At 38.8% G+C, this 72,089-nt stretch overlaps 1 protein-coding gene across 3 annotated transcripts; it reads left to right on the top strand.

The window, feature by feature from the left end:
• Window positions 1-14,842: 14,842 nt before the first annotated feature.
• Window positions 14,843-52,560, top strand: LOC131234347 (ABSCISIC ACID-INSENSITIVE 5-like protein 5). Of its 3 annotated transcripts, none has more exons than XM_058231159.1 (5): window positions 14,843-15,826; window positions 16,286-16,357; window positions 17,328-17,357; window positions 19,282-19,374; window positions 52,067-52,560. In XM_058231159.1, exons 1-4 carry the CDS (start codon window positions 15,107-15,109, stop codon window positions 19,339-19,341), a joined length of 882 nt encoding a protein of 293 aa, XP_058087142.1. In that variant the 5' UTR covers window positions 14,843-15,106; the 3' UTR covers window positions 19,342-19,374; window positions 52,067-52,560. The 3 variants fall into 3 exon arrangements, with proteins under 3 accessions (XP_058087142.1, XP_058087141.1, XP_058087140.1); XM_058231158.1 differs by having other exon boundaries at window positions 19,273-19,374; XM_058231157.1 differs by lacking the exon at window positions 19,282-19,374 and having other exon boundaries at window positions 14,845-15,826.
• The last annotated feature ends 19,529 nt before the right edge of the window (window positions 52,561-72,089 follow it).

The following is a 72,089-nucleotide window of genomic DNA, read 5'->3' as shown; positions in this document are numbered from 1 at the left end:
TGAAACTCTAAGAAGTAACTCTGAAAATGAAGATGATCTTCAAGATGCATATGATGCCCTGTATAGAGAAAGTTGTAAAATTACGGCTAAATTAAAAATTCAAAAAGAAAATTATGCTAAACTACAATTAGAACTTGAAAAAATTATTTTAGAAAAATCTCATTTTTGCAATTGTTTTGAAAAGACTAAATTAGATTTGAATTCAAAGATTTCTGAATTGTAGAAACTTAAATTTGAAAATGAGAAATTAACCCTTCAGAGTTCAAAGGACACTTCAAAATATACCTTTGGTGACCAGAAACTTGAAAAACCGTTAACCTCGTTTAGGCGATGTAATGATAAGTTTAGATAGGATTATATTAAAAGTAACTCTTTGAAATCTAAGAATTCTACTCCTACCTTTCTGAAAAAAGAATCGTTGAACTCTAAAGTAAAAACTTTAAAAAAATTAAACTATAAAAGGAATGACTTCAAAAACTCAAAACCTTTTCAAGCCTCTAATATAAAAAATAGTGTCAACTATTATAAACATCAAAGGAATAATAATAAAAATCCTCTTTTAACTGATAAAATTGTGGACTTACTTAAAGAGTTATGGAAATCCAACTTTGGTAAGATTGAAGTATATAGAAAAAGGAGAAATCCTAACTCCTAAACACAGCACAAAATAAGAAATCCTCCTAAACTTAGAACCGCAATAAAATGGGTTCCAAAGGTTAAGTGTCTTGTAATCCACACGGCTTTCAAAGTAAGTAGCCATTCAAAATGGTAACTAGATAGTGGATGTTCGAGACATATGAAAGGTGATAAGGCTATACTCTTAAACATCAATCAATTAAATGGCGGTTCAGTTACATGCGGAGATGGAAGCAACTCCAAGATAATTGGTGAAGGTAATGTACAACTTCCTAACTTACCTCTCTTTGAAAATGTTTTATATATTGAAGGATTAAAACATAATCTTCTAAGCATATCTCAGATATGTGATAATAAACTACAAGTATTATTATAATAAACACATATAGATTGTCTAATTTCGTAAGACAAAAGCGCTTCAAGGTCAGATCACAAGTATAGAATCACAACTACTCTACATGCTTGAAGGTCATCTTAAGATCGGCTTATGATCAACTCAAGATCGGCACATCTTCTCAAGAAACTGACGCCCGAATTCAAGACAAGATCAAGTCAAAGTTCAAGACAAGTGGTTTAATCCTAGAAAAACCTTAGGTTATGATCTTTTTAAAATTCGTTAACTTGGATTTTAATAAGTGTTTTTACTATGGAATTCGACCAACCTAACTTTTGGTTTGACCAACCTAACTTCAAGCTTGAGAAAAATAACCAATTATGTTAAAAATTCGGCTAGCCTAACTTTTGGTTTGGCTAGCCCGAGAAAGTTCGGGTGAAATTCTAACAATGTAATCTTTTGAAATTTATAGGAATTTAGCTAGCCAATTAGCAAATTTGGCCAGCCGAATTTGACCTCGGGCCAACCAAATTTTGGATAATCTTATCTCGCGCGATTTCAGAGCCATTGGAACAAATCTAGTGGACTCCGGCCAGTTGAAGACAGTCTTAGGCTAGCCGAACTTCTAACCTCTTTGCCTATAAATTGAGGCTTTTTCTCATTCTAAACAACAACAAAAATTTACTATAATCCTTCTGCAAGAGAGAGAGAAGCTCAAGTCCTCGGCAAACTATCTGTTGGTATTTATAAATTTTAATTTATAGCTTATTCAATTCCTTTTTTTCTCAAGATTGTTTTAGTCTTATTCTAAAAGAATAATCTATACTCTTTGAGATCTAAGAGAATTGAATCAAGTAGCATTTGGTTTTTCATTTAGAAAATCTATAGAACCTAGAATCTTTCTGTCTGATTTAACATTACGCCATATATGTTCAAGAAAGAAGTTCTTCTGCTACAAGCTTCTGCCACGTATTCGAATCTCCATTTGAAGATAAGTACATGTACTATATTTCATTTTATATTTTTTTGAGATAGCCTATGAAAATCACAGTGAAGTTTTTCTAAGATAGCCTCTGAAAATCTCTGTGAGGTTTTTCTAAGATAACATGTGAAAATCTCAGTGAGGTTTATCTGAGATAGCCCGTGAAAATCTTAGTGAGGTTTCTATTTGTGATAGCTTGTGAAAATCACAAAAGAGATTTTTATTGTGATAACCTGTGAAGATCACAAAGAACTGTATCCAGTTGTTAAGGTGAACATGTAAAAACCTTATTATAATGAAAGTCAAAATTACGAGGGTAGTAATTTTGAGAGTAGAGTAGGTATGGTTGTTTTAAGCACCGAACCACTATAACTCCTCGTGTCAGGTGGTGAATGCTTTATTCTTTTTATTGATTGGATGTTATTTATCATTTCATTCTTGTGGTGAATGTTGTAATCTTTTTATATTCTCTCGCTAGTTTGAAAGATTGACTTTAAAGACATTTGTGAAATAAGGTTGTCCTGCCTGATATTTTAGGTGAATGTTTTCCTACGAATTATTTGGAATCAAGGTTTCAATACTCACGCGATTGAGATTTTTATAATCTTTACATATTCCACATTTATTTCAATTATTTGGCATTGTCCTATTCAACCCCTTTAGGACATCGCTAGTATAAGTCTAAAATGTTGAGCACACTTTAGTTGTCAAATTTTGTCAAGCCAAAACAACTTGACAATAGAACTTCAAGATCGTTCTATGTTCAATAGAAGATTAAGCTCAATTAAGAGAAGATTAAGCACAATACCGATCCATACTCAATAGAAGATCAAGCTCAAGATCGACTAACATTTAAAAAAAGATCAAGCTCAAAGTCAAGATGAAGTTCCGAGACTTAGTTCAAGTCAAACAGATATTTGATTTATCTCAGGTGGTATAAAAACCTTGAAAGACCTTACAACTATGTGCTTTCGAAAAGTTCTTATTTTGGGTTTTTATACTTATTTTGTTCGGAATTCGGTTAGCCTAACTTTTAGTTCAACTAGCCTAAGCTTTCTCGGCCAGCCCAACTTCAAGCCCAAAGCAACAACTAATTTTTGTCGCAAATTTGGCTAGCCCAAGCTTGAAATTTGGCTTGCCCGATAAAGTTTGGGTAAATTCCAGCAACAACACTTTTTAGGATTCAGGGGAATTCAGGCAGCTGAAGTTGACCTCAGGCCAGTCGAATTTTGGATAAATCTTATCCCACACGATCCGAAGTCTGTTGAACCGAATCCGCTGAACTTAGGCTAGTCGAAGCCTTAGTCGGGCTAGCCAAAGTTCCAATTTCTTTGCCTATAAATTGAGTTCCTCTCTCATTCTGAATTATACAAGTTAATTATCAAAATCCTTCTGCAAGAGAGAGAGAAGCTCAAGTTATTAGCAAGCTATTAAACGGTATTTATAATTTAATTTATATAACTTTTTTTCAATTCCCTTTATCTTAGATCTTTCAAGTTTGATTTTAAAGATAATAAACTATACTCTCTTTCTTTTTTTTGTGATATAAGAGAATTGATTCAAGTAGCCTTTGGGTTTAACTTAATTAAAATTAATAGAACTCTAGACCCTTTCTAACTGATTGAACAAAGAACAATCTACATTTAAGAAAGAGGTTCTTCTATTACAAGTTTCTGATACATCTTTTACGGTGAAGATAAGTATACCTTCTAAAACTCTATTAGGTTTTTTTTTTTAGATAATATGTTAAAATCTCAGTTTAGATTTTGTCTAAGATAGTCTGAAAATCTCAGTTTGGGTTTGATTGTGATAGTCTGTGAAAATCATAAGAATTGTATAAGGTTATTAAGGTGAACCTATGAAAACCTTTTTATAGTGAAAGCTAAAATTATGAGGGTCGTAATTTTAGGAGTAGAGTAGGTATGGCTGTTTTTAAAGCACCGAACCACTATAATCCTTTATGTTATGTGGTGAATGTCTTTATTTTATTTGTGGTGAATGATTATATTTGATTTTAGTTGAGTGGTGAATGTTATAATATTTTAATTTACTCTTGCAAGTTTGAGGTTTTAATTTTTTAAAAATTCATGAAATAAGGTTGTCCTGCCTAAAACTTTAGGTGAAAGTTGTCTGACAAATTATTTGGAATCAACATTTCAATACTTAAGCAAATGAGATTTTTGCTTTATTTACATATTCAGCACTTATTTTGATTATTCGACATTGTTCTATTCACCCCCCCTCACACTCTAGGCCATCTTAAGCTCTTCTTTTCAACTAGCTCTCCATTTCAAGTGGTATCAAAGTGGGTTACTCTTTTTATTTTTTAGTTTTACCTCCTTGAGCTAGATCCAGCGCTGCATGATGTCAAATTTTAAAAGCTTATCTATTATCAGGCCACCTCCTTTTGATGACTCTAACTATTCTTATTGGAAAGCCAGGATGAAGATTTTCCTCAAATCCATTGATGAAAGTGTGCTGCAAGTTACTGTAACTAAATGGATCCCTCTTATGATGAAAGTAAGAGCCGATGATGGAACCATATTAATGAAAGAAATCGCATACAATTTTTGGACTACTGTTCAGAAAAGTGAAAGCAGTGCAAATGCAATAACTTGTGCTCTATCACCAGATGAAATCAAAAGAATCATTTCATGCGATACAGCTAAACAAGCATGAGATATTCTTAAAATGACACATGGAGAAACAACCGTTGTCAAAAAATCTAAGATCCAAATTCTCATAACCAAATTTGAAGAAATTCGTATGGAAGAAAACGAGTCTTCTATGGACTTTTATATGAAACTAAATGACGTAGTAAATTCCATGTAGGGTCTTGGAGATAAAATCCCTGAAAGCAAGGTTTGTGCAAAAATACAGCGATAACTTCCTGATAGGTTTAATTCAAAAGTCACTACTATACATGAATTAAGGGATATAAATACCATGAAAGTTGATGAATTAGTTGGTTCTCTTCAAACTTACGAGCTAAATTTCAAAGCTCCTAAAATCAAGTTCATAGCTCTTAAATATTCTAAATCTAATTTAAATGAATGTAATGTAAATTCTAATTTTGAAGAAAACGAACATGATATGACTATGTAGGCAAAGAGATTTTATAGAATTTTCGAGAATAAGAAAAGAATAGATTTTTAAAAATCATTTGACAAAAGAAAAGGAAATTCAAATTTTTGGAAATCTAAAACAAAAGACACCTAATGTTTCAACTGTTTTGAATATGGGCATTTAGCTTCTAAATGTCCTAAAAAGGATAAATTTAGAAGAAAATGCATGATAGCTACCTGGGATGAATCATCAGAGTCTGAAACTAATTTTGATATTGATGAATCAGACTAGGAAAATGCAAATGATTTGAAAGCCTTTATGACTATAGCCAGAATCACTTCTTCAGATAACTGTGATATATTTGATTATGAAACTCCAAGAAGTGACTCTAAAAATGAAGATGATCTTCGAGATGCATATGATGCCCTATATAGAGAAAGTTGTAAAATTGCGGCTAAATTAAAAATTCAAAAAGAAAATTATATTAAACTACAATTAGAACTTGAAAAAGCAGTTTTAAAAAAACTCCTTTTTTCGATTGTTTTAGAAAAAATGTCCGAGCTCATCAAATCCGACCTACTTCCCGAGCCCACTACGCTAGCTCAAAAGTAGGGGGCTTACTATTATGGGTAAAAATGGACTGACCACTAAGAAGTGGTCAGCTCGAACATATATGCATGACATGAGGAGGTTAGTCAACACCGGTCATGATCAAGGAGCTCCTCAACAGCCAAAGAAATCTAAGCCACTACTTGGAAAACAACACTCCTTGAGCTCGACCCTCAAGAGGCGAGTTATAATGCCAAGACACAAATCCCACGGTAGGTCGGCAAGTCCGCCATCTGCCCGGTACCAAGAGAAACTCGACCATAACTCATTGGAGAATACAGGTCGGCCAACTACTCTTTAGAATGGCCCTCATCTCGTGTTGGCGTGAGTTGTCAAATCAATCAATGAGTTGTCAATTAAGAGAAAATCAGAAAGATTATATTCGTAATTGTACAATATCTACGTATAGCCAAGAATAGGGTTGCTAATCTCCCTATATATTTGTACAATATCTCTGTAAAAAAAGCAGAAAAAAGAAATACAATAATAGAAAATCTAACAAGGTATCAGAGCTAGTTGATTTCTGGCTCTTGGTTGATGTCTAACCCTCGTTCATAGCTTCCTTCCGCTGCCACCTTCACATATGGGAGACACTGAAACCCCGACGAAGTCTGTTGACTCTTCCATCGACCATAATACGCTCCTCTCTAAAATGTTCACCACAAAAATGGCTGAAGCTCTGTCCAAAGCTCAAGCCCCGACCTTTCTTTCTGAGCCTGCGACTATCCCGATCGGCATCAAGTTGGATGGTTCCAACTATGCTTCATGGTCTCAAGTTGTCGAGATGTACATCTCCGACAAAGACAAGTTGGGCTACATCTATGGTGAGTTACCTCTGTCATCTCCGACCGATCTGTCCCTCCGCAAATGGTGTACTGACAACGCCATTGTCAAAGGATGGCTGATTAACTCCATGGATCCGGTGTTAATCGGCAATTTCATTCAATTTCCCATGACCAAAATAGTTTAGGATTCAGTTGCTACCACCTATTTTGATGGTGGCGATACCTCTCAAGTCTATGATCTCCGACGCCGCGTCTCACGTCTCCGCCAAGTGGGTGGCTCCCTGGAAAAATACTACACCGATTTGCAAGGACTCTAGCGTGAGATTGATTTTCGACATCCCAATCCGATAGAGTGCCCTGCCGATATTGAACGTTATAATATCTTCTCCAAGAAGATCAGGTCTATGTATTCATGGATGGTCTTGATGACAGGTTGGACAATATTCACAGCGATGTGTTGCAGATGCACACGTTTTCCACCATGGAGCAAGCATATGCTCATATCTGCAGGGAGGCTCTTCATCAAGTGGTGGTGAACGTCGGTGACCACGAACCACCTCCAAGGGCAGTGTTTACTTCGAAAGGCATAAAGCTTGGCTTGTTTGGATCGGCTTCTCAGCATACTGGGAAACCTTTCTCTAAAGCCTGTACCTCATCCGATGGTCTCAAATGCTCTTATTGTGGGAATACAAAGAATACACATGAAAGCTGCTTCCAGTTACATGGGTACCCTGATTGGTGGCATGAGCTTCAAGTTAAAAAATGAGACGATACGACTGAAGGTGCGGGAAAGGCTGTTGTGGCAGTAGTCGAACCTTATCTCCCTCTCGTCTTGCCCACCGTCTCACTTAAATCGGATTTCTCTTTCTCGAATCTAGGTAACCTCTATCATGCCTTGCTTAGTCGTTGCCACGATATGAACAGTAGTGATTGGCTCCTAGACTCTGGGGCCACGGATCATATAACATTTGATCTCACGGATTTCTCCCATCACTCACCTCCAAGGCGCACCTGCATTGCGAATGCTAATGGAGTGACCTCACCTGTCACAAGGGCCGGATCTATAACCCTATCACCCTCTCTTCATTTATCCAACACTCTACTTGTTCTCTCTTTATCTCACAAACTATTATCTGTTAGCCAAGTTACTACAGATCTAAATTGTGTGGTGTTGATGTTTTTCGATTTTTGTCTTATTCAGGATATTCTCACCAAGGAGATAATTGGGCATGATACTAAGAGGGGGGATTATACTACATGGAAGATTTCAGTTTTGGTCGTGTGCATCACGTGTCTTCTACACTTGGTTCCAAGGCTCGACAGATTTGGCTGTGGCATCATTGCTTGGGACATCCGTCATTTGGGTACTTACGACATTTATTTCATAATTTATTCTCTAATGTGGAGACTTCTATATTTCACTGTGATATTTGCATTTTAGCCAAAAGTCATCGTGCTATTTATCCATTAAGTATGAATAAAAGTGATACACCTTTTGCTTTAATTCATTCTAATGTATAGGGACCCTCTCCTTTATCTACTATATCTGGTGTACGGTGGTTTGTGATATTCGTTGATGATTGCACCCGGATGACTTGGTTATATTTAATGAAACATAAGGATGAAGTGTTTAATATCTTTCAATCATTTCATGTTATGGTTCAGACCTAGTTTTTCGTTCTGACAATGGTGGTGAATATGTTAATCACCAATTTCATGCTTATTTTCAATAACATGGTCTTATTCATGAGACCTCATGTCCTCAGACTCCTCAGCAAAATGGAGTCGCTGAACGGAAGAATCAACATATTCTTGAGATTGCCCGGGCTCTTCTTTTAAGCGCTCATGTCCCCACACGACATTGGCCGATGCTATTACCCCGACCGTACATTTAATCAACCGCATTCCTTCCAAAATATTCAATTTTATGACCCCATTACAGTCTCTGTCAACCTCGGTCTCTCTACTAATGGCCCTAATGCTCCCTCCTCGCATATTTGGGTGTGTGAAATATATACACCTCCCTAAGAACTAGCGCACTAAACTTGACCCATGTGCTCTTCGGTGCCTCTTCTTGGGCTATATCATGCATAAAAAAGGTTACCGCTGCTATGATCTTGCTACCAAGCGTACTTATGTGACTATAAATGTCACATTTCTGGAATTCGAACCGTTCTATCCTTCTTCGGCATCCACTTCTTCTCTTTACGGGGAGACACTAGATGAAGAGTCGAATTGATTGAGTTTTTACTGGCTTGAAGATCGGAATGACACACCAATAATTACGTGAGGAATCAACAAATACATCTTCAGGGCCTGACGTATCTTTTGAATCTAGAGGTCCTTCGGCAACTGAGCTCACATCATCAGGAGAAGAACCCGAATCCCCCCATCTCTCAATGCCTATAGATCCATCTCTTGAGAATATTCCTAAGGTAAGCAATTTCACTACACCCTCATTTATGAATAATATAGATACGTCTGCTGGGTATACCTTACCTTTCAGGCATAACCATGACAAGCCACCAAACAGATACTTTCCAAATATTGAGGAAAGAAGGTCGAGGAATCCAATTGCCAACTATGTTTCTACCGAAAAGCTACCTGAACCTCTCAAGATATTCTCACACAAGCTGTCCGCATATCATTTCCCACTACAGTTTAAGAAGTTTCAGCTAATCTCAAGTGGACGCAGATAATTGAGAAAGAAATGAGAGCACTACTAAAGAATCAAACATGGACCTTGGTTCCATTGTCCAAAAGAAAAAAATAGTCAGGTGCAAATGGGTCTTCTCTACTAAACACAAGGCAGATGGATCTATAGAACGATACAAGGCAAGGTTAGTCGCAAAGGGATACACTCAGACATATGGCGTAGATGATCAAAAAACTTTTTCGTCGGTAGCCAAGTTAAATACAGTCAGGGTCCTGTTATTTCTCGCAGCCAAATTGGACTGGCCATTGCACCAGTTTGATGTAAAGAACACATTTCTCCATGCTGTCCTTGAAGAGGAAGTCTACATGGATACTCCTCTAGGTTACACAGCATCTTCAAAAGCTGAAGTTGTGTGCAAATTGCAGCGAGCATCGTATGGATTAAAATAATCACCTCGAGCATGGTTTGGGAGGTTCAGTCTGGCAATGAAGAAGTATAGCTTCCACCAAAGTAATTCAGATCATATATTATTTCTAAAGCACCAACGGGGCAAGGTAACATCTTTAATTGTATATGTCGATGATATGATCATCACAGGGGATGATCAGGAGGAAATCGCTACACTTCAGAAACAATTGGCGACCGAGTTCGAGATGAAAAATCTAGGAGGACTCAAATATTTCATGAGAATAGAGGTTGCTAGATCAAGGCGAGGTATATTTCTTTCTTAGCAAAAATATATATTAGACTTACTATGTAAAGTTGGAATGTTGGATTGTAAGCCAGCAGACACTCTAATCATTCAGAATCATAAGCTCGGAGAGTATCTAAGCCAAATGCCAACAGACAAAGGAAGGTACCAGAGATTAGTTGGTAAACTTATATACCTCTCCCATACCCATTCAGATATTGCTTACGCAGTAAGTGTAGTAAGTCAATTCGTGCATCAACTTGGTAAGGATCATATGAAGGCGGTGATCCGGATTTTACAATACTTAAAATCCTCTCTGAGAAAAGAGCTTATGTTTTCAAAAAATAACCATCTCAGAGTTAATAGTTATACAGACGCAAATTGGGTAGGGAATACCACATACAGAATATCTACCTTAGGATCTTCATGTTTGTTGGAGGGAAACTTGTTACATGGAGAAGTAAGAAGCAAAAAGTTGTGACATTATCAAGTGTTGAAGCAGAGTTCCGTAGAATGGCTAAAGGACTTTGTGAACTCCTGTGGCTAGAAAGACTTCTAACTGAAATTGGATTTGCTCCTACATCCGAGATGGACCTCTTTTGTGATAACAAGGCAGTTATCGCCATTACTCATAATCCGATCCAACATGATCGTACCAAACACGTGGAGGTTGATAGACACTTTATCAAAGAAAATCTCAAAGCTAAAATAATTCAGTTTCTATTCGTGAAGTCCAAAGACCAACTGGCGGATATTCTTATAGAGGCCATATCAAGCAAGGATTTCTACAACTCACTAAACAAGTTGTGAAATTGCGGTAATGACCACTTTAGTTGAAGTAGGAATATACCAATATGTCCTAGAGGGGGGTGAATAGGACTTTTTAATATTTTATGACAATTTAAAATCCTATCACTCTAATTCTAAACGCAGGCATTCATTAGGATTACTAAAGAGTAACTCTACTGGCTTCCAAGCCCGGTAGATGATCCAATCAGAAAACTACTTTGAATGATAATCAAGAAACAAGTTATAGTCTATGATGAATGTGACTATGTGTGAGATGTGATCTTAAATATGAAGGCATTTATGGAAATCACATAAGTAATGGAAGACAATAGCAATCACAAACACAGTCATTTTTATAGTGGTTCGACTACTTGTCTACTTCACTCCTTGCTAACACACTCAACCCTTGAGTGTAACAGATTTCACTAAGGAGGTTTCACAACAGGTTTACCTCAAACCGGAGGTTTTAAATCAGGTTCACCTCTAACCAGTACAACCTACACTTAGGCTGACATAGTGTGTCCATATGACACAGTTTATGCTCCCATGAGCAAGGGTCAACATATAGCACCCGATTTTAGGCATACTGGCCAGGGATCTACTCAAGGAACCTTACAAGTTTATGCTCCCACGAGCAAGGGACAACACAAAGCACCCAATTTTAGGCACACTGGCCAGGGATCCACTCAAGGAACCTCACAAGTTTATGCTCTTATGAGCAAGGGTCAACACAAAGTAACCAAGTTTTAGACCACCCTGGTTAAGGACCTACTACAAGGACCTAAGAGTTTATGCTCTCCACAGAGCAAGGGTCAACACAAAGCGCTCACCACATACACTCCCGCCGAAGGCCTCCTACAAGGACTTCCAAGGGGTGAGAAACACCTTAGACCCAATCCTACAGAAGGAATTATCACAAGGGTCCTCTGGACTCTAATGACTTACAGATAAGCAGATGAGTCCCTTTCAGCGCATTGTTGAAGATCTCCTCATTTGATTAAGAATCTTTAGCTTCCTTGATCCGCAACTCAAAAGATGTACTAATACATGGCGATGGGTTGGGTCAAGGTTAAATGGAAACCTACTCTATTGAATGTTTTCCTATAAGGGAGATAGAGTGATTCCAATCATTTATGCATTCAAGGCATCTTAGCTTAATGATTTTCCATTAAGGTGGCAGCTGGAGGATCCTTGAATGTGGAAGTTCATTCCTCAATCCACTATATTGAATGTCAATGATGAGGGTGGATTGGAGGATGAACTCCCATGAGAGAAAAAGGCTTAAGGTATATGATCTGGGGTTAAGCACACAAAAGTGCTCTCTCTTTTTCTCTATCCAACAAGCAAGGGCAAGCTTCCATTAAATAGGCAGAAGGTTCCAAGGGATATAAAACGGTCACATTTTTTATAGAGTTTGATATCATCGAGCAAGGTCGATATCATCGAGCGTATACTCTTGATAACATCGACTGACAGCTCGATAACACGAACTCAAATGTCAAACGCTTTTGAAACCTTTTGCCAGCTGATAGAAGAAATCGAACATACGTCGATGTTATTGGATTTTGAACTCCGATTTCATCGACACGAGGTTCGATTCCTCGACATTTGAAAATGAGAGAGACTTACCTTTGAAATATTTCAGGTTAAAAGAATGTCGAGGCGCACTCGATATCATCAGAATTTGAATTTTGATGATATCGATAGCGTGTCAATGTATCGATAAATCCAAAGGATTTTTCAGTTAAGCTTACTGGACAGTTTATGTCAATTCTCAATGCAATCGACCCAGCCTCGATATCAACGAAATTTGAATATCGATTCTATCGAGTGACCCTCGATCCAGGATAAAACAACCTGAAGGATAAAACAACCTGAAAATATTGGTGGATAACAGAGTGTCCAATTCGATATCATCGAAGGGCTTCCGATATCATCGAGGTTTGAATTCCAAGGATATCGAGGAGTACTTCGATATATTGAAGATTGCATGATTTTCTTTAGCAAAACTTTGGACACAACATATATGATGTTGATTTTATTGAGTCAACTTCGATAGACTCGAGATTCAAATTTCGATGATATCGATATGGCTATCGATACATCGATAATTCCGTCCAGAGGTAAATGTAGTTGCTGGACATCTTATATCCTCATTTCAATATTATCGAGTGAGTTTCGAGGACATCGACAACACTGTTCAATTACATCAATCAGTCTATCGATAAATCGACAAAGGTAGAAAACTTAGAGATTTTTCTGAAGTCTGAAAAAAGTTTTCTAACCCAAAAACCCTATGATATTCTAATCAGTTTTAAGGGTTTTAATTACATGGTGTTTTGGGACATGGGATGTGAGGCTAAGATTTACCTGTGGCGAGTTCGGGCCCACATTCAGTTGAGGCAGACGGTTGATTGATCTTCCTATGAAGCTTCTCTGTCTAGCCAACTCAATACTCACGCTAATTGACAAACTAGGGCACTTTCAAGTTGCGCATTGAAGATTTGGATGCTTCACTTGAGGGAGAGTGTTGGCGTGAGTTGTCAAATCAATCAATGAGTCGTCAATTAAGAGAAAATCAGAAAGATTATATTTGTGATTGTACAATATTTATGTATAACCAAGAATAGGGTTGCTAATCTCCCTATATATTTGTACAATATCTCTATAAAAAAAGTAGAAAAAAGAAATACAATAATGGAAAATCTGACAATCTCGGACTCCCTACTTTCGTCTTCTACCATCTGCTTCCGCTGGTTCCGACCTGACTCCGATCGACCTTACCTGAGATCCCAATTGAGGATCTCAGAAGATGACCGCAACACGGATCTCTCCAAGATCTTAGCCTAGGATCTTAGGGATATTCACGGCATCCTTGGATATGAATCCCTCTACGACTCGGGATTTGAATCCCTTTACAATACATATCTACTAAATAGGGAGATCTCCCTTTACACCACTGCTTTCTCTCAACTATAAATAGGAACGCCTCTAATGTTGAGTGTGCATGTATTCGAAAGTCCACGAAAGGTTAACTGGATTTTTGTATCAACATGGGCATTCGTGCACTCTCATAAGGGGGAAGCAGGGAGAAAAGATTAATGACGAGAGGAACCAAGTAGCTATAAACGCAGGAAAAGGAAGGAAAATGCATTCCCAAATAGGGCTGTACACGAGTCAAGCTAGCTCAAAAAGCTCACTCGACTTGGCTTGATTCAGCTCGGATTGACTCGGCTTGAAAGGCCGACTCAAGGCGAGTCAAGCTTGTTTACTAAAGCTCGAGTTGAGTTTAAGCCAAGTTGGACCATGGTGTATTTCAACTCGACACAACTCGAACTCGACCCGACTCAAAGCTCGAGCTCGAGCTCAACTCGGCTCAAGTAATATATTTTAATAATATATATTATATATATTATATTAATATTAAATAATATATATATATATATATAAGTTTTTTAAAAAAAAGAAATTAAAACTTTAAAGTTTTTACTAAAAACCCCTATTCGACCCTACCTGTCTCCATTTCCTCTTATTCTTTTCCTTACCCTACTGAGGTAAACTCGACTCAAACCACTAGCTTGACTCGAAAGCTTTGGCAAACAAGCCAGACTTCAATGTTGAGCTCGAGCTTGAGCTCGAACTCGGATATAGCATGGACGAGTCAAGCTGAGCTTGGCCCACCTCGACTCGACTTGACTCGACTGGATGTACAGCCCAATTCACATATGGCTTTGAAAAAGGCAATCATAAATGGTTTTTAGGCACTGCCTAAAACACTCCCGTTTGTGGGCTCCACCATGTTTGTATACGTAATATTTACTCCGGCTATCAAGATCTATTCTTTATTTTAAAGCGGGAAGGAGACAAATCAGATAGATGCACACCTCTGAATGATCCACATGATATGAAACAATGGCATGGGATGACGACCATAGGTTTGTCTATCTTTCATCAAAATGCGTTAATCAAGCGTAATTCACCGCCACGAAAAGAAGATACATAAATCAGCATGATAAAAAAATTCATTCGGACTACACCGTGTGAACTTAGCAGTATGGTATCAATCTTATATTATTCCGTTAGTATGTTCCATATGAGCTCTTAATCAGGATTGTTTTCTTTATATACGGTTGAAATAACGGTTCCTATCAGATGAACGGAAGAGATTTTACATATACAACATGATGGACCCCAGTAGCTTGGATGCTTTACGCGCGGCGGAAAACAGGCGTTGTAGAAAGTCCAGGTTATGAAATACGAGGATCGTTTGGCGTGACACGGCAGGATCTCGAATCGGAAAAAAAAAAAAAAAAAAAAAAAAAAACATTAAACCCGAAGCCCCCACAGTCCACCCACAAACGGCAAAACCCGCATTGAAGCTGCAACGAGGACCGGCCTCCCACTTTTCCATTTATAGGAAAACCGCCTTCTTCCCAAAAACCGCTTTTGCTTTCCGGTTTTATCCATCCGGAACCGGTTCCCCTTCCATTGTTCAAATCAAACCCGCCCGAAACCCACGCCGAGAGAGAGAGAGAGAGAGAGAGAGAGAGAGAGACGGATGGCGTTGTCGAAGGTGATGACGTCTTCCACGTCTGCCAATTCGGATCTGACGCGCCAACCCTCTTCCTTATATTCTCTAACTGCCGCGGAGTTCCAAAGCTCATCTGTCAGCAGCAGCAGTAGCTGCACCATCGATCCTACCAAGGCCTTTGGCAGCATGAGCATGGACGACATCCTCCGCAACATCTATGCTGACAGCAGTCATCCTACGGCTGAGATCCTTCCCCCTCCCCATGATCCTGATGCTGGCCCCTGCCCCCTTTCTAGGCAGGGCAGCTTCTCTCTCCCCAAGTCCGTCGCTGCCGGGTCCGTTGATGAGGTCTGGAAGGAGATCTCCGTTGCCGACCGCAGGATCTCCGATGGGCTGGCTTTCAAGGATGCAGCTGCGTTCGAGGAGATGACGCTGGAGGATTTTCTTGCCAAGGCCGGGGCGGTCCGTGAGGAAGACGTTAGGGTCCCGTCAGGGCCCGCTTCCACAGGGCAGGGGGGTTTTGGTGGGGATTCGGTTTTGGGTAGTCAGTTTCAGCCACAGCAGCAGGTCGCCGAGGGTTCTTCGGTTCTAGGGTTTGGGAATGGAGTGGAGGGGGGAGGGGGAGGGGGAGGGGGGAGGGGGAAGAGGCGGGCTGTGCAGGAGCCAGTCGATAGGGTCGCACAGCAGAGGCAGAGGAGAATGATCAAGAACAGAGAGTCGGCTGCGAGGTCGAGGGAGCGGAAACAGGTCAGTCATGTCCTTGATGAGATTGTGTCTTCTTTATTGAGCAATGCTGCTATGCCCTGTTTAGTGAAGGGTTCTGTTGATCTCGTGCGCCATCAAGTGGATGGGCCGCAAGCACATGAAAATGGTAGAGGATAGGATTGTGGCAGTCATATGATTAGTACTGTACATAGGCCAAAAAACGATGGAATGATCCACATTCAATAGGTCAAAGTGACTAAAACCGAAAGATCACAGTTTTCCAATCACCATGGTGTTTTGCCCAGTCGATGCACATGGTGGCCACTCAGTAAATCAACCATCCTGATCACCATCATGTTGGCTACCTGTACAGTGAGATAGGTGATGGTCCACATCAAATTACTACGGCGAGCTGCTTAGAGTAGCATTCTTCTTTATTTCCTTTCTTCTTTAGTTTCACCTTGAATTCTGATGTATGCACGTTGTATCTCTGTCCTGAAGGCTTATACAGTAGAGCTGGAATCTTTGGTCATGCAGCTGGAGGAGGAAAATGCACGGCTACTAAGGCAGCAGGTGCTACATTTCTGTTCGAATTTCAGAAGTTTTTAGACTTCGGTTGTGGTTGCATACATTATTGGATCAGGTTTTCACAATTAGTTCAATATAGAGGAAATTACCAAATGTGAATTACCTTCTTCCTATTATTCATATAAGGGAACCTTGGTCCTAGTCATGTTTATGTTGCTTTTGAATTGAAATTAATGTGACTGCAATGTGAGAGTCACTTCCTCATTCCGAATGCTAGGTGATTGCAGTTTGGTCATTCCTTCTTTAGTCAACCAATTATTGGAATGCAATACGATGGTTCATCTAAATGCTGCCTTTACGGATCGGGCCGTTGTTTGCAGCCACTGAACATTGCTTGAGTAGGTACATGCCTGCCTCCAGACTAACCAATGGACATACCCAACTTTCTCCCATTTTTTGCCTAGGTTGAAGATGGTGGACGGCGCCTGGGGGAGGATTAAAAATTGGACCTTGACCTGTTTAAACTGGGACGGGTACGGATACCTGTGGATCTAGATACGTATTCACAGCCCTAGACACAACATACCTATGCAAGGACCCATTGCATTGTTTGTTTTTCATCAACAAAGTTATCAATATGCCATGGTGGTAGTTTCAATAGTTACATTTACTTGCGTAGTGGCTGTAGTTAACTATTCATGTGATGCACAAGGTGAACAGGATATGGCTTGTACTGTTGAAGACAACGACTGGTGTATTTATTTATTTATATTTGGCTTAGACGTTTGACTAGTTTTTCATATCTGTTGGACAACTCAATAGTCTTGGGAAACAAGCAAAGTTTTTGGTAAATATTCTTGTTTTTTTCTATTGTTTAACTTTCAAGTTAAACAAAGGAACTCAAATACATTTTGCAATTGCCCCTGGTAGTTTTTTATTCAAGTTTTTATATTTATTTTTTCGTATGTTTCCTGTGGCCCAAATGTTGTGAGCTAATCAAAGTTGTAAATTGCAGGCGGAGCAGACCAAGAAGAGGCTTCAGCAGGTATGTCTTGGATTTGATTCCATTACTGATTCCTACTGCAATAATTGGATTTGATTCTCTTGCTGATTCGTAGTGCCGTAATTTTCACATTTCTTCAAGCAGATGTTCAAAGATATTGTACATTGCTTTGTTTAAGGTCGAAGGGTTCCAATATATGAGAAAGCATCAAAGTACTATGACCCTTTGGATCTCATTTACAGTCATTGACACCTTTAATATGAAATCTCTGAGGGGATGATCAATAATGTTGGATGTTGGAGGTTATAGTCTTGTGCTTGTCTTTTGGAACCCAGACTTTGATCCGTCTTGTAGATCCAAGTCATGCAAGCTCTGAGTAACATGAAAATTAAGGATTTTGAGCTTCGAACCAACAAGAGAACTTTGATGAATTTAAGGGTTGTACTTTTGCGTTGTCAATTCGGCCAATTTGGGGCAAATGAAAAATTCATTACGAATTATGAATCAATTTGATTCACTTAATTTGGAGCACATAGGGATGGTGTACTTCATTTATGCCATTGACATCAGCAGCCACATTTGGGAGAATGAGCATTTTCAGTGGGGACCAGTGTTGTTCTATTGGTCTTGATTTTATGAGCATTTTAAACTTGTTGATTGTGATCAGCAAATGCAATAGATTATTGATAGTGCTTGATTGTAATAAACTTATGTAATAGCCTATTATATTGCGTCTGTGGGAGTTTTTTGGCTCTCATTGCCAGTTCCCAGCCCCAATAAAGGAGAGTTGCATCAGGTTGTTAGCCAATGTCAAACTTATGCCATAACTTTCATCATGAATCCGAACAATATGATGATTTTATGAGCCTTTTAGTGACTTTGTTTAATTTACTGATGCCCGTTTTAAAGATAAAATTTACTGATGGCATTTAATGAGCACTTGTAGTCATTTTGAAGTAATCAGATTTAGTTGGGTTCTAGCCTGTAGCTCAATGGTAGACAGGGTGCATTCAACATTGAGGTCTTGCTTTCGAGCCCAGATTACCTATATATGTTGAGGTCTTGCTTTCGAGCCCAGATTACCTATATATATATATATATATATATATATATATATATATATATATATATATATATATATATATATATATATATATATATATATATATATCAGATTTAGTTTGAGATTATGGGTCGCAAAAGAATGATTCATTTGAAGCTGTGATGAAGAATCACTTCCATGTTTTACCAACCTTTGCTGTTTGTTCTTTCAAAAATCATTTTGATTTGATTTATCCAGATCTTATCCATCCTACTTGAAATTTCACATCTTTCAAGCTCCATATGAAGTATGCTCGTCAATGTTTTGGTAGATATTGCATGCTAAAGGCTATTTGACTAAACCTATTGGAATGTTAGAGGAAAATGTAGTTAGGTGATCAAATGGAGAATCCTTTTCTCTTTGATTATTTGATTAGGGTGAATCATGAATGGGGATCGCTTCCTTTTATGAGTGAAATTTGTTATGTTGATTCAAACAATATGAAGTTGAAGTCGTTAAACAAAAAAAAAGAAGAAGAAGAAGAAGAAAAAAGAACAGCAAAAAACAATGTGTAGATGGGGTACTTGACTAAAAGAAAGTTGTGTAGCCTATAACAGCTGATCTGAAATATGAGAAAGGAGAAGAGAGCAGTTAGATCATCAAATCCTGCTAGTACCATTTAAACAATTATTTCCTGGTCTCTGAATATTGAGTCGAGTGATTTATTGTTATATTTGACTGTAGGGAAAAAGTCAGGATACTGTTAACAGAAGTTTAACATGCTTGCATTTATAATCTGAATTAAGAAATTGCAAACTCTCTTTTCATTGACAAGATACTAGTTGAATAGTGTACCACTGAGGACTGTTTGTGTTTGGGAGTAGTTTATTCATATGTTTTCTAACCTGCTCAAAGTGTTCAAAGGATGCTGACATTCATTGGAAACAAGTTGAGGATGCTCAAAGTGATTTTACCTGCTCTTAAATCGCTGATTGATCAAGAGTCAAGACACTTGCGGTAATGACCAATTAAACTTGTGGTCGATTCCACACTACTATAGTAGGACAAAAAAAAAAAAAAACACCATGAATAACAAGTCGTGGAACCTGTTGCATATGATCCTATGTTTCTTAAACTGTCTTCTAACTTAGTTATTCATTATCATGTCCATCTAGCCGGGGATGTTCTGCCTGCCTTTTGCTCTTTAGCGGGACTACCAAGTCCCATGTCATGTTCCTAGGTGCAATTTATCATTGTGGTTACAAACCAGAAAGAGGAGACTCTTGATGGGCATATATGTCATTAGTACACAAAGTTGTATTTAAGCAAGTCTCTAGATGTGCTCAAAAGTGGATAGCTATCTAAGTCTTACATGCACATGCATATGCATTTCCCTTAGGGCGTGTTTGATTTTCCAGAGCATGTGTAAATACCCTTGAAATGGGTAATTATTACCATTTCACCCGTTTGATAATCCATCGAACTTTTTACCTTGGAAATCGGTTCAAAAAGTTAGTTTAAATTTGTGGACCCTAAGTTGATGTATATGATATATCCATTCCGTCCATCTGTTTTACCACATTAGTTTTAGGCATGAGCTGAAAAATGAGGTAGATTCAACACTCAAATGGCCCACACCAAAAGAAAAAGTGGCCCTAAAAGGTTTTTAATGGTAAGTGTTTGATTCCCTTTTTCCCGTGGCGTGGTCCACTTGAGCTTTGGATATGCCTCATTTTCTGGCTCATGCTATAAAGTCATTAGGCATAACAGATGAACGGTGTGGATAAGCGATATGCATCACGGTGGGACCCACAAGTTGTGGCGTTCTCGATTTCCGCATAAAAAAGCAAGTGGTCAAATCAAACATTGGGAAGAGTGAGGTACATACAGGGGAAATAATCATTATATATTTACATGGTATTTATCGGTGAATTGAAAAATCAAACATGCCCTTGGTTGAAATCACTATTGTTAGCGTGGAAACACTTTGAATGCTATCCCCTTCACTGGTGTTTATCTCCTAGTTTTGTTTGGATTCGGTGTTGTGTTTAACAAGGGGTAAGGCGAACATTTCAATCGTACGTGAGGAAATGTCTCTTGGTTCTCTCTCTCTCTCTCTCTCTCTCTCTCTCTCTCTCTCAAAATAATAAAAATAAATTTCTCTTGGTTTGTTTATGGAGTTGGTTATCTACAACTATATTCACACATCTTCCTTGAGGGAGTTATGAGCAATGTTCACAATATCGATACTATCGGCCGATATTGTCGTTTTCGCTGGCCAGCAATACGAAACTCCTCAAAAATACAAAAATCACAGAATCCTGTCAATCGTGCGATTATTGCAAGATATCGCAAAATATCATGCGATATCGCCGATACTGACTATATATTGTATTTTATCATGATTTTCACTTGATTTTATACACAATATCTTTGATGCAGGACATGAAATTTAAAGATGATATGGGAGATTTTAGGCTTAGATCATACTAATTCAGAAACAATAACATAAAAATTCCACATCCCACACAAAAGTCCAAACATTCGATTAAGGAGAATCTATGCGGGTCCAGGCCTACACATGATAGGGCTGGATCAATAAAATTTATGAACCAAACGATGCTCAAAGATAAGAAATAATCATCCACACATGTATAGTAATCAACTCCTAATCCAAGAGATTTACTAGTTTCAATTCAGGGAATCCTAGGGTGAGAATAGAGGTAGAATTTGAGGATTTAGGACCATCTATGTCACGCCCCAAACTCGAAAACTGGGTTCACAAAATTCCCGATTGCCGAATCCGGTGCTAACAGCCTCTGTAGTACCCCATTCTCGGCTCCTAGCGCTCATAGGCCAGATGCTGATCCTGGGATCCTACAAGGAGGATTTTTAATATGAATTTGTCTCATAAGAAGCATAACCACAAGTATACCCAGATCACAAGAACAACATTATCATCACATATCCACTAATATAATCATTTGAGTACAATACTGAAAGGGAAATACAATATAGAAATATCAAAGAAAACTCCAGAAGCTCAACCGCACGCTCCTACCTCAGCTCGGCTGCATCATAATGTCACCTGCATGCATCTATCGTGCATAAGCTTATAGAAAGCTTAGAGGATGGTGTAAGTGTGTGAGCAGTATATGCATGCTCAGAATGTAATATCAGAGTAAACAGATGTACTGATAAGTCCACGAACCATACAATATCAGAGTAAGCAGAAATACTGACAAGTCCATAAGTCATACAATATCAGAGTACGCAATAAAAATCAGCTATGCAAATGAGGAGTTCAAGAGCCAAATATCAGATGCCGAGGTTATAATGTAATATGTAAAACCTGCTGAGTCCGTTTAGGCCATATAAGTGCAGAAACATAACAACCTAAAATGCCATATGCCTGCGGATGTAATGCAATATGCGATGCGAATGAAATGACCAAGCTGGAATGTGAAGTCGGGATGATAGTACGTAGTATCGCAGGCTACGGGGTCCACCACAAGGGACTTCTATCCAAACCAGTCCCATACATAAATTTGGATAGTCAGACTCAATGTGGTAAACTCTTGATCTCAGGTTAGTCGCGCGCCCCAACCGAAATCCTGGTCATTGCGAAGGCACACGTAACAAATAGTTGCGCACCACCAACCCGAGTGGATAGTGAATGAATGAAGGAATGAGTATACAACGCTTGCTCAATAAGCCTACATAGCAGTACTGTACATCTCTGGGATCGTCACCGGGGTCTATTTCACTCTACGCCAGCTTGCTGCCCTTATCCGAACGCACAACTGGGTAGGTGGAAGAGACCTCACTATCCACCTGTCAATATCGGGCCCGGCTCGTCGATAGCGGATCCATTCCTCAAGCTGGTCAAACTCAACCTAGATATTGCCCCCTCACTTAGGCGGGTAAGGTCACACCCCTTCCCAACCGACCACGACACAGTGGGAGATGCAGCCTACTGGTATACGGCCTTCATGCGCTCATATATATTCACTCGGTCTAGACGTTGGGGTGTCCTCTGGTACCAAGAGGGTTTAGGGATTTTCACTCAGGGACATTTATGGCGGCCCGATGCTAGTAATAGATTTTTGGTGTCTCATTTGGCCATCCACGATATGCCCGTGGAGGCTACGTCCCTGATGTCACTAGGGCGTACAGTAATCACAACACAATGTAAGATGCATGAGTCATACAATCTAGTCATGCATCAATCCTGCGCATACCGTGTACTCATGTGAGATAACCTCCGCCTATCAGGGAGTCTCATAACAATATGCCCAATGACATGCAATGGTCAACCACATCTCATAACAAATATGTAGATGATGCGTATGGGCATGTATCATGATGCAATGCTGTCACATACTATCTCATAATCGGTACTGATAATCGGCCTCGACAATTAGAATCGGCCTCGACAATCGGAATTGGCTTCAACAATTGAAATCGGCCTCGACAATCGGAATCGGTCTCAATAATTGGAATCGGCCTAAGGGAAGGTCATAATGTGGACATTTAACCATTATCGCCTATCAATGTGGACATTCAACCAACATTGCTCCCAAGGAGTGACCTATAAAGAGCCAAACATAAAGTGGGCCCATGGCCTCACACAAAGGCCTAATATACATCGCAATGAGCCTCATACAAAGACTACATACACATTACTATGGGCTGCATGACGTGGACCTCGAACACATCACAATGGGCCTCACTCATGGGCCTCATATACACAACAGGTGGGCCCTGCACATGGGCCTCAAATACACATGTGGGCCCTACACATGGGTCTCATATGCATCAAATGGGCCACGTATCTGGGCCTCGAATACATCAAATGGGCCACGTATCTGGGCCTCGAATACATCAAATGGGCCTTGCCCATAGGCCTCAAATACATCACAATGGGCCTCGCCCATGGGCCTCCAACCTATCGCAATGGGCCTCATCAAATGGGCCGTAAATGCATCACCATGGGCCTCATACGTGGGCCTCATATACAACGAGTGGGCCGCACTGCTTGGGCCTCATATACAACAAATGGGCCACGCGACATGGGCCTAACAATACAAACAAGTGGGCCCCGCCCATGGGCCAAAATACATCATGATGGGCCTCATGGATGGGCCGCACCAATGGTCCTCAAGTGGGCTTGGGCCACACCAAAATCATTTCAATAGCTGTAGGTGTAACATGTGTATCACACTGTACACTATCATTCCATGGGGCACATGGCCCACTAATGATGATCAGCACTATCCAAATATTGTCCAGGTACAACAGCACCATCCAAACATTTCCCATGTAATCCCGTACCATCCAAACATTGTCCATATAAATCAGCGCCATCCAAACATTGCCTAAGTAAATCAACACCATCCAAACATTGAACAACACCGTCCAAACATTGTCCAGCACCGTCCAACATAATTTGGACGGTGTGGATGAAATAATACATCATAGTGGTGTCCACGTGGCGGCCCACTAGAGATTCGAGTCTGCCTTAGTTTAGTCCCAAGCCTTAAAACGGGCTTGCCACATGGATGGATGGTTTGGATGGAACACATCCACACATGGGACCCACAGAACTTGCTGACGTCAGTTAGCAGATGGGTCCCACCATCTGGACGGCTTGGATATCACGTGGGACCCACAGAACTGGTTTACGTCAGACCATAACGAGGTGGGGTCCACTTACTGACTGAAATGCAGCAGCAGCTATTGCATTAGGCACTCTAGCCGATTCACATCCACCGTCCATGGGTTGGACGGTGTGGATGGAACACATCCGGTCAAGGTGGGCCCCACACGCTGCCATGGTGGGGGTCCACGTCCTGATGATGGACGGACAAGATAAAATACATACATCATGATGGGGTCCACGCAGTGGACGGTGTAGATAAAATCCATACAGCATCGTGGGCTTCCACATCCATGAAATGTACGGTTGGATGGAACACATCCACACGTGAGCCCTGCAGCTGCTGGATGGTGTCCCACAGCGTCCTGGGCTGCTGGCCTAATCAATGGACGGTTTGGATATATGACTGGTGGGTCCCATTGTCCCACGGTGCTGGACGGTGTGGACACCACACAAAATCAAGGTGCGTCCAGCACCTTAGCAAGGTGCGTCCAACACCGCATCACGGTGCGTCCAGCACGTCTGGACGGCCCGGATAATATACATCAGGTGGGCCATCAAAAAAATCAAGAAGAGGAGAGAGAGAGATCGGAGTAGTGGAGGGACCCCGCCACTATGGGTCCCTCTTTGATACAAATCGTATATCAAGATGGGTCCCACTATATGTGGGCCCTCAAATCACAAAATCAAGTGCTTATGAACACCCACCGTTAGATCTCCTCTTCCTTCTTCCGCCAATGCATGCTAGAGCTCCAATGGATGGACTTCAACGGTTGAGATCGATCATGGAGGGTGGGATTGGATGGTAGGAAGGTGGGCCACACCTAGCTCTTTCTCATGGAGAGCTTGGACGTCCACCGCCCATGGTTGCTTGGGAGAATGAGTTTGAAAAGAGAGAGAGGGAGAGGATGGGATGTAAGAGAGGGATGGGTGAGTGATGGGTGATGGGGAGAGACTTTTGGGGATGGGTATGATACTTGGGGATGGATGGGAGTGATGGGGTGTGTACTTGACATTTGATGGGACATTCTCTTGGGATTTGCAACGCGTGGCATTTTTCTTGAACTAAACGCAGGCCCACATCTCCTGGCTCAGGTATCGCCTCAGCGTGTAATACGCGGCGTCAGAACCACAGCGACGGCGCGGACGTAAGGGTACAAGTTTCGGGTCGAGCCAACTCTGGTATATGGGACATGACTCAGGATTGCGTGCAAACGCCGATAACAGATTGAGAGTATCTGGAATTCGACTTGGAGGACCGCGGAAGCTTATGGAACAGTACGGGCTAGGATACGGGTCTCACAATCTAGGGTTAGGGTATATGAAAAACAAATATGAGAGAGTATAGGAGAGGGAACCCTAAACTAGAAGACAGCTGTCACGTGCGGATCACGAGTGGGACCTGGTGCACGTGCACTGGTGATTGGCCGCATGTGTGGGGCCCATGTACCCAAAAATCCTCTCATTGGGGTTGGTCGGCCAGGCTTGGGCTTCAAAACCCCCAAATTTCACATCGATTCGAGCTACAGCCTGGGCGTGGTGCTCCGTCGAAGTTTTAGCCACCCTGTAGGGCCAGATTCTGCAAATCTATTGAAGAGAGGGAATTTGTTGCAATAAGGGACAGATTTGTAGCGTAGATGATTATGGGAGATGAGAAGAGTGGATGATATAAGATGCGTAATAGAGATGGCGATGGATGGAAGTGAATCGGGATAGATGTGGCTTCACACCACGGTAGTTAACCCTTCGAAGAAGGGAGGGCTTTGCACCCAATTAGGCTTCACAATTCAGAGAGTAGGAAAACGCAGAATTTTTATTACTCTTCAATGAATCAAAAGAACTACAAGGGGTGCCTATTTATAGGAAAACCCTATACCCCAAAACTCGCGCTATATGTGCAACTTATTACTTGGCGATGAAGTAAGCTAAAATAAAAACCAATCAAAGAAATCTAAAGCGTTCATGATGTTCTAAATAATTTAAATAAGCAAAATTTAAAGTATGAACTTAATCCGACTAGAGGGCTACGATTATGAGATCCCATGGTGGGCTTTTCTTAATTGTCAGGCCCGCTCTTTTGAATCAAAACTTCGTCTCCTAACTAGAAGGCTCTCCCTGGACGTCGTCATTGATCCAGATCGACGGTGGGGTCCTCCTTCTGGCGTATGTGCGTAGGGGGCGGCGTGCGTGCGCGTGATGTTCCCATCAATTCTCCCTGGCTGCGACGATTTTGCCATTGGCGAAATAAAACTCCTCAACCGCTCCATGATGTCAGGATCAAGTCTCTGAAGCTCTTCCTTAGTGAACCACGTGCTGTCTGAAGCTAGGTGTGACTTCCATTTAACCAGGTACTTCTGAAACCTGCCGTCCGACGTTGAAACTATCTGATGGTCCAGGATATCCTCTATTTCTTCTCTGGGTGTGTGAACGTTATGTATGAGAGGCAGAGGCTGGGAAGGAAGGTTAGAAAGAATAGGTATGGAAGGTAGAGGCTGGGAAAATGGGTCAGGACAGGTAGGTATGAGAGGTAAAGGCTGAGAAAATGAGTCGAGACGGGTAGGTATGGGACGTAGAGGCTGGGAAAATAGGTCAAGAAGGGTAAGTATGGGAGGTAGAGGTTGGGAAGAAAGGTCAGAAAGAGTAGGTATGAGAGGTATAGGCTGGGAAAATGGGTAGGGAAGGGGCCATGGTTCAAGGGATAAATATGGGGAATCAGGATGGGTGGGCGAAGGGCCGAACAGAGTATCAGTGGTCCCCTGAAAAGTAACTAGATCTTCCACATCGAATGTGAAACTAATTCCCATGTAAGGTGGAAGATCTACCTCATACACATTGAGACTGTTTCATTTTATAATTTTGAAGGGTCCAGCGCTACGTCCGTGTAACTTATGAACGGGCCTTGTAGGGTTCCGCTCGTGCCTGATGCGGACCATCACAGTCCCAAATATTGAATTCTTTGAAACGTTTATACTGGTTTGCAGAAAATTTGTAATGTTCACTACTAGTAGTGATCTTCTGCTTGATTTCTTGATGCCATGAATGAAAGTGATACGCAAAAGACTTTGCAGGCTCTGACGTCCTATGGGACAGTGACATAGAGACAAGATCAATAGGTTTTCCCGATTTATAAACAGTAACGACTTCATAAGGACTGAGATTTGTGGACCTATTGACAGAACTATTAAACGCAAACTTGGCTGTAGGTATTACGGTGTCCCATGTTCTGGTGTGCTCTATATCCCTCCTAGGGGGAGACTCATTTGGTAGATCATCAGGAAAGACATCACATAACTCATTTATTACTGGAATGACCTCAGTGGGTAACTCTACACTAGCCTTTGGTGCACTCTCCAGCCACAAGGCCGCACATGTTGTACCCCTCAAAATAGTGGTCTTGATGTTCCTCATGGGGTGGGTGCACGGGTGTATGCCCATAATTGTTTCTTTGACCAACTCCATTCATTGGTCTATCCTCCAGGTCACCTGCCTGAGATTGGACATCTACCCTAATGGTGAGGTTTGTCCTGGCGATGATCTTTAGTCGGGTAATGCGCACCAGTGTTTCAAATAGTGCCCGTAGCGTACGCTACGTAGCGTAGCGTGGCCGTGGTGCTATGTAGTGTCCCAAATTGCGTAAATCCCCTGTAGCGTACGCTACAAGGGTCGTAGCGTACGCTATAGTTACGTAGCGCATAGCGTCCGTAGTGTAAGCTACAATGTATTTTTTTTACTATTTTTTAATTTTTTTTTCACGTTTTCTTTGTTTCTAATGTTGAGGAATGTGACACTTGTATTGTACTTAGTACTTTTAACCTATGGGATTTTTTTTTTCTTTTCATAATTGTGACTTGTGGTTTCAATTAGACATTATTAATTAAAGTGGTTTGCTTAGAAAGTTGTTGATGTGATAATTATTTGATTTGACTTATATATGCGGATTGACTTTTGATAAATGATAACTAATAACTTTTTTGAACATGCTTATAACTAATAAAATGAATCATATTTTAGGCATTTATATATATATTTTTTCCTTTTTTTCACTATTTATTATATTTGTTGTATTTTTAAATTAAAAAAATAGAAGTATTGTGTAGCTTACGCTACGCGCTACGTATTTACGCTACACGCCATAGAGGGCTGAGTGCTACGCATCACGCTACCGCTATTTAAAACACTAACGCGCATATCAAGTTGTTCAAAGCATTGGTTCATTTCCAAGCGCTTATCCAAAGACCCGATCTGCTAGGATAGCTTGTTTAGTGATTCTAGCAGTTGTTCCATGTTTAGTATAGGGTCCAAACCAAAATTCAGTAATATAGTTGTCAAAATATAAAATATTTATTTATTTATATTATTTTTATTTTTATTTTTAAGAAATAACCTAGTTTCTAAAAATAAAAAAGGAAAGTTTCTGAAAACAAATTAAGAAAGTTTCTAAAAATGCAACTTAGTTTTTAAAAATGAAAAAAGGAAAGTTTCTAAAAAAAACAAATTAGGAAAGTTTCTAAAAAAACAAATCAGGAAAGTTTCTAAAAAAGCAACCTAGTTTCTAAAAATGAAAAAAGGAATTTTTCTAAAAACAAATTAGGAAAGTTTCTAAAAATTTAGTTTCTAAAAACAGAAAAGAAAAATTTCTAAACCTAGAAATAGAAAGCTAAGTTAATTTCTAAAATAATTTAAATAAGCGGATAACAGAAAATTTCAGCAGCTTATGTCAGGGTTTATGGACCTCTAAACAGTCATATATGATGAGAATTGATGCGTAATGGACATAAACAACTAAACCCTAAACATGTAATGCATTCCCCTATAAGAACCCTAAGCTTTGATACCAAATTTGATGCAGGACATGAAATTTAAAGATGATATGCAAGATTTCAGGCTTAGATCATACTAATTTAGATACAATAGCATAAAAATTCCACGTCCCATACAAAAGTCCAAACATTCAATTAAGGGGAATGTATGCGGGTCTAGGCCTACACATGATAGGGCTGGATCAATAGAATTTATGAACCAAATGATGCTCAAAGATAAGAAATAATCATCTACACATGCATAGTAATCAACTCCTAATCTAAGGGATTTACCAATTTCAATTCAGGGAATCTTAGGGTGAGAATAGGGATAGAATTTGAGGATTTAGAACCATCTAGGGTTAGGGTTTATGAAAAACAAATATGAGAGAGTAAAGGAGAGGGAACCCTGAACCAGAAGACAACTGTCATGTGCGGACCACGAGTGGGACCTGCCGCACGTGCACTGGTGATCGGCCGCACGTGTGTGGGGCCCATGTACCCAAAAATCGTCTCCTTGGGGTTGGTTGGCCAGGCTTGGGTTTCAAAACCCCCAAATTTCATGTCAATCTGAGCTACGGCCTGGGCGTGGTGCTTCGTCGAAGTTTCAGCCTTCCTGCAGGGCCAAATTCTGAAAATCTGTTGAAGAGAGGGAATTTGATGCAATAAGGGATAGATTTGTAGCGCAGATGATTATGGGAGATGAGAAGGGTGGATGGTATAAGATGGGTAATAGAGATGGCGATGGATAGAAGTGAATCAGGATAGATGTGGCTTCGCACCACAGTGGTTAACCCTTCGAAGAAGGGAGGGCTTCGCACCCAATAGGCTTCACAATTCAGAGAGTAGGAAAACGCATAATTTTTATTAATCTTCAATGAATCAAAAGAATTACAAGGTACCTATTTATAGGAAAACCCTATACCCCAAAACTCACGCCATGTGCGCAACCTATTATTTGGCGATGAAGTAAACTAAAATAAAAACCAATCAAAGAAATCTAAACCGTTCATGATATTTTAAATAATATAAATAAGCAAAACCTAAAGTATGAACTTAATTCGACTAGTGGGCTGCGATCATGAGATCCCATGGTAGGCTTTTCTTAATTGTCGGGCGTACTCTTTTGAATTAAAACTTCGTCTCCTAACTAGAGGCCCTCCCTGGACGTCGTCATCGATCCAGATCGACGGTGGGGTCCTTTTTCTGGCGTATGTGCGTAGGGGGCGGCATGTGTGCGCGTGATGTCCCCATCAATCTTCCTATAGCCACCTACCACGGGATCTTCCTCTTGACCATTCCGCAAATTCGAAAAAAATATGGGAAAAAATCTCTCTTATTTCAAATTTTCCTGAGGGAATGGCCTTCGACTGGATTTGGTGGGTCAATCGTTGACAATGCTGAATAATGTAAGAAAAGCCTAAAACCCTTTTTTTCTTCTGGAGAAAATTGTTTTGAAAGAAACCAAATTTTCGATGGGGTTTTTGGGGTTTTAGGTGGGGATTTTGAAAAAAAATATGTAATTAAGGCGAAATTTTATGGATTTTTAACGGATTCAAAATTGTAGGGGCTTGCGTGCTGTGCCTTTAATGGAGAAGAAGACAAGGGTTTCATCTTTCAATTCGAGTGGATTCGGTGCGACTCCGATTGCACTTAAGATGGTGTGACCCTTACTGTGGGGCCCACCTTGATGTATATCTTTTATATCCATTTTGTCCATTTGTTTGGAGAGATCAATTTAGGTCATGAGACAGAATGAGGCAGATCTAAAGCTTGAGTGGACCCCATCACAGAAAACAATGGGGATTTAACACCTACCATTAAAAACTTCTTGAGGGCCACATAAGTTTTCAATCATGCTGATATTTTTGTTTTCCCTTCCTCTATATCTTCTTGAACTTATGAACAAGTTGGATCTCAAATAAACATCATGGTGGGCCTTAGGAAGGTTTCAAGTTTCAAGTTTCAACAGTGGGCGTCACTGTCCCTGCTGTTTTCTATGGTGGGGTCCACTTGAGCTTTGGATCGGGCTCATTCTTTGGCTCATGCCCCAAAATGATCTCTTCAAATGGATGAATGGTGTGGACACAACACATACATCATGGTGAGGCCCACAGTTAGGGTCCCACCCACATCGCTAGTTTTGTGTGTAGCTCGGATTGGGGAGTACCCCAACTTCGGGCATGGTTTTGGTGGATCCCTAACTGTGGGGCCCATTGTAATGCATGTGCCTTACATGCACACTATCGTCCATCCATTTTGAAAGCTTGTTTTAGGGCATGATCCAAAAAATAAAAAATGGAGCGGATCCAAATGTTAGGTGGACCATAACACAATTAACAATAGTGATTGAATCCTCACCATTAAAACTTCATGGCGTCTACCTGTTGGTAAGGTCACAAAGACCTAGATGAAGAGACCACACAAATATAAGCTTAATCAAAAGCTTTTGTGGCCCATGAAAAGTTTTTAATGGTCGATTACCACCGTTTCTTGTATTATGGTCCACCTAAGATTTGGATATGCTTCAATTTTAGGACCATGCCCTAAAATGAGTTTTCAAAATGGATACACGGTGTGGATATAAGCAAAATAAATCAAAGTGGGCCCCACGGTCAGGGATCCCACCCACCTCGGTGTATCTGGGATCCATTGAGCTGCGCCTCCCAACTCTGTAGGAAGCGGATTGCATACTGGGTAACTCATACAGAGTAAACTCTATGGTGCCCACCGCGATTTATGTATTTTATCCACTCCGTCCAACAATTTTATTAGATAATTTTAGGGCTTGAGCCCAAAAAAGAAGCATATCCAAAGATCTAGTAGACCACATGACGGGAAACAATGTGAATTGAATGTCTACCGCTGAAAAATTCTTAAGGGCCACAAAAGTTTTCAATCAAGCGTTTGTGACCTTATGAACAAGTTGGATCTCAAATTCTCAAATAAACATCACGGTGGGCCCTGCGGAGTTTCAAGGGTGGGCGTTACTATCCCCACTGTTTTATGTGGTGAGGTCCACTTGAGCTTTGGATCGGCGTCGTTCTTTGGCTCATGCTCGAAAATGATCTCTCCAAATTGATTGACGGTGTGGATACAACACATACATCATGGCAAGGCTCACAGTCAGGGTCCCACCCACATCGTTGTTCCATGTGTGTTATATCCATGCCATTTATTATCTATTTTTCCATATTATTTTAGGTCATGATCTTGAAAATGAGGCAAATCCAAAATCTCAAGTGGACCACACAACAAGAAAACAATTGTGATTGAACGACCACCGTTAAAAACTTCCCAAGGCCCACTGCATTGTTTATTTGCCATCAAACCTATTGATTAGGTCACAAAGACCTAGATCCAGTGAAAACACAAATATCAACTTCATCCAAAGACTTGTTATCCAACAGTTGTGGCCCTGAGAAGTTTTTAATGGTGGGCGTTCAATTACCATTGTTTCCTGTGGTGTGGTCCATATGAGATTTGAATCTGCCTCATTTTTGGGATTATGGTCTAAAAATATTTGGAAAAATGGATGGACGGAGTAGATAAAAAACATACATAATGGTGGGGCCCACAGAGCGACATCCAGTAGCTACTGGCTACTAACAACGTCAATAGGCAATCCGTGTCCCGCCAGGACCTAGCTAGAGACGAACAATCCCATGGGGCTTGTGGTGGGGCCCACCATGATGCTTGTGAGAAATCCACTGTCCATCCATTTTTCTAGAGCATATTAGGGCATGAGCCTAAAAATCAGGTAGATCCAAAGCTCAAGTGGGCTGCACAACATGAAACAGTGAGGATTAAAAGTCCACCATGCCCACTATTTCTTGTGGTGAGGATCTGCTTCATTTTTGGGCCCATACCCCAAAATGAGTTGGCAAGAAGAATGGACGGCATAGATATAGAACCCATACATCGAGGTGGGGCCCACATAATAGTAATTGTCCAATGGTCTTATTTTAACAATTAAGTGTCCACTAATCACAGGTTAATTGTGTTTTTCAATCTGTACGCTTGCTTTTTTTTTTTTTTTTTTGAATGAATTAATTGTGTTTTCATACATGTCTTGATATATTTATAAATGTTATACATTCAATTTGAATCACTACATTAGTTTAGTCAGACAATGCATAACTTAAAACCCTATATAGAGGAAACCTATTATGTTCTCTTCTTTTTCGAGATGTTATGATTTAGAAGTGTGTATTAAGGTATATTTTTTTAAAAACAATCCTTGAAGTTTCATTGAAAAATTCAACCATTTCCCCAAAATTTGCCCATATTTCTCAAAAATTGCAATAAATTACCCGATACAAATGATATATCTCTTGTGATAACTGATATGTATCTATATCCCAAGGGTGCGATACATAGCGCGATACCGATATTTCGAACACTAGTTATGAGAGTCTTACCTTGAACGACTGTAACTTGATCTAGGCCAATGACGATTGGGTTCCTTCACCAATTGTTTTATGTATCTCTTTCGTTTGAAGCTGTTTGATGCATTTCTACTTGCCCAAGGTATTATTCCCTAACATAAGTTGTTATCGCATGAGAAGTTAAATAAAACTTACATTATATACTCTCTTTTAAAACTTACATTATATGCTCTCTTTTATCTTTCAAAAAAATAAAAATAAAAATTTACATGCTCTCTTTTGTGGTGAACTTTGATTTTAAATATTTTGAGGTTGATGCTTTTGGCATATTTTTCAACATCTCATCTCCTATTCAAGGTTAGACCCACTCTTATCTTTGTCAATAAAGATGTATGATTTTAGCATTGTCAAGAGCCAACCTCTGATGTAGGTATACTAGGTATAGATGGCTTCCCTCGAAGTAAAAGTGATGAGTTCACTTCCTTCCTATTTATACACAACACCAAGTGTTAACCCCTAAGAAGATGACTACGGGTTACAGGCGTGGCATTCAACTCAACTTGTACAGTCACTAATAGCAATGACAGTGACACATCTGTAATATGGGTTAAAGGCATGGCATTCAACTCGACTTGTATGCTCACTAATGGCAATGACAACAACACATATTACGGATGTGTCACAACTAGTCATATGCAACTACAAGTGAAAAAGAAGAGATGCATGCACTTGTGTAAAGACGTGCATGTACAATATTAGATAAGATACACCAAGAATCAGTAGCAACCACAACAAAAGATGTGTGTGTGTGTGTGTGTGTGTGTGTGTGTGTGTGTGTTGATCAATGGATGCATTTTATTTTATTTTTTGATGAATGAATTTTGTTTCGTATTAAAAGAAAAAATGAATGACAACTTGTGGATATACCTTTGGCCGAAAAAAGGAGCGTGGGTTATGCAATATATTACAGTTAAATACTAGGGGACTGCACAAATACATTAGGTTGGTTGTGTCTCTTATCTACAATTAACAAAGTATTTTGAGTGACACCCTCTTTGGTTAAGGAATCCTCTTGCTATTGCTTGAACATGGAATGTACCAGAGTGATGCTCCTGTTTTGCATTCGAGGTCTTCCACTTCGTTGAGGAGATGAGCTAGTCCTCATGGTTTGTGCTCCTTGCGACTCCAACCTATGGCATTGCCAGAGTCTCCCTCCATAATAATTGGGCTTAAACTATATCTCGTTGCTAGTCTTAAACAGCTATTTTCATCATCCTTGAGGCTGCTCTTGAAACATGGAGTCCATATGACCGTCCCCACAATATTCTGGCTAATAGATGCGAGCCCGCTGGGTCTGTTGAGATTTTGCGCATAGAGATGCAAATTGAGCCTTGAGTGGAATGTCTAAACACCAACAATCCTCATGGAATCATGTTCTTGCCAGTTTTCTACTTTGAGCCCGATGTGTTTGTGGAACGTTTGGAAGGTTGACAATATGGCTCTCCTCTTTCTCCATGAGAACTAAATTTCCTGATCTTATCATCAAGATCCTATTGGATCTCCTTCTCATGCTAGCAATTTTATGGAAAAATGTAGTGTTTTGTTCCCTTTACCCATTTTCCCTCAACTGTTGTCTTTAATGCATTCATTCTTTACTGAGTGAGAGCTTGAACTCATTTTGCACCTTGGCAGCCTGACCGCATTTGTCTTGCACTTTGTTCCCTTCCTTTACCGATGCGTTTTTGGAACATTTGGAAGGTTGGCAATATGGCTCTCCTCTTTCTCTGTGAGAACTGAATTTCCTCATCTTAGCACCGAGATCCTATTGGATCTCCTTCTCATGCTAGCAATTTTACGGAAAAATGCAGTGTTTTGTTCCCTTCCTTTACCCATTTCCCCTCAACTGTTGTCTTTAATGCGTTCATTCTTTACTGAGTGAGAGCTTGAACTTGTTTTGCATGTTGGCAGCCGGATCGTATTTGTCTTGCACTTTGTTCCCTTCCTTTATCTATGTGTTTTTGGAACATTTGGAAGGTTGACAATATGGCTCTCCTCTTTCTCTGTGAGAACTGAATTTCCAATCTTATCACCAAGATCCTATTGGATCTCCTTCTCATGCTAGCAATTTTATGGAAAAATGCAATGTTTTGTTCCCTTCCTTTACCCATTTCCCCTCAATTGTTGTCTTTAATGCATTCCTTCTTTACCGAGTGAGAGCTTGAACTTGTTTTGCACTTTGGTAGCCTGACCGCATCTGTCTTGGACATTGACTATCCTTGGACATTTACTGCATTATTTCTTCATTTTTTATCTTAATATTTCCGAAACCTGTTCCAGATTCTAAGCTTGGCTTCCGGAAGTTTTAGGTTTAAGCAGAACCTAGAGCATGCACCCCCTTCTACATCAAAAGCCACCCACCATGCTTGTAACATCGCCTAGAAGCCCAGGTGGCTACACCACATGTTTTAAAAGTGGAATGCTTTTGGCCCCCATGATTCCACATATGAGACCAGGCATATTGTTCTATGATCAAAGATCGATTTTTGGAAGGGCCATATAGTTTGCCTCTGGGAAAGTATCCTCCCAATGGGACTTCAATAGGAATGTGTCCAGCCTACTTGCCGTTCTGTTGTTTGACCACGTGTATTTTGCACTTTGAAATGGCACTTCCATGATCTCATGGCACTAAACAAACTCTTCAAAGCCGCTCTTGCTTGACGAAATTCAAGTACCACCATGTTTTTCTTTAGAAAATCGAATGATGTTGAAATCTCCTCCTAGACACCATCGTATCTTCCATTGATTCAAGCTCTTCCCAGAACTAAGGCCTTTGGGATGGACTGTTTGGTGTGAACATTACTGTTAAGCACCAGCTGGTAACATTCTGAACTAATTTTAGTATGGACTAATGTTTTCAGTATTGACGATATGACGATATCGGCTGATATATCCCACAATTAGTGTTCGAATATCGGTATCGCTACAAGTTTCACTGGCCAGGGATACAGAAACAATATCGATATCGCTGATAATATCGCTAATAACTGGAAATGCAAGGGAATATGGGGGAAACATGGGAAAAACAATGGAAAATTTTCAGTGAAACTTAAAGGGATGCTACAATACACATATTTGCATATTTAGGAAAAAATTGCTAAAAGAATGCATACATAATAAGTTTCCATTTTTTTTGGGGGGGGGGGGGTGCATTAAATGATAATATCGTTAACAATTTGATCACTACATACAACCATGCGCCCATAAAAAAAGAAATGGAATTTTTTTAATAAGCAAATTTTTGTATCAATACATGGTGATATTATTAAAATATCACTGAAACATTGGCAATGCAAGCGACACCCGCAATTTACACAATAAAAAATATTGGCGATACATTGGAGATATCAATACATTGCCGATACAAGCGGCACTTGGAATTTACACAGTCGAAAATATGTTGATACATTGGCGATACTTATCGATGAATCAATGATATCCATAGTTGTCAAATGTGATTGCATATGCGCGTACTCTGGATCGAATCGCGTATGCCATGATGGCATATGCGATCTTGGTAAGTATGCCATGGCATATTTTTGTATGCGACCAATATCCGATCGCATATTTCCCAATAGCCAGAGTAGAAGCAAACTTTTTTTTTTTTTTTTTTTCAATTTGGAGAACTTTTGCCTATAAGTAGGCACTCATATCCACTCCATTTTCACTATTCTTTACTCCAAAGCTCTAATCTCTTACTCTTTCTCTTACACCTCCTCTCTTACTCTAATCTCTCTACAATTATTTCAAGTATGTTTATTTTTTGTATTTTGTGAGTAATGCTTACTTTTTTGTAAATTAAGTTGTAAGTTGTTTCAAGTTATCCATTTATCAGTAAAATTTCTTTGTTCAAAGTTTATTCTCTTTTAATGTAGCTTGTTGATTGTTTTGTGAAAATTTATATAATATAAGTAATTAAATATATAACTTAATGAAACACTCAAACTATAACGAAATAAGTAAAATAACCGTACTAATTAGGCAAGTTTTTCCTATTTTTTAAGATTTTTTTTTTCAATTTTTTATTATTTTAAAAAATGCCATGGCATATGTGATTGTGTGATCACATATGCAATTTGAAAACATTGGTGATACATGGAATTTCTGATAATACCGGTGTTATCGGTATTGCTACCAGTGTTATCGGTATCGCCAAGCTGGAGATACAGATAATACCGGGGATATTTCGATAATATCAAGGATACTCTGAACAATGCCCGTATCTTATATCCCAGCCGTGCAATACAAAACGCATAGGTAATGTCGATATATCTTGCCTGTTCAATCTGACGAGCTCTTTTTTTTTCAATCATTTTTTTTTAAATTACTATAAATCATATTAAATCAATGTCAAATGGTTACAAATCTATAATTCTTCATGTTTTGCATGAAAAATCATGGATTTGGAGCTTTGATTTCAAGATTTGGGAGAGATGAGCCGAGTTACGGAAAATTGAGAAAAATTGAAAATTTCCAATTTCTCGTAAATTGGTTGCAATCGTTGTGTTCAAACACAAAATCAAACATGTATGTAACCTGATCTAGTGGTTCTTGGTAATTTTGGGATTTTTAGAAAAAAATATTTTTTTAAATTAAAATTAATTAAAAATGTGATTTTTTTTTTATTTTTATTTTTTGTTGAAATTCCACTTTCATCAATGATCAATTGGCCCTCATTTCAGAGTATTCAAGAGTTTTTGATGAAATCATCATCATATATACTTTAATTTTGGGATTTGGGGGAAGATGGGCTGATTTTCAAAAATTTGTATACAATTTGAAAATTTCTCAAAATTTCTCAAATCGGAGATGAGTGCCAGTATTATGTTAAAGAGTATCTTCACTGGTATCATTTTACTATGACTTGGGCATAATATTGTTAGTTTGTGAAGCAGTGGTACTATACCTAGCCCCTCCGAGATGAACATGATGATTTTGAGCCACCCACCACGCAACTTTATGGGTCTAAGCCACAACCACATGCATTATTCACATGTATGTTTGTAGTTTTCTACTTTTTTTTTTTTTGCTTTTCATTGTATCACTTGTGTTTCTATACATGTCTTGTTAAATTTATAAATTATATGAATAAACTTTTAATCAGTGTTGTCATGTGCGATCGTATAAGCGATTATGCAATCGGATCACATATGCCATGGTTATGCCATTATGCCATCGCACAATCGCATACATTTGCTCAGATCACATATGCCATGGTCGCATATGCCAGGAAGTATGCCATGACTTACTAAAGTATGTGATGTCATAATGGCATAACCATGTCATACTCTAGTATGCGATGGCATAATGGCCAATGGTCAAATTTCTTGTAGATTGTAATATTGTAACTTGTAACTTGTGTTGTATGCATCAACTCATCAAGATTCAAGTTATCAATACAATTTCTACGTTTGTAGTTTTCAATAATTATTTTTTTCTTAGTGTAACTTGTTGATTATTTAAATTTGTTTTGTTATATATAATATAATATAACTCAACGTATAGATGGTTTAGGTCAAACTAAAATGAAATAGTAAATAAACCCAATCCAATTACTTTTAATAATTAGACATTTTTTCTTAAAATTTGAGATTTTTTTAATGTTTTTTTCCATTTTCTTTTACCATTTTTTAGATTTTTTTAAATTAAAAAGAAAAAGAAAAAAGTCATTAGCCTAAGCGATCACTTGTGCGATTATGTGATGGCATAAGTCATCGACCTGACTTATGCGATTTTATGTGATTTAACAACAATGCTTTGAATATACTAGCATCGGTTTAGTCAGACAACGCATCGATTACGACCTCATAAGAAGGAACCTATTATATATATTTGTTTTTTTTTTTTTTTTGGTAATGTTTTGATTTCTAAGTGTGTATTGATGTCTTTTTAAATAATCCCTAAAATTTCATCGAAAAATTCAACCAATTTCGCAATGTATCCCCATGTTTCCCAACAACGACACATTATGTGATACAACCGATATATTTTATGCAATAACTGATATTTATCTGGATCCCAAGGGTGCAATACATACATGATAATGATATGGAAAACCTTGGTATGGACATTTTGGTGGTGTTGGAGTACTATGGTAGTGGATTTTTTGTGGGTTAGAAATTTCACGCCATGTGAATTATGGAAAAACTGTGGCGGCATCGTGCTCCTATGAATCACAACAATAAACCACATCTTCACTCTAAATATTGTAAAATCAACATTACAACAGTGTCTTCTGAATGAAAAACTGTGGTGCAATACATACGTGATAATGATATGGAAAACCTTAGTATGGACATTTTGGTGGTGTTGGAGTACTATGGTAGTGGATTTTTTGTGGGTTAGAAATTTCACGCCATGTGAATTATGGAAAAACTGTGGCAGCATCGTGCTCCTATGTATCACAACAATAAACCACATCTTTGTTCTAAATATTGTAAAATCAACATTACAACAGTGTCTTCTGAATGAAGCACCACCTAAAGCATAAGAAGAGTACAATGGTTTGTTGCTTAGTGCTTGGAAGAGGGAAAAGTACAACGAAATGAAACTTTTTATGAAACTGGAGGGCCGAGTTACTATTTGCATTCACAAGGCCCTGACAAGGAGGATGGAGAGAAAATTATAGCAAAAAGGACCCATGGACGATATTGCTACATAAAATGATGTCAAGTTAAGGTAAGTTACTATCAATACAAGGTGGAAGGGGATAGGAGTTTGGGTCCAAAGTGTGCCTAGAATGCTTTGCATTTAATTTTGTTAAGGTCCTTTTCTGCACTTATAAAGTCCATATCTATCTTCTGACCTAGTTTAAAGCTCCCATGTTCTCATGAAATCTGGAATACTTTTTCTTAAGGTGGAGGTTGAAGATGTAAAAGTACTGCTTGAAAAATACATGAAAGACGGGAAATAAGGGTGTCCCATCATGTTTAATTGTTGGACACAGTGAAAAATAAGAAAAGGAAGAGTGAATCCCCCTGTGGAGACCTCTAGACCTCCTGAATTGCCTTTCAGGGAACCAATAATGATGATTGAGAAGAATGCCGAGGAGATGCATGACCCGATCCATCTTTGCCATTTTTTGACCAAAGCCTGTTGTGCCCAAACGATAAAGGATGAATGGCCAGCTGACCTTGTAGACTTTGCAAACAACGCCTGGGTTGACTTTTCCCTTCATGAAATCAACAATTCCTTCACGATATGGATACCATCCATTATTTGTCGCCCCTAGACAAAGGCACCTTGGAATGTGGAAATTACTTAACTATTTCCTCTTCCAATATCTCTAATAAGGATTTTATATATGCTTCAAACAAACTAATCAGCACAAGGGCCTTGATCCCTTTTCTTTCATGCAGAAGCGTTGGAGGAACCTAACTACTACATCTTCACCCTCACCTTGATTTCCAATTAGCCTCTCCTGCCCAAAAGTTTTAAGGTGCCATTTCTCCTCCATGCATTAGCCATTTGGCAGAAGGTGGTATGCTAATCACCAACTTTGAGCTGAATAGATTTTTAACTCCAAGAAATCTCTTTCAGTGTTAGAATATTTGCCAATTCTAGGTTAATCTCTTCGCTCAAATTTAGCTTCCAAATTCTTTCTTGAGATTAGAAGGGGTGATTCTCTCTAGTGACTTCTTTTCGAGACGGCAATCAATCCTTGTATGTTGATTCCGTTAAAGAAACACTGGACCAGCAGCACTTCAAATAACTAGGGCTGTCAAATGGGTGGTTTCATGTTAGGCCAAGCTCCGAGCTCTATCCAAGCCCAGATCGCAAAGTATAACTGATACCTGAGTCAGGCCCAGGCTCTGATGGGCCAAAGTTGCTCACCAAAGCCTAGCGTTGTCATCCAATTCCATTAAAGATCTAGGTTGTTCCTTAGGTTTGTGTTACCGTGCATGTACCATGGCCAAAAAACGAGGCTGGCTCGATCATTAATTGGATTACACATATCCAAAGTAATGAAATTTGTATTTATATACACACATACAAACATACATATAGTGTAATGGTCTCCTGTGAGCAAATGCCTAGGAGACCTTATTTGCGGTGGTCGGTGGCTCGGGTGAGCCCACCTTGATGTTTATGTGAAATCCCAAATATCGGCCCTAGAGCTGGACATGAACTGAGGTAGCTCGGTTAACTCGCTCGGCTCGGCTCGAAAGCTGGGTTCAGACGAGCCAAGCTGTTTAATTGTGCTAAAAAAAAATTCGAGCTAAGCTCGACTTGGCTCGGCTCGAAGCTCGGCCCCAACTTGACTCGGTTCGGCTCGGCTCTCTCTCTCTCTCTCTATATATATATATATAGAGAGAGAGAGAGAGAGAGAGAGAGAGAGAGAGAGAGAGAGAGAGAGAGATGCTCACACACAACTAGTTGGACAATTAAAATTGGTCCAACTAGCTGTGTCATTTAATAAGTAGTTAATGTTAATAAATCTTTTCATATGATCGATGAAAAGTAGTTTGTTTGGGTGGGCCCCATTGTAGCATTAATGTGAAATCCACCCAATCATTAGGTGAGTCACTGCATGTTAGACCCCATGCAAAAAAGAGTCCCCCCATCCTTGGTTTACGTGAACCACACAATTGAAAAAAGTGTAGATAGAAAGCTCACCCCCTAAGCTCTTTCTCTTGGTGTAGCCCACTTGAATTACTTATGAGCCTGAGTTTTGGGTACAAGGCCTAAAATTTAGTGGGACAACTAATGGTTGGAATAGATTTTACATTCTCATCATAGTGGGCTTTGTAGAAATCAAGATTGGACATCTCTCCCAACTATTTCAATTGGTATGACCAACTTAAATAATTGATTAGCTTGATTTTATTTTTTATTTTGGCTCCAAGCCCAACATGACATGATACATCTAATGATCCCAATGGATCTCTTGAACATATCATGGTGGGCCTTTTCAAAAAATGAAAGGTGGACGTCCATCAAACCATTGTTAGTTTCCATAAAATTGTTAATTTCTCTCGAGAACAGTGATAAGTGGATTAGGTGTTATGCAAGCAACAACGGCGGTGAGTGTTTCTCTAGCAATATGGCCCACCATGATATATGTGCTGTATATCTAGGCCGTTAGTCAGTTTTTACATATCATTTTAGTGCAATTGCCTAAAAAATGAGGAAGATTCAAATCTCAATTGGACCACACCATAGGAAATAATGGATGTTTAACGTCAATCATTGACACATTCCTAGGGCCCACAATGATGTTTATTTTCCATCCAACCTGTTCATAAGGTCACATAGACCTGGATGAAGGGAAAACAAAAATCTAAGCTTAGAGCTCCTGCCTGGCGGGATTAGTACCTAATGCGAGTTCCTGGGCAACGATGGAGGCGTTCGTTTCTAATGGATGTAGCCAAAGTCGTCCTCAGCAACTTCCTTGGATGGGAAGCTAGGTGGGGCACATCGTGATGTTCGTGATAAATCTATCCTATCCATCTGTTTTTCCAAATCATCTTAGAATATGGGCCCAAAAATGAGGCAGATACAAAACTCATGTGGGCTGCACGATTGAAAAAAAAAAAAAAAAAGTGGGTAGGGAATTCCTACCGTTGAAACCTCAATAGTCCACTGTGATGTATAATTGCCGTCCGTATCATTCATGGTGTCATCCCTACTAGGATGGACTGAAATTATATAATAATAAAAATTAGCATGAGCCAAAACTTGTGGCCGCATGAATGTTTCAACGGTAGAAATTCAATCCTCACATTTTCTTGTCGTGTGGCCCACTCGAGTTTTGGATCTATATAATTGTTGGGTTCATGTCTTAGCATGATCTAGAAAAACCGATGAGCAAGATAGATTTATCACAAACATTTGAGTGGGCCCCACCTAGCTTCCGGTTACAGCCGGATGCATTGGGCTTCCGTTTCCAATAATACAGGGAGAGAGCATTAATAAAGGAGAGTGGGATTAAATGAAGAGAGAGAAAGAGCAGGATGAGGAAGATTGTATTAAAAGAAAATGGAATATTTAGAGAAGTTATACGCTTGTGATTTATTAGGGAAATCTATCATATGTGTAACAAATTCGGTTCGTTAAATAGTTATTATGGTCCCTTATAAGTATATAAGCATTTGAAATATATAAAATATTATTTTTCTATTATTAATAGTAAGATATTCTTCTACGAGAAAATTGTATTGTTAGAAGATTCAACTTGCATGTGTGGTTGAAGTGATTAGTATTATTTACTAATATTTTGCAAATAAAATTGAATTAGTATGTCTTATTTGATAAACGAAATGGATATGTGACGTGTTCCCATTGTACCTATATAAAACTTGATGCCATGTACCCTCTCATAAGGAGGCATTATATGTGAATAAAAAGAGGTGTTTTTTCATTTAATGCACGGCTAGTTGGACCAACTAGTTGGACCAATTTGAATGGTCCAACTAGTTGTGTGTGAGCATTTCTCATATATATATATATATATATATATATATATATATATATATATTGAAAACCCATCATACGTGATGTGGATCCAAAATCTGAACCGTCCATGTGAAGCAGCACCTCATGAAACCCCCCAGGCCCAAGTTTTACTTTGATCCTAAACTTTGGTGGGCCATGAAAAATGAAAACAGTTTCCTCCCTTGATTTGCATTTCTCTTTGCTATGGCGCACCAGAATTTTAGATCAGGGTGAAAATTTGTCCCTTGGGGTTTCATGGGATTCCGCATCACATGGACCGTTCAGATTAGACGCCCATGACCCGTGTGCAAAGTTGTGCACGTGCGTTGGTGAGCATGACTCTCTCTCTCTCTCTATATATATATATATTCTCTCTCTCTCTCTCTCTCTCTATATATATATATATATATATACACAATAACTTGAACTCGACTCGAGCTGGCCTGTATGGCTCGAGGACCAAGCCAAAGCGAATTTGAGCCAAGGTAAGCCACTGGCTAAACTGAGTCGAGCTTGGCACAACTTGTCTTAGATTGGCTCGGTGTCCAACTCTAATTAGCCCTATCCATGATTCAGGTGGACCACACGATTGGAAACAACGTATAGGGCAATGCTTAACCTCCAAACTGTTTCCCTTCATGTGACCCACCTGAATCGCAAATGGGCCTGATTTTTGGGACCTAAGCCTAAATTTTAGTGAGGCATCTAATGGTTGGAGTGGATTTCATATAATCATCATGGTGTGCTTTGAAAAATGTCAACGGTCAAAGTCTCTCCCAATTGATTTCTTTGGTTTTGTCCACCTGAATCACAAGTCGGCTTGATTTGTTGGTTCTATACCTAACTTTGGTTGACTTACCTAATGGTTGAAGTGGATTTTATGTAATCATCACAGTGGGCCCTGGAAAAATCAAGGGTGGATGGCCCTCTCCTAACTATTTCCCTTAGTATGGCCCACTTGAATCATGGACCACCTTGATGTTTGGGCCTTGGGCCTAAAATGGACCGATGCATCTTTTGGTCAAAGTGGATTCCACATTAACATCACAGTGGCCCATCCGAGCCCAACCCCACTTTGCACACACGGTCTCCTGTGGTCTTGCACGCAAGAGACCTGAACACTGTGCGTGCGTGTGCGCGCGTGCGCGCATGTCGAGTCCAACCAGTTGGACCACAAGGCATGGTTGGTGATTTAGGTACCTTAGGACAGATCTTTTGGTAAATCTCAGTTTTGCATTATATGGTGATTTTTGAAGGACTTTTCGGTGGGGTTTTTTATTTTTATTTTATTTTAAATTTTATTTTATTGTTTTTCCATATATAGGAAAATATTGGATGAAATTTCATCTTTAATTCCTGGTTTATACAGGATCTGTTGAGAAGATTGCTTGTATCAATATGGTTCATGTGATAATTTGGGAGCTCCGAGTGGAATAATTAAGATTCATGGAGTATCAAACATTCCATTCCGATGAAAAACGACCAGAGTTCCAGTTGAAAACGCAGATGCAGCAAAAGGAGCCGATGGTGAAGAAACGACAGAGAAGATGGTCTGCGACAATTGAGTGGCCCATGTGGAAGCAAGTGCCTCACCGAAGACTTGTTGGGCCATAAGCAAGAATGATAGAGGATAGTTGTCCCATGCAGGCAATTAACATGAGAGGATCCTAGCTGTCGAGTTAGCTAGTGCACGAAACAAGAGGGTTCGATGGCTCTGTTGTAATAAGCTAAACCATCAAATGAGGGGTCCCAGGAGGTGTTCTCAAGCTTGAAGGCAGGGCAATTGGAGTGGCAATTAACATTAAAGCTAGTGGCAACTACAACTAGGGTACACATGCCAATAAGAGGAAGTGGGCAGGAGGACAAATGTATGGTTTTAGAAATCCCAATGCAACAGGAGATGCCAGATGGTGCAATAGAGAAACAACCATAGGTCGAGCTAGACCCATTATTTTCACATATTTTTGTGTACTTGCACAACGTTTTAGAAGGAAACGTGTAGGATGCCCAACCTATTGATTTAACAAGTCCCCCTGGACTCACTAAATCTGCTACTTAGATGTTATCTATACTCAAGCCTTGACAAGTGCAAGTGGGTTTCAAAAACTAGGACACCCAAGAAGGTTTCGAGTACCAGGGGCATCAAGCAATTTTAAAGAACTGCTTTGGGAAAATAGGGGACAACAATAGTTTTAAAGATTAAGAGAGGCAAAAAGAGATTTAGGAAAGTGGTGTCCCACAAATGGGGGGAATAAGCTAAGCCTGTCTTTAGAGCTGGCACAACCATGTCAGATGCATTATGTTCCAAACCCTGGAGCATTTGGTGGACCATACTCAATGGTTCCCTCAAATACTTCGATCCAAGTTTTCTTCTCTTAGCCTTTGAGGGGAGTCAACTACTCCCATCTTCCTCGGTACAAGAAAGCATTGAAGGCAAGGTTTGAGATAAAGGTAGAGAACTAATATGCATAGAAGTGAAGGGATCTATATAGGAAGTGTTCCAAGGCGTTGCTAGAATTGGTGGAAGGGGCCTATCCTTTGCGGCCAGCTGGACGTGACCCAAAGGAGGCTGAAAAACTCTGACAGTGACCACCGTCTTCTGTTGTGCGGTAATGTTGGTGGTTGCGTAGGCGTTGAATTGCATGTCAACCATGGCAGGGGCCTTTAGGTTCGCCTTACTAGAAGCCCGAGCCTGAAATAGAACTTTGGCTGTTGAGTAGCCTTGTTTGACAGAGGCTTCTTGGTCATTGAATGGACCTTGGAGTTGCCACTTTGTTTATTGCTTTTCATTATAACGTATAGAGAATAAAGATAAATAGCTATGGTGTCTACCAAAAAATGCACCCTGTTGAAAGGCTTTCATTAATATGGGAAGAAAATTAAATTCCATACTATGGGTCTCGAAGAAACTGGCTAAGGTGGTCAAGTTGATAGAACATCATTAGAATTCTCAACCAATGGAAGGGAAATTATAGCAGTCCCGAGAAATGTCTCCAAGAGAAGAAACCAAAGGGTTCAAGGGAGCTCAAAAGTCTGATCTCCTCCAACAACTTCGATTCAAGAGGGCCTGAGAGGTCGAAGGCAAATAAAGGGCTATCAACTGTAGTTATTACTCAATGAATAGTCATACCGTGGAATGTGAAAGGGCTGAGCAGTGAGGCGTGGATGCTGGCAATGAAAATACTAGTACAAGGAAATTAGACATTCTATTACTACAAGAGACTAAGGAGGAAAACATGTCAATGACCAAAGTTTGGGAGACATGGGTTCAAGGAAGGTTCTATTGGGTGTTAACGTAGGCAAAAGGTTGATATGAAGGCCTATTGAATGTATGGAAGTCCAACATCGAAGTTCGCACAGATGGTCGTTATCCAATCGCCTATGATTGGGCTTTTGTTTGGCACTGGTTACTATACTTATGTAGGTTCGACACAACTTATGCCTAGTGACAATGATGATCATGATAAGTCATCCGTGGGTTTCATTGACATGATCTTTCCCTCTAGGCGATGGTTATTATGGATATGCAGCAGTTGTTCCATATGCGTTGTTGGATGATGACGATGTAGAGGTGACAATTATTGAATGGTTTGTAAATTTTTTTGTATTTATGCATCTTTTGGATTTTGACATTACCAGTGTTTAAATTATCGGCGATAATATCGAATTATCGCCGATATTTTCGGTATCGGTTGCTCATCGATAACGAAAACCCCAAATTTCGAATCTCTACTAGATATCAACGAGATTTTGCCGATTTTTTTTTTCGATTTTCCGATAAAAGGCGAAATTTCGACATTGTCGGTGATTGTCTGCGATAAAATCGAGCATATGTCTAGCCTAAATACTGGATTTTTTTTTTTTAAAATTTAAAAATAGAAAATACCTTTTGATGAGTTTTGGAAGATCTTCGGTGGTTGGATTGTGGATCAACAACTTCGGTCTTCAAAAGTACGAAATAAACCCACGAGTCTTCCATTAGGGTAATGAATTTTAAAAATCTCAGCGAGTTTTCTGTAAACTTGCTGGATTTCTGTAAAAAAAATCTCCATTTTTCCAGTGAGAATCAACGTTATAGATGTTTCAAACTGGATTTTAGTGTTAAAAAAGGAAAAGGGTTTCGGTTTCCCTTCTCTTATGGAGGATTTTAGGGTTTCTGCTTCTCTTTGTTTACGGAGGATTTTTAGAGTTTTAAAAGAATCGAGTTCCCTTTTTAATAAGGACGGGCGACGACTCTATAGGGCCCACCTCAATGTGTGAATTGTATATCTACGCCATCCATTGGTTTTTCCATGTCATATTAGGACATATGCCGACATGGAAAAACGAAGCATAGCCAGATCTCAGGTGGACTACACCACAAGAAACAGTGGTCATTAAATACCCACCATTAAAAACTTTAAAGGGTCCACCGTAATATTTATTTCGCATGTAAGCTGTTCATAAGGTCGCACAGACCTGGATGAAGGGAAAACACAATTATTAGTATGATCCAAAGCTTTCGTGGCCCACAAAAAGTTTTTAGTGGTCAGTGACCATTGTTTCTTGTAGTGTGGTCATTGGTCCACCTGAGATTTGGATTTGTTTCATTTTTTCGGCTCCTGTCCTAAAATGAGCTAGCAGAACAGACGGACAGTGTAGATATACAACACATATTGAGGTGGGCTCCACGGCCAAGTTCTATACCACTCTGTTGATGGTTCAGCGGAAGCGGATTGCATGGTGTGCCACGCACCAACCTCTATTGTGTGTTGATGCCACCAAGTTCTATGGGCCCCACCATTATTATTATTTTTTCTATATCCAAACCGTCCTTCCATTTCGCGAGATCGTTTTAGGGCTTCAGCCCAAAAATGAAACAGATCCAAATCTTAAGTGGACTACACCACAGAAATCAATGGGGACAGTGATTCCCACCATTGAAACCTTCTTAGGGCCCATCATGATGTTTATTTTCCATCCAACTTGTTCATAAGGTCACACATACCTTGATGAAGGGTTAAAAACAAATATAAGATTGATCCAAAACTTATGACCCCTAAGAAATTTTCAGTGGCTGTCATTCAATCCCCATTGCTTTCTATAGTGTGGTCCACTTGAAGTTTTGGATATGTCTTGTTTTTTGTTCAAGTCCTAAAAATATCTCGCCCAATGGACAACGGTTTGGATATAACATGGATCATATTGGGCCCACAAAACTTGATGACGTCAATATAGAGGATGGTGGTCTGCGCACACCATGCAATTTGCTTCCTATTTCTTCAGCCACTCAACGCCTTTCGCAGGAATTTCATGCCTAAGAAGTTAGGTGGGGGCCATGGGGCCCACCATGATGTTTGTCAGAAATCCATCTCGTCCATTCATTTTGCCAGATCATGTTAGTTCATGGGTTAAAAATGAAGAGCATTGGATTTTATTTATTTATTTATTTATTTTAACAATCTAATAAATGCCCACCAACCGAGATACTTAGTGATTAAAAAAAGCTTAATTTGGATTCATGATATGGCTACGTAGGGTACCATAACTTGGACAATTTAATTTGACACGTGTGTGCCATGTGTTCAATTTCTAAGTGCTTGTATATAAAATCTATTTTTTATATTTAAATAAAATAAATCTATTTTTGAGATAAAATAAATTATTTATTTATTTCTTTAAATAGGCCCCTTGTAGTCTGATTTATTACGTGATGAGGATGGGCTAGCCTAATGGGGCCTATTAGGACCCACTGGGGGCCATTTAAAGGAAAGTAAAGGATTACATTATTCATTTTTATTTTTGGATTTACTTTAAAATATTTTTTAAATATAAATTAATAATGTATTTAATGAAAAAATATTAAAAAAACCTATCTGTATGGATTATGTAATGAATAGTTGGATTGATGGGTATATGGGATGGATGGATGGTTGGATGTATAGATGGGATGGATGTTTGGATAGATGGTTGGATGTATAGATGAGATGGATAGATGGGATGGTTGGATGGATGGATGGAATAGAATTTGGATGAGTTGATGGATGGGTAGATAAATGGATTGGATAGTTGGATGGATGGATGGATTGATGGATGGGTTAGATGGGTGGATGGATGGGTGGGATGGTTGGATGTATAGATGGGTTGGATGGATGGTTGGATAGATGAAAGGATATATTAGAATGTTGGATTTATTATAACAGCATATGCTTTTAGGCCTCATTAAATTAAAATTTTTTATACTTTTATTTATTTATTATTTATTTAATTCCTAAATATGCAAATATGTGTATTTAGACACCTCCTGAAGTTTCACTAAAAAAATTCACCCTTCTTCCCATGCTCCCCCTCATTTCCGGTTATCAGCGATATTATCGGTGATAACGATATTTTATCTTTATCTCTGGCCAGCGAAACTTTTGGCGATACCGACAACTCGAACACTGGACATTACTTTATCACTTATGAGTTATGATTGGGGGTGTCAATGGGTCGTTAGGGTTGAGCCAATCTCTGTGCAAGCGTAGCTCGCATTTATGAACGCAAGTCCAAACCTAGCCTGAGCCCGGGCAGGGCACGTGCTTGTGGTGTACCCTATCTGTTAAAAACCTTTGGTTTTCCCCATGTCTTTCTCACCACAACTAATGTTGGGGCTCCGAGATCGAAATATTTGATGGCGGTGATCGTGTTGCTACTGCTAGACCTCGAAGCATCGACTTTGCCGCCCATGGCCTGTTGTCTGGCCTGAGCATCAGAGTGACAAGTCCCGGGGGGGGGGGGGGCGCACGGGGATGTGTAAATTTTGAAACGGCTTTTGGACAGCTAAGTCCTAGCTTGTCCCACTTAATAAACGGGCTAGAGTTTTAAGCTCGAATCTAGCTTGACGCCAGCCAACCTGGCCCATTGAAAACCTTAGTTATGACTTATGTGTTCATTTTATACTTCATAGTTTCATGCATTAACATCTATGGTTGTCTGAATGTTTGTGGTAAAATACTTTCCCATCATTACATTCATGCTCATATAAGGTTTGTTTGTTTGTTTGTTTTTTTTTTTTTTTTCTAAGAGATCACAAAAGAATACAAACTACACAAACAAAAAGGCAAACAAGGGTGTAGCCACCTTGGCCGCTTTAACATATGGAGCCCAAGCGAAAATGAGACCCTTAATGATAAGAACCACCCCATCGATCGAAGCTTCCTCATTCCTAAAGCACCAGCCATTTTGTTCTTTCCAAATGGCCCCAGAAGATGGCCATAATGAGAAGTCTCCCAATTGCTTAAGCATCTTTACCCCCACCTAGTTATATGAGCTTGGTACGGTAAAAGCGGAGGCTCATGTAAGTTTATTTACATTGAATTATTGACATTAAATATTTAGAAAATTAAATATATGAGTTTTGTAGTCAATCTAAACATATCAGGTTAATAGAATCATTAGACAACCCAAGGCAACATTCTACCAAAGAATGGACTGTTACACCATCAAAAAAAAAAAAAAAAAAAAGGTACTATGTGAAAGCTTCTCAAATTTTGGGATTTCCATGTATTTCTTCGGATTTTTTGCTAAAAAAAAAAAAACAACCATTATGGGGCCATTACATAATGCTTTGAACAGTTGTCATTATGGCCATCACTACTGTTAATGAATACCTTGCACCAAACGATTCACTACAATGACTACGCAAATCGACCACTACAACACTCAACAACCAACTCTCCAAAGAAACAAAATAGGACTAATAATGTTTAAGGTTTCTTTTTTACTTGAGGTCATAACCTACCGCCATGACCCACAAGAGAATGTATGTTGATTCCTTGCATGTGGAAGCATTCCAGAGATAAATGGTGCTTGATTTAGATCACTGATGGCAAAGAATCAAAAGGAATACACAATATACCCAAACTCTCTAAACCCTCCCAAAAGATTTTTTTTTTTTTTTTTTTCCATCTTGTTGTATGAGAAAAGCCTTATAAAAGGACTTTATGGAGTTTAAATAGAAAAAATAAAAAGCAAAACAAAGAAATAAAAGGAAAATTGGATAACGTTTCTTGATCACCATAACCTTTTGGATTGTATGATTCATATTAGAATCCTATGATTCTTCTCAGTGGTCTTCTGTGTGATTCGGTCTAAACTGCACATTTCAAATAGTATATCGTTCAGTTTTAAGACAGCACGTGGGCCCCACTCTTCCCTGTCACTTACGGTCGAACACTACATGATCATTCTGTATATTATTTATTTACCTACACTCACCATGTTCTACGCAAGGATGGCCGTGGTCATTAAACTTGTGTATGAATATGGACATTTTGAAGTTGCAGACAAGATTTAATGGCCACAAGATAGTAGCTATGTACTACAAAACTAACAGTGAATGGTTTTTACAGCTCATGGAAAATCTCATACCAGTGGAAGAGAAGCGAAGACCACCACGAAGACTTCGGAGAACTCATTCTCTGAGTTGGTAGGTAGAATGCAATTCATGAAGAAGAAACAGGTGACAAAGAAATTCCCATCTAAAAGGTGACAGGTGTAGAAACTGGTGGCTTAACGGCAGTGTATTTATGGTAGTCTCTCTCCAGATTTTTGTTCATAGGCATTGTTGGGGTGCAGTCTCTCTTCCTTTTGTAGGACTTAAGGGAGCTCAACCAATGAAAGATTGGGGGGGGGGGGGTTCGAAGTATCTGAAGGTGGGTTTTTTTCATCATCGTCTCAGTAACCAAAAGATGTGGGGTTAGCAGGTATATTATATGCACATTGCTGTTGGTTATCAAATATCTGTTTCCCCATTTGTAGAAAATGAGACCTGAATAAACAGCCTTTTGGCAAACAGTGACCTTTGTATTATGCTTTTGAATATTCTATAAAATTATATTCCTAATTCGCAAGAGCCTGCAAAAAAGAATGTCGATATGTTTGGTGGGCAGCTCATCATAGATCTTTTGCTGTGAGAGGGCTAAGATGAGGATGAGGGAGGTTTGAAGATCAGCAGTCTTTGACCTTTTTCCATTCTTCCACTAAATATGGACCATTGTACCTTTTGCCAACTGTCATTTTTCAAGGCCTGGAAATGGATTTTTGTCTGATCTTTGATCACACAATTCTAACACTCCCAGCTGACTAAAGTTTACCATTGGTTCCAAAGAATTCACTGAACTTGGCATTGGTTGCATGTCTTTTTGCTTTTTCTTTCGTTTGTTAAAAATATAAATATTTGTGTAGCCCAACTCCAGTTAGTTGGGATGGGGCATGGATGATGATGATAAATATAGAGGTTACATGTTCATTTATGCGCATACGCATATACTGAGATGGGGGATTCCAAAGATGGGGTTCCCAGACCTGCTTTTTCAGTCAACTCATCAAAAACTAATACGATTGGTTTTTGCCAAGTCAGCATTTCAGCGCTTATTATTATTATTATTTTCCATGCTGGAGATGAAATGGGAGCTTGCAAAGTGCATCCAAATGACAATGTGGAATGCAGTTTGGATCGAAATGGCATTTAGGCCTCGAACCTGCTTTTGGAGGTTGTGTTCAAACGGGCCCCTAAGAGGAACATGTTCTCTAAAACGGTAGACTAAAAATGAAAACCAAAATACAATAGGTTACGTACTCCATAGCCGCATGTTGATCCACAGGAAGAGTGATTAAAAGATGTGCAATTGCCTTCTCCTCTTGATAGATAAATGTGGTCCACAAGCAGGAATCTATCTGCTGGAGAACCTTCCAAACCATTGGTCAGCGTTCTCTTGATTTCCTGTCATTAGTGGTGATTGTGCCAAGGGCTTGAAGCAGTTGAAAGTGTAGATTGGCAAGCTGGAAGCGGAATATCTAACCATAACATGAAACATTTGGCATAGGAGCTAAGTACAAGATTCTGTCTGCCACATATTGTTCACGAGACGACCTTGCTGTAAGATGTCTTGGTCCATTATCGGCGGATTTGTGAAGATTTCCAAGTTCATAGAATCTCCCTTTGATGAGTGGAGTGGTGGACAATATTCCAACCAAGTGTTTGATTTCAATATTGGAGGATTAATTAATAATCTAGTCCGGCATTTTGGAAGATTGGGGGCTGTCAATGGGTTGGGCATGGGCCTCGCAAAATCAAATTTTTAAGTAGGCCAGGACCGAACAATTCAGAATCCAGGCCGAAGCCAACCCTAGGTGCGGCCATTGATGGCCTTAATGGAGTTAATACTTTTTTCTACTAACGAGGATGGGTGGGTCGATGGGTATCTGTCCAATATAGCTGCTTCAGGGAAATTAGAGTAGAAAATTGTTGGAAAAGAGCAACCCCTAATGGTGCCACCATTACAGCGAGGCATATCATCACCTATCCTAGGGAAGTCTGGCTCTACTGGAAATCCCCCCTCCCTCTCATTCTTTCCCCTCTATTGTTACAACGACACTGAAAAAGAGTCGGGGGGATGTTAGTAGCCACAATGAAGGGATTTTGGCTCAAGGGCACTTCGTACCACTGGTTCTTAAAGAAAGTTAATGCCTCTTGAAGGTACAACCGAGCTCTTACACACTCTTGGCAGGATTCGGGCTAGTGTCGATTACTGACTAGTACTATTGGGAAGAGAGACTACCATCACTAAACCTTATTTACGAATAAAAGGTATTTAAAAAATAATAATAATAATAATGGGGAGAAAAGAGTGTGTGTGTGTGTGTGTGTGTGTGTTTGTGTGTGTATTTAAAGGCTAAAGTTAGGTGTATATATAGCCCCTAGCGTCTCTCGGTGAAACGAGCATGCATTGAACAATTGTTATATACATAGTGGTGGTTACGTTTATTTGTCTTGTAGGGCTTGTTTGGATACCACCAAATAAGTTACTTTTTCTACTTGTAGCAGTAGATGAAGTAACTTATTTGTGATAAGTTTGGTTTAAGATCAATCATAAGTAACTATTTTTACTTAAAGTTGAGTACTTAAGCTTAATAACTACAAACTAAGATAAGTTACTTGAGGCATAAGTAGCTTAAGTAACTTAAGATCCAAACACACCCTCATTATGGATATATGTTAATGATTTTATGGAGGATACATGTATTCTATTTTATGGTGGATACATGTATGTACTTTTATGGGGAAACATATATCGTACCATGTATTCCAACAAAACATGCATGATATATTATTAATGTAAAACACATTCCATTTATTTGAATCACAATTTTCAACATCCCTCATTGTATTTCAATGTGTCTCTTGTAGAACCCTGGGAGTTTCATAGTTTCACAAGTGAGAGTTATTTTTGCATGAATAAAAAATTGTTCATAAATAAATGTGGTTTTTAGACTTAAACCTTAGCCGTAAACTTGTTGAAGTTCATTGAGGCATATAGTGACAAATGTTTTGAACTACTTGCTTAGTTGACACAACCATTGAAGACACAGAATTCTATCGATGATTATCAATAGAGTAACCAACTAATACAATCTCCCATTCTACTTGAGTGCTTTAGAGATTTAGCCATAATTTAATAGGATGAAAGGTCTGGATGGATATTCCCATAGCGTCTGACAATATCTACATGATTTTAGGGGTTTTCATAAAACTGAATATAGGCATCATTTGCCTGGCGATACACCAACTATTATGAGACAGGAAATGAGCTATTTTCCCCCTCTGATCCATGGTTAGGATGGCAAATGGATACAATCAATAGTTTAGATTATCTAAAGGTAACCTAATGGATAATCAAGTATTCTCTTATTATTCCTTTCAATTTTGTCTTTGAAGAATTTATGGAATATGTATTTTTATCGAGGGAATACCTCCATTTTTACAAAGGAAGAAACCAAGAAGATTAAAAGTTTAGATACAATATAGATAAGGGTCCCATCACATCCAAATTTCCTACCTTATCACAATCTCTCACGGTTTAAAATTTTGAATTAGAGCTTCTAACTTCCAAAGAAAGATGAAAAAAAAGAAAAAAGAAGACTATTCTTTTGAAGATATTTTGGGAGAAAACCATGTGGGACCCACCCACTAGTAATTGCCCACAAGTAGAACATGCATGCTCACTTAATCACGTTGTGAGAGAAGCACAATGTACGTGTCCATCTAACTTGTCTCATAACAACTAAGATCAGTTGATTAAAAGAATCAAATGGATGTGACTAATTGGAATATTGTTGTCTTTTCATAAGTGTTTGAACACTAAGTGACTACCTCACTGGCACTTTATAACTTAAGCTTTTTTATACATATCTTAGTCCACATGACCGCACATGTAATGACTAGAGTAAATTTTAGGGCTAGAAATTCTTTTACAAATGATCCAGACCGTTCATTTGATCCAACCGTTGATAATCAAGATTGTGATGATCCATCAATTCTATCATCAATTCGGGCACCCATAATTATGATATTTAATCGTTGAATCATCTCATCTAATCTATTGCTTGATCGATCATATGACAGATAGATAATCTAAATCGTGAAGATCCATCAATTGATCACTTGATCTACTCATCATCCATGTATTACTTATTACATCTCAACTATCATCTAATAGGCTGTTTATTTGATGATCTAACTGTTGGATTATTAATGTTCAATCATCTAACCCTTGATCATGCATATTTATTGATCCTTATGTGTATTCATTCATACATCATGTTGATCATTCATTATTTGACCATAATCATGCCTTAGATCGTCCATCCATGCCTTGATCCATGTGAACTATTCATTTTATGATAATGTTTGTATGAATACATGCTCGTGAACCCTTGGAACATGTACACTACCCTTGGCACGCACACTACACACACATTACATGCGTGCACCCACCTTACCCATGTACACTCCACACAAACCATGTTTCACACACATGACACGTGTACACACCACGCATGTATGTGCACACCACTTACACGTGCACCACAGCCACACCAAACCCCTTCACTCTTCTCTCGTAACTCCTTAATTCAATCCCTTAATTCCCTCTCTTCCAAAAATACAAAGCTCCCCACTTCTTCATCATCACATCATCCTCATCATCACCATCTAATTTATGTGAGTGGGCCTCTAATCTAATCTACTTCTACAATAACTTTTCTTTCCATTGTCAAATTATTTACTTTGATGTTTTTTTTTTTTTTTTTTTTTTTAAATTTTAAATTTTAAATTTTTTTATAATGTGATCCTTGTGGTAAAAATTAGATTATTTTGATCATGTGATGGTCACAAAAATGGATTGCATTTCAGGCCACCAAATGCACAATCCTTTAGACATTTTTTTTGTGGACCTATAGGGTACCAATCTGGACATTAAATTAGGGTCCTTTTAAGTACTAATCTGGACATTAACTTAGGGCCCTTTTGGGTACCAATTTGGATAGCAAGGTTGACCACTTTGATGCTCCAAAATAGACATTTTGTGGGACCCATCAGATGTCCAAACTGGACAGTAGCATGGGCCCACTTGGGCTTCAAACTGTCCAACAGAGTGGGCCCATTTTGGATCTTAATCTGGACGTTTTGTGGGCCCACTAATGTGCCCAAACTGAAGATGCTTGTTACGTTCAATTAATGTCCAATCTGACCATATTAAAAGACCTATTTTAGCATCCCATTTAGTGTCTAATCCGTAACTATTTTAGCGTCCCGGTTAGCATCCAATCTGTACCTATTGTGATGCCCTAAATGGCCTGGACCCATCTGATGTGTCAAAATCTGGTCAGATTGTAGACTCTGGACGTCCACCAATCTGAACATTTTTAGTGGGCCAAATGGCCACTAGTTTGTATAGCAATCTGATCTCTGACGTCAGTCCATTTGGTCACCAATCTAACCTATTTTTAGACTCACTGGTTCACAAATCTGGACGTTTCTCAGGTCTCACGTGGACATCAATCTGGATATTTATATGGCCTTAGCACGGATACGAAACTGGAACTATTCTGGTGTTTCAAGTAGCGCCTAGTCCTGGTACTCTTTCCACTACCGGAGATTCGGATTCTCTCTTACGAATCTTGCATGGCTGAAAAATTGACAAGTGTCTAATAAGCCGACTGTTTTAGTTTATAAATCTAACACCCAATACTCATAAAGTAGCAGTAGAACGTCTCGGAAGAGGCAGAGAAAAACCTAAGAAAATGTTAGGAAATGTAACGATTGGTTAGGAAATGAGCCAAGGGTGGAGACTGCCTTCCAGAACATCCCGAAAATCCTCACGTTAATGCCTAGGCCCCGCTCAACCCAGTGAAACTATCTTCGAAAATTTGATCCATCAACACGGAAGGTAACCAATTAGGGGTAGGGTCAAAATCAAGTATGTCTAACCATTTCTTAAAAAAAGAAAAAGAAAAGAGAGATGTCCGAATTTTCCTTCTCACATCTCAATCAAGCTTAGAATGTAGTCTATTTCACACATTCGCAACATATTATCTATCATCATCATTTGTATTCTTAGTTATTTTGTTTATATGCATCTTTTTATTTATCTTGTTCACCTACCTAGGGTCACTTGATTCCGCATAGTAGGGCTGGGACTTATTATACTTTTGCCTACTCAATCCTCTTACAAGACGACGCGAATCATGGCTAGACATACAATACCACAACATGTTTAAACTCTCTTGAAAGTAACATATCCTATAGAGTAAAAACCGCATGGCGTGTGGCCAGAAGAGAGTGCCTAGCCCCTTCCTCTTCTATAACGAAGGCCCTTATCCAAACTTTTGCGATAACAGGCTAATCACAGGGAGTCATTTAGGTCAGGGGATTTCACGATCTCCTGACCTCGAGGCAAGTCCACATACTCTAGCTAACCATGGATATAAGAAAGCCTAATAAGCTAGTGGATACTCCAAAAATTCAAATGTATCTTTTTTTGCCTGGCCTTAAAAGGTATTGCAAAACCAATAACAACAGGTTCGTGGTTTAAGGTTTTATGGATTAGGGTTATGCTTTTAGGATTAGCATATAAGGTTAGGCTTCGGGATTAAGGTTAGGCTTAGGGATTAGAGTTTAGGATTTAAGGTTTATTATAAATTGTTTGAGGTTTAGGGTTTAGTGTAACGTCCCAAACTCAGTGAACAGGCTTACATAGTTCTTGAGCTCCAAATCCGGTGATGGTAGCTTCCGTAGTATCCTGATTTCGGCACACAGCGCGCATATGCCAAGTTCCGGAAGCGAGATTCCATAAGTAGATTATTATTATTATTATTATTATTATTATTATTATTATTATTATTATTATTATTATTTGTGTAAATGAGCATAACCATAAGGGTACCAAAACAATATCACATATCCACTATATGGTATAGAGTATAACAAAAGTTCAAAAGATTAGGCACGCGCTCCAGCCTCAGTACTAATATACCCCATCATAACTTGTAGTGTAAATAAATGCGCATAAGCTTCCCATAAAGTCTAATAGAATGATGTGTTAGTGCTTCGGTTTTGTCAATGACGTGAGATAGGGTGTCTTGAGTTGGTTGAGCATCCATAGGAAGACATTGAAGACTAAAGACTTGAAGACTTGAAGCATTAAGGCTAAAGACAACATGTATAAAACATGAGGTGCCTTGGTAATCCTAGTCCTAGGACCCCTTTAGGTCCCAAACAACCTATCTTAGATTACTTGATCCCATATAGGAAAACCCTTAGTCATAAGGTTTGTGCCAACTAGTTCTTGTGCAAAATAAAGATAAACTATATGCACAGGTAGGATCAATCCTCAATCAATTAATGGCCCTTTGCTTGATCGATCAAAGTTGCGCTAAATCATTCAACAAGTTTTTGCCCTGTTTTAGAGAAACCTCGATCGGTCGAAAGTATGCGAAAGTGTCTAATGAAATTTCTACCTTTTTTTCGAATAAAATTTGATCTATCGAAGGGGTCACTCGCTCGATTGAAGCTAGCCATTATAAATCCGTTGGAGTTATATATATATATATTGGATATTTGTAAAAATGATGGTTTTGAGTGAATTAAAAGCCTTAATGTGTCACAATACTTCTCAACACTTTTAGGCTTTCATGTAAAGAGATCCATACTTTTTTCATCATGATTACTCACTTTAATGAGTGTTCCAAGTCTAATTGATGAAGAACATAACATCTTGCATTCTCTAAAGCATAGACACCAATTCAATAGGTAAATAACTTTGTCCTTTAACATCCAACATCTAGAATGCCCATATATGTGGATCCTTGTTTGCTTGTCACCCCAAGTGCAGGTTTGCGATGTAGTAATAATATCGGTGAGACTGAGGTCGTACCCACAAGGACTATATATGGGTGTGTTTTTTTTTTTTTTTTTTTTTAAGTATTTAGAATTAGAATTAAAGATTAAATTAAATCTGGGAATTGAGAAAAATATTGTTTTGAATTTGAACTATTAATATAATGAAAACTAGAGCACAAAGGATCTACTTGTAGTCATCTTAATGCCATCTTACTTGATTCAATATGGATTACTCAACTGGATTCGAAGTCCTAATATATGTCAGAAGATTCAACAATTAAATTATTATAAGCATTCAAATAGAATCTGAACATTTATAGTATTAGTTTCCATATAACTATCTTATTCTATTGATTGTAGAGAGTTCAAAGCATTTATCATGCCCTTAGTCAATTTATAGATCAGAGAATTCTACAGGTCAAATAATCACAAAAACTCTTCGATCGGACTTCAATCCCATCGAAATTGTGATACCTACGTAAATTTGAGGTGGTTTTAAAGGCGATCTGAACAAAGCCTTTATAAAGGATTCTCTGAGTTCTTTTAAGCATAAATTAGGGTATGAAGAGCAGAATAAGGAGTTATGGTGCTTAAAGGAGTTCTCCTTCTTCTCCAATCTTCTTCTTTTAGTTAGTTTTTCATGTTTTTCTTTAAGAGTTTTACTTCGATCAAGCTTTTGATTGGCTAATCTCTTAGCTATAGCTAAGAAGTGAAGCATGTAGTTTATTTTAATATCTTTCTTACTTTGATTCAAGTTTATGATCTTCATGTTGAACAATTCATAGTTTGATGGTTTTAATATAGAGGTATTTTTTAATTTACTTTGATTTATAATCGACTTTAGGCATGGTGGATGCTTAGGAACTTCCTGAATGCTTTCTTTTCTAAATTTGGAAATTGTCAGCAACCGTCTGCGTAAGTCCTTCGATGAAATCGCCCGACCATTGATGGCATTGAACTGGTTTTGATGTCATTAAGCATATCTTCGATGGGATCAAAGAATGTCCAAAATTGTCCAGTGAGTAAATCGATTTTTCTCTAATTTGTTCGATGTCATCGAACTGGCTTCCATAACATCAAATTGGTCTTTGATGAGATCGAACAGGTCCTCGATGGCATCAAGAATTGTACCCATATGTCCAGCAACCAAACTTGATTTTTCTAATTTTTCTGATGGGATCGAGCTTCCTTCTGGCATCGAATACTTACTTCGATGGTATCAAAGCTGTGTTCAATGACATTGAACTGTCAAGTTTAGTAGTTTCAAATTTCTGCATTTTGCAATGTCAAATTTCTTCTTTCTTCACTTGATTTTTGTAACGTCTCGGAAAAATCCGTACGAGAACCCGAGTACCACCTTAGGCAGAAATCACTAAGGACCGAATCCTTTAGAAATTAGACGAGGATTAATTAAGTGCTAAACCAAATCACCTGTCGAATTAGCTTGGGCAGCTTTAAATATGAACTGCAAGGTCCAAAACCAGTAGAATTATTAACACTACATTACCTAAAAACTTAGGATCAATCTCAAAACTCAGTTGCTCTTGGGAGCATTGCGAAACTCCGTATCGGACCTGGACCACGTATCGAAAGTCCGATTAACGTGAGACTATACGGTTATGACCGCCTTGCTGGACTTGACAACCATGTCGAAAATCAAGTCCAGATAGTATCCTGAAATGCACAACTTGAGCCCGGAGCGAAGTGTGTGAGAAACGCGAATATCTTTAGGAAATGAACTAAAACTTAAGTAAATTGAGTCGTTCGCTTGCAGGACAAATCTAAGGTTTCAGACCATCGGAATCAGACCCAAATACACCCTCGGATCAGGGAAAATTTCATACACATGTCAGTGTACTTGTGGCCCTGATCGAGTACCGGTGACCGTTGAACTGAAACTGGTCCTCCGCGGTCGATCTGTGAATCCGATCGGACTGAAAATTTAACTTGACCTAGATCCAATGTCAGGGGCTTAATCCGGATCGTACGTAGAAAAAGGGCCTCCAGATGTGCTCCGTTGGATCGAAATGGCCACTCCTTGGCTATAACCTAAGTATACCATGGCCTTGGGGCCATTCCCATCAGTTCTGAGCATATATAAGTGCCTTAACCTACCCCTCTCTCATTCCATACGAATTTGGAAACCTAGGAGAGAGAAGAGAGCAAAAAAGAGAAGGAGAGAGAGAAAGTGAGAGAGAAAGCGAGAGAGAGTTCTTGGGGTTCAATTCCATCGCTCCACGTATCTGAATCGGCCTGTCTGCATCGCTATACCGGCGATTCCGATCCTGTTCTTGGGTAAGAAATCCTAACCCTAATCTTTTTTAGGGATTCAAATAGAGTATACAGTGAAATATCTAATCTATTTTATACTATAGGTTGCCATTGTGCCGTAAACGAAGAGTTAGTGTTCGAACTGAGTTCGTTACGAGTCTACCGGCGAAAGGTGTAGATTATAAATGTTTAGGTTATGGTTTTCAAGGCTTTCAATGTCAGTAATGATTTATGACTAGCTTGATTGCTATCACATATGCTTAGATACGAGGTTTTACGTATATTCTGCTTATATGTAGACTATGTTGATTTTTAACGCATTCCATGTGTTTATTGAAATGTTTGAATGAACATAGAATTTGGATTTATACTCGCCATGATTATTAACTGTAAATACATGATTGTTGTGCATGTGGCAACCCCTATGTGAAGGGATTTGCCGTAATATGTGGTTTACTAATTTATTACATATGTGTGATATGTGAAGCCTAAGTGTTTGATAAAATGCTTGAATGAGAAAATGCTTTTGTAAAGGCATGTAATGAGGGTGGTGAGATGGGACTCTCAATTCCCTTATCCATGGTTACGGTTTCCTTTATGTAACCATCCTACTACTATGTTTATCGTGGATGAAATGTCTATGTATGGTAACCTGTGTAGTATGTGTTTTGTTGAAATGCTCAAGTAAGATTTATATTTAGTTTTAGATGTCACATGTTATCTTTGGCTATTACATGCGAATACTATTTTTTGGAATGTGATTAGGGCTACGATGTAGTCTAGGCAATCGGTAATGGTTTACAAACGGTGGCCGAACTGTTTAGCCACAACGGATACGTCCGATGAATTCGAGTCGTATGGTGATTATCAACAGTGGTTAGGCTATGAGAAGTGCGTATGCGCTCCATGTCGACTAATTCAACGTACGCTTGTACTAGTCGAGCTTGTCAATTAACTCGATTGGCCCGATGTTTGTTCACCATGTATGGACGCTACTGCTTGAATCTAAGGTACTAAACTCACCAGTGAAAAGCTTGTTTAACCTTGGTACCTCGATTCGCTAAGACTCATGAGCCGGACATGGTGGTGTATGGGACACCGTGGTCGAGTTGTCGGCCTACGGTGGGGAGACGAGCCTCCCCGTAGTGACCAGTGAGCAACCTAAACTCATGAGCCGAATATGGTGGTATATGGGACACTGTATTCGAGCTGTCAGCCTACGATCAGGTGACGAGCCCGTAGTGACCACGAGTATACACTAGGACTACGCTAAGGTGACGAGCCTTTCCGTAGTGACCTTGAGTATAAACCAGGCCTACGCTGAGGTGATGAGCCACTCCGTAGTGACCTGAAACTGTTCTTCGTTTGTGATTAACTAGGATTGACAATCCTAGATGGATCAATGTTTGGGTCAATGATAAAAAGGGAGGTACCTTAGCTTCTCAAACCTACTGTATGAATATGCCTAATTAAGAACTTGGCTAATCACGCACGTGCATCACATTGCATGTGCCTTTGGCATTGGAGTTGAGCACAGCGGGAGTGTTGCATGACGCGATCGTGAGATGAAGTCGTAGAGGGAGTGCAGGCAAGGGCATACATCATTATCGCATATCATCCTTGCATTAACAGGAGTATTTAGGATATGAGTGTTGCACTGCTTTATCATTACTACTTGACTGAATTGATAATATGTTAACCTTTGCTTTATAGCTCCACTGAGTTGATCACTCACTCCCACGTTCTGGGACGGTGCTTTAAACACCAACCAGACCCTGTTGTAGTTACAGATGATGGCGATTCTTACGAAGCAGAGCCGAACTTTTATAATGATGAGTTCTCTTATATGCAGCTATCAGGCGGGTCTATGTAGACCATGTTCTGATCGATGGGGTTATAGGGATGCTGATTAAACATCATTGCACTTGTTATTTTACACTTTGGAACACCCATGTATAGTCATTTTATTCAGTTTTGGAGTATACATGTATATATTTAACCTGGTATCATGTTCACACTCTGGAGACTTACGACAGTTTATATATTTTATATATCTATCACAGTCTTCCGCTTGCGTAATTTAATTGTCTCTGGAGTATTATATGCTGATTCGGTATAATCCCATTCGTGTTTAAGGCACTAATACAGACAACATTTAATCATCATTATCTATGTTGCATAAGTGATGTGTTGGAACTCGGGAGTTGAGCTCCTGCTCGACCCCCGATTTTCAGGGCGTTATAGTTTTCTTGAATCTTAGACTCTTGAAATCTTCAATCTTGACCTTAAAAGATCCACTCCTCACTTTGGTAATTCTTGAGCATCAAATCCATGCTTTTAACATCATTTTCACCCTAAACTCTCAAAATCACTTAGTAAGATAAAACATGTATAAATAGATCAATTAAGCATTATCATGTTCATAAAACCAATGTATAACTAGGAAAAAATAAGTAATATTTCACACTCAACACACCCCCCAACAGCATTTTTCTAGTCTTGAGAAAAACATGCGTTTAGCAATCTTTCAAACTTCAAAATTTCAAACTTTTTTCAGAAAACAATATTCTATGCAATCTAGCATATATGAGTAAAATTCCAAGATGTAAAAATAAAACAGTGACAATCTAGAGCTTAACATAATTAGTAAACAAATGAAGTAAGTCCTCTTTCATGAATTGATTAGTAGAATGCAATAAAATATTAAGTTCCCAATGTGCTTGGTGGTTCATAACTCACATTCCATAAGAGTTAACTTCATTTCATAATGTTAGCCATGTTTATTACTTCAAAGTACCGGATCAACACAAATTACTGATTCCGAACCCATCTCCCTTTTTCTTATTTTCCAGCTTTTCAGTTTTATATCGACAGTTTTCACACTACGTTTAGTCTTTTCTTCTTCTTTTTTTTCTTTTTTTCTTTTTCTACAGATTTTTCATTGAAACACAGAATAGGAAGCCCTTTTCGATCTCACTATTTTCTAGCTGGTTCTTTTCTCTTTTTCATTATTTTTAAGGTAGAAAAGGATCTCAAGACTTAGTTCTTATCACTTTTCAGTAATTAGCATATTAAAATAAGAAATTTAAGTTATTTTCAGAAAATATGAGTTACATGTGATTTATGAGCTAGACTCTATTGGTGTTTAAACTTTTTATCAATCGGTTTATTAGAGGGGCTCATTCCAAAGTTTATTAACTAGATGAACTCTAGAACTTCAAAATTTATTCTATATTTCATCATCATACTCGAATACATATTCGAGTACACATATTTTCACTTTCCAAAAGAATTTTGGAATTGAAAATTCAAAAAATTTCAAAGTTTTTTGCTCAAAAACTAGAAAAACACTGATTAGTTTACCTAATCTCACCCCAACCTAAATTCTACATTGTCCTTAATGTAAATGATATATAAGCAATCAAAGCAACACGAGACAATAAAAATAAAAGAGTGAGTAAGAAGGAGAGCACCTGAAGGAGAAGAATTGAAATGGTTTGAAGTTTTCATCATCTAAAGGGATTAGTACGAGACTAAAACAAAAAGAAAAGCAAACTATCCTAGTCCTAAATTCTAAGAAAGTAATAGACCTAATCCTATTCTAACTGGACCTCCATTAGACTAGAAGGTCAATCCTAATACACAGGATTACTCAGAGGGATGGACATAACCTTTGAAACAAAATTCTCAATGAATGGTTTCAGTCGATGACCGTTTACTTTAAAAACATTACCATTCATTGGATTCTCTATCTCGACAGCCCCATGAGGATAGACCGTTTTAACAACAAAGGGGCTGATCCAATGAGATCTCAATTTTCCTGAAAACAAATGGAGTCTAGAATTGTATAGGAAGACTTTTTAGTTTGGCTCGAATGTTTTTCAAAGAATGTTTCGGTCATGGAACTTCTTCATCCCGTGCTTGTAAATTCTGGAGTTTTCATACGTATCATTCTGAAGCTTTTCAAGTTCATTAATTTGCAATTTGCGTTGTATTCAAACGTTGTCAAGATTAAATTTAAAATTCTTTATTGCCCAGTATGCCTTATGCTCTAATTTCACCGGCAAGTGGCAAGCCTTCCCATAAACAAATCTGAAGGGCGACATTCCAATAGGGGTTTTATATGTGGTACGATATGCCCATAATGCATTGGTCAATCGAATTGACAAATCCTTACGATCAGGGTTAATCGTTTTCTCCAAGATCTGCTTGATCTCCTTATTTGAAATTTCTGCTTGACAGCTTGTCTGTGGGTACTAGGGGGTACTTACTTTATGTGATATGCCATATTTCTTCATTAATGATTCAAATGACCTATATACAAAAGTGGGTTCCACCATCACTGATAATGACTTGAGGCATTCCGAACTGAGAAAGGATGTGCTCTTTTAAAAACTTAATGATTGTGCAATGGTTATTATTCCAGCACAGGATCACTTCAACCCATTTAGAAATATAGTTAACCGTCAGCAATATGTAGAGATTTTTGAATGATTGGGGGAATGGTCCTATAAAATCGATACCCCAACAATCAAATGCCTCAATGGTAAGAACGGGGTTCAAAGGCATCATGTTTCATTGGGATAATCCACCCATCTTTTGACAATACTCACAAGCTTTGCAAAAGTCGTAAGTGTCCTTGAACATAGTGGGCCAATAGACGCCACACAGTAAAATTTTGTTGTAGTCTTTTTTAGCTGAAAAGTGACCACCACAAGCATGTGTATGATAGAAGGAGATGGCACTTTGATGTTTGTTGTCAGGAACACATTTGCTTATGATTTGATTTGGGCAATACTTGAACATATATGGATTATCCCAGATATACTTGCGCACCTCGGTGAAAATTTTCTTTTTATCTTGCTTTGACCAATGTGTTGGTGTGATACTTGTAGCAAGATAATTTGCAATGTCAACAAACCAAGGTAAATGGGATACTACAAAAAGTTGTTCATGAGGGAATGTGTCATTAATAAGTGTCATCTCAATGGAATTAGATATAACAAGTCTGAAAAGATGGTTAGCTACTACGTTTTCTACTCCTTTTTATCATGAATATATATGTCAAATTCCTGTAGTAGAAGGATTCATCTCAGAAAATGGGGCTTAGCATACTTCTTAGAAAGAAGGTACCTCAGTGCTGAATGGTTCATAAATACTATGATCTTGGATCCTATCAAGTAAGACCTAAACTTGTCCAATGCAAAGACTACGGCTAAGAGTTTCTTTTTCATAGTAGAATAATTCATCTAGGTAGAATTTAGAGTTCTACTTACATAGTAGATAACATATGAATTTTTCTCTTTTCTTTGGCCTAACACCACCCCAATAGCATAATCGCTAGCATCTCACATCATCTTAAAAGGAAGACTCCAGTTGAGTGGTTGCATGATAGGAGTGCTAGTCAACATGCCCTTAAGCTTAGAGAAAGTTCTCTAACATTCCTTAGTCCACTCGAATGGGGTGTCTTTTTGAAGAAGATTACAAAAAGGATGGGATATGTGACTGAAATCCTTAATGATTCTTCTATAAAAGCCGGTGTATTCTAAAAAGGAACACACGTTGTGTATGCTTTTGAGTACAGGTAGGTTAGAGATAAGATCAATTTTAGCTTTATCTACCTTGATTCCATTGGATGATATGATATATCTAAGCACTATTCCCTTGCGAACCATAAAATGACACTTTTTTTAGTTAAGCACAAGCTTCTTTTATTCACATCTTTTCAGCACATGTTTGAGATTTTCAATGCAATCATTGAAAGATGAACCAAACATAGAGAAGTCATCCATGAAGAGCTCTAAAAATTACCCTACCTTGTCTGAGAAGATAGTCAACATGCATCATTGGAATGTGGCGGGAGCATTACATAGGCCGATTGACATTCGTCTGTGTGTGAAAGTGCCAAAGGGACATATAAACGTTGTCTTTTATTTATCTTAAGGGGCTATCTATATCTGGTTATAGCTCGAATATCCATCCAAAAAGCAGTAATAAGAGTGACTAGATAACATTTCTAAAATTTGGTCAACGAAAAGCAAAGGAAAGTGGTCTTTCCTTGTGGCTGTGTTTAATTTTCGGTAGTCAATGCACATTCTCCAACTAGTAGTAACTTTGGTAGGCATAAGTTTATTTTCCATATTGGCTATGATGGTGATCCCGGACTTCTGGGGAACCACTTGAGTTGGACTCACCCATTGCTATCGGATATTGGGTATATGATACCCACATTTAATAGCTTAAGCACTTGGCTTTAACCACCCCTCTCATATTTTGATTTAGTCAGCGTTGTGTTTGTTTAGACATTTTCACATTATCCTCAAGGTGAATGCAGTGAGTGCAAATCAAAGGATAATTCCCTTGATGTCTGCAATGGTACATCCAAGGGCTCCTTTATGTTCTTTGAGAGTAGTAATGAGCATACTTGCTTGTTCTTTATCTAGGTGGGAAGAAATCACCACCAGATATGTCTAATCTTGACCTAAGCAGACATATTTAAGATCAGTAGGTAATGGTTTTAGGTCAAGCTTCAGTGCCTTGATACTTGACGGTAGAGACAATGACTTATTAAGGGTAAGTGTTCAAATTGTGGCTTTCATTAGTCAATTTCAAGTACCAGTGCTACATCAAGTAAGGCGTCCATCTCCCTAATCATCTCATCATCCAAATCAGGGGAGTGGGCTAAGCACATCTCTACAACATCAAAGTAAAGAGTCAAGATGGCTCTTTCTTCTATGAAAGAATTCATTTAGGTTAACTTCGTGGGCATCATCAACTTCCTTGGGTTGTTTGCACATGTTAAAGATATTCATCTCTAATTCATTTTCTCGAAAGTCAATTTCATAACTCTATTCCTATAATTGATGATTGCATTTGATGTAGCTAGGAATGAGTGGCCAAGAATGACGAGAATCTGAGTACTCACATCGATGATGCGTTGAGTATCCAAAATAATAAAATCCACTAGATAGTAGAATTTATCAACTTGGACTAGCACGTCCTCGATCATTCCTCTCGGTATATGAATCGAATGATCAGCTAATTGAAATGTGGTCCTAGTGGGTTTTAATTCACCAAATTCGAGTTGTTCGTAGACCGAGTAAGGAATTAAATTTACGCTTGCTCCTAAGTCAAGAAGTGCGTGCTCAATCCAATGATTCCCAATTACACAAGTGATGGTTGGGCTATTAGGATCTTTGTAATCTTTATGACACATCATGCTTAAGGATGACACTCACTTTCTGAGTCAAAAGATTTTCTTTTGTATGTTTTGTCATTTCTTAGCCATGCAAAGGTGTTTAAAAAACTTGGCATATGAGGGAATTTGTTTAATGACATCTAAGAGAGGAATATTTACTTTCACTTATTTTAAAACCTCCAAAATATCCTGAATGTTAGACAGAGGTTTTGGTGAAATCAACCTTTGGGAGATGGTGCAATCGGCTTGTATTATCTTTCCGGTTCTTTTTCTTGTGGAGCATTACTAGGTCCATCATCCCTCCCAGCTTCTCCCAAGTCCTTAGGCTTATTAGCCCTTGTCAGGATGGTCTTATCAATTATCTTTCCATTCCTAAGAATGGTGATAGACTTATCTTGCTCCATATGGTTTGAAGAGCTAGGGTCATTTAATTCACATTGTTGTTTCGGGTTAGGAAGAGGTTGGGCTGGAAGAGTCCCTTTCTCCCTAACGGTTATTTGTGACTCAATTATTTGAATAGACAATGTAAACACTCCCAAAGTTATTTTGATATCTTGGAATACTTGTAACATATTGTGGTTGAATAACTCTTGATTTTGCATGAATTTTTGAACCGTGTCCTCCTGAGGTCTCCTTTGATTGAGAAGTTGAGAAAGGGCCTCTTGACGGGTAGCTCTTTATCCATTCCTTTAAGTTCGGATGGTTCTTGCAGCTAGGATTGTATGTGTTTGAGATGGGTTTGCTGAATGGACGTGGATAGTTCTTCACGACGTTCGATTACTCATGCAAGAACTCTCAAAATGTAGGAATTGTGGGACAATCTTATAACACCCCGAACTTTTTAATACTCGAGTATTAAAAGTTCTCGAGTGTTACCATGAAATTTAATTTAGTATATACATGTGTATGTCACCAATTTACCCTATCCTAACCTTATATCTATTATCTAACCTGAATTTGGCTGTTAAGAATAATCTTCGTCCATATATCAAGTCATTCGACCATTGAGTTTTAAGACAGGATCATCATATATCCAAGTATTCTCACTTGTCCATCATAACCAACTGTTCAGTCAACCATTCAACGTTAGGTAAAGATATCTAACCGTCCACTTTGATTTTGTACCACCCAATCATAATAAACCAACTACCTAATCCCTACATCTGCTCGTACACGTATCGAATTGAGATTCTAATCTGTTTATCCCGTTCACCACTGTTCACAACCCCAAGTGCAGGGTCGCGATGTAGTAATAACTCAGTGAGACCGAGATCAAATCCACAAGGACTAAACTTGTACGTATTCTAAAAATAATTAGAAGTAGAACCAGAATCAGAAACTAATCTAAAATCTAGAATAGTTCGAGTAATTATGAATAATGTTAACTTTAAACTATCAATTAAAAGGTAGGAACTAGGGTTCCAAGGATCCACTTGTAGCTATCAAGATGCTACCTTACTTGATTCAAGAGACACAACTAGAATTGGAGTCCTATCCTATCCATTGCATTGATTGGAAGGTATTCTATCATCCTACCATGCCCAGGAGACAATGGTGAATAACAAGATTTACCAATCTCCACAACTCCAAATAGATTAAAAAGATAATAAAAGCCTCCACAGAATCTACTGTAATTGAAGTCACAATAAATTAAAGAAAACTGAAAATATTCTTCAAATCAAACTAGGACTCAATGATTGTTCAACATAAATCAGAATCAAAGTAAGATAATCATCTCGACACGCTACAAGCTTCACCTCTTAGCCCTAGCTAAGAGGTTTAATTCACTATAGACATGATTGAAACTAAATCTCTCAAATAATACATAAAAATCAAACTAGGAAAGGAAGAAAACTCCTTAACAGCTACTCCACCCTTTGGCTCTGCTCCTTGAAAACTAATCCGTATTTAGAACTCCTTGGAGAACCCATATTTATAGCCTTTGTCCAACCAATTTTGAAAAATTGCCACAAATTTACTCACTCTGTGTAATGCTTTCGATGCCATTGAAGGAAGAATTTCAGTTTGAATCGGATTTGAAAGTTACACCCTTTCGCAGTGTGTAAGTTGTCGATTCTATCAAACATCCCTTCGATGCCATCGAACATGTCCTCGAGCCATCGGAAAATGTCCAGAATGTTCTAGTGAGTTGCTCCAGAATTCTCCAAAAATCTCTATTCCATCGAACTGCCTTCGATGTTATCAAGCAGAGCTTCGAGCAATTGAACAGGGCTTCGATGTAATCGAAAAATACATCCAATTTGTCCAGCAACCAAACTTAATTTTTATGTAAGTTCCGATGTAATCGATCAAGTATTAATTCCATCGAACACTTACTTTGATGCCATCGAAGGATGTTCAATGTCATCGACAGTGATGCTTTAGATTTCTAGATTTCTGCACTTTGATCTATCAACATACTTCCTTCTTCACTTGGTTTCCTTGAATCTTAGGGACTTGGGATCTTCAATCTTGGTCTCCTAAGATCCATCCTTTGCCTTGGTGATTCTTGAGCATCAAATCCATGCTTTTAATATTCTTTCAATCCAAGCTTTTGAACTCACCTCACAATATAAACATGTATAAAATATAACCATTAAACATTATCATGTTCACAAAACCAAGATATAAATAGGGGGAATTATATAATATTTGACACTCAACAATCACCTATAAATATGCTTAATTAACCATCAAAACTACAATATGAGGAACATACATA

The sequence above is a fragment of the Magnolia sinica genome, chromosome 19 (assembly GCF_029962835.1).
Source record: "Magnolia sinica isolate HGM2019 chromosome 19, MsV1, whole genome shotgun sequence".
NCBI classification, from domain to species: domain Eukaryota; kingdom Viridiplantae; phylum Streptophyta; class Magnoliopsida; order Magnoliales; family Magnoliaceae; genus Magnolia; species Magnolia sinica.
This window is presented reverse-complemented; position numbering and strand designations above follow the sequence as displayed.

Excerpts from the sequence above, each read along its gene's own strand:
- LOC131234347 (XM_058231157.1), top strand. The coding sequence starts at position 15,107 with ATGGCGTTGTCGAAGGTGATGACGTCTTCCACGTCTGCCAATTCGGAT. Across the intron at positions 15,827-16,285 it reads GGTCGAGGGAGCGGAAACAG|GCTTATACAGTAGAGCTGGA; the intron begins GTCAGTCATGTC and ends TCTGTCCTGAAG. Across the intron at positions 17,358-52,066 it reads CCAAGAAGAGGCTTCAGCAG|CTCATGGAAAATCTCATACC; the intron begins GTATGTCTTGGA and ends TGGTTTTTACAG.